The sequence below is a fragment of the Drosophila pseudoobscura genome, chromosome X (genome assembly GCF_009870125.1).
Source record: "Drosophila pseudoobscura strain MV-25-SWS-2005 chromosome X, UCI_Dpse_MV25, whole genome shotgun sequence".
Classification (NCBI taxonomy): Eukaryota; Metazoa; Arthropoda; class Insecta; order Diptera; family Drosophilidae; genus Drosophila; species Drosophila pseudoobscura.
The window spans coordinates 29,415,418-29,487,506 of NC_046683.1; the positions used below are offsets into that span (position 1 = coordinate 29,415,418).

Below are 72,089 nucleotides of genomic sequence, written 5' to 3' on the forward strand. Positions count from 1 at the left end.
TCTCATAATTTTCTGCAGAGATCTGAAACGCCTTCACTGTTCCCAATGCATCGTCAACGAGACACGACAGTAAGTGGTTGAATTTTTCCACATTTGATAATATTGGGTCGTTATGCACCAAACTCTCGAAAAGGCTTATAAAGTTTTTAAATTCAGCATATTTTCCACTAAACTTGGGGAGATTCATTTTAGGCAGGCCTCCTCTGTATTCGCTGAGTTTCGGGTTCTTTAAGTGCAGACATGTACAGAGCCTTTGTGGTAACACACATATCCTCGACCGATGCTCGTAGATCGTTGTTGGGATTTAAACAATCCACGTCTGCCTGTATATCCATCAACTTTTCACAATAATTTTCGATCAGCTCGAGTCTGCATTTAATTTGAAGAGAGTCGAACGAAATAGTTTTTTCCTTAACGGCCGTTCGCACACGCCTTAGATCGCCCATCACCCTATCGTGTCTTTGCATTGCTGTTGCTAACTTTTGCAGGACTTTTGGACCCCCTCCTTCTTTCGAACCTCCTTCCCTGGTAACAATTTCCCTTTCCTTTTCACTCATTCTGCCGCTTTCTCTTAATTCAAGAGGGTCGGAAATGAATGCACTGGGTTTAGACAATGGCTAACCGAAATACTGTAGGGTATGCAAAAAACTATAAAAGAACGCGAAATTTCCACAAAAATCTGTATCGGCTTCAATAGATAAATGGTCAACGGCAGCAACGGAAAAGTTGACAATTATCATGCCAATGTACACATTAAATGTTTTCCAAAAAACTATGTATCGGCATCAAAGGGTTAACGCAGCGAAACAAACACAAATTTTGTTGCCAATGCACACAACCAAACGCAGCCAAATTATGGACAATTTGGCGCAACGATAGCGTTACCGAAGTAAAGGCAGCACCAATAAGCGGTACTTCGCAAAAGAGAATTGAAAACAGCGGCAATGACCGGAGGAGCGTTTGATTAGATAGTACAGCAAACCCTCATCAATTTGCACTTTTCTTCAATTCACCAATATTCCTCATATAATAAATATTTTATGTTGCTGGCTGTTCACTTTGGTTTATTTTATTGCTTTGTGTTTTATTTAATTGGTATTCCAATTCAACGAGGTGCCAAAAATTGAGACCAGTGGCCAAATAGAGAAACACAGCGCACAAAATGGTGGCTTGGTTCTAGCACTCAGTTTTTTCGCACTAAATACCTGAGAATTAGGCATAGATTGGCCGAACACTTTCCTTTTTTGTTGAGTAAAGATGAATCCAATTTGTCGCACAAAACCAGCCAGCTAGAGCTCTATTCGCAACAGAACAAAAAAACCAATGACTTGTGCCGAGACAACAAAGATGCACTGTAGGTCACTGGTTTGTCGTGCGAATTTCCACGAAAAACTGGATGCCGATGTCCCTGCTCGGGCGCCAATGAAAATTCGGAAGAGTTTTTCCAAAACAAACGTTATGATGACTCCGGTCTAGCGGGCTCTAGTTTCGGTTTTTTACGTTAAATTGTCAGGTAATTTATGACTAAAAAAACAAGTGCTCGACTTCAAAGCATTTATTCGACTGGTCGCAGCCAGAGATAGCAATAACTCCCCGACTCCACCGTCGAGCCGATCTTGAATGCGCAGAGAGCAGTAAAAGAGCGCGGCGTGTGAGAACAAAAGCTCTGCTCACAACATCGCACACGCTAAGATAGGGTAATTGAGATCGTCTGCTGCAACAAAGAGCATTGTACAAAATGTTTGCGCCTTTTATAACTGCAGTGCACAAGTACAAAGCGGACCAATCAGAATCCCTAATGAGTTTATTAAGCTTCGTAAGCTTCGGCTTTACCAAAGCAACGGACACATTCAGGTAGCTTACTCGACCGATCCAATACAGTTGGCCCTATATCTTCAGGTATAGTGAGCGGAAGGGCTCGGGTTAACAACACTATGGTCGGATCCGATACAAAGCATAGATCAAGCAATCGACCCAAGGAATTTTTCACATGGTTGACTGGAGACAGGGACAGGTCAAGCAAGCCGTCAACAAAGTCATGTCGTGACATGGGCACTAGGTTACTAGACTCGATTACCGAAGACCAAACAGTTCCTGGCAAGTTGAAGTCACTAAGAACTATCATATGATCTTTATCTGCAATCAGAGACCCTCCTGCACGTCGAGACGAACGATCCTTTCTAAAAGTTGTGTACCGACCTGCCAAAACCTCGACACTAGGAATGTCCGGCTTTAACCAGGTTTCAGTAAACACAATAACGTGGGAAGCAAATGCAACACTATCCCGGTAAAGAATGCTGAGCTAACTACGTAAGCCTTTAACATTCTGATACGTTACTAAAAGAGAAGTTAGTTTTTTGGAGAGGTGGAAGCAGGACGAGAAGATGAGGAAGAGGAAGTGGAGGTTGAGGGTGGCACAATGGAATGATTTGTAAGAGTTATGGGGGTCTATGCTCTGGCCAAAATTTGGCGGAGCAAATGGTGTCAAATTCAGTTGGGGAGATGCTTATCTTAAACGAGGCTATCTCCCTGGCATAAGAGAAGTTAAATTTCTCCACCTTTAAGCCCACGGCTTTTATTTTGCTTTGACTGACTTTGACGGAGACTGATTCAGTTGTTGCAGACTGCCAAATTGAGACTCCATGGCTAGGAGCCGATCGTGCGCCCTTCCGAGTCTGGCTCATAAATATGACCATGTCAGTCTCAACCGCACGGCATGCAACGATAGTGGAAGCCATTACGTTTTGATATGGCATCGCCCACGGGGCCCGAAAACCCAACGCATTTTTCGTGCACTACGCTATCGCAGAGCCAGCAGGGGATACTCAGCAGATCATGATTTTTTGGCACACACAACAGAAAACTCCATAATAAAAAATTTGAACAAAATTAAAATCAAATAATATTTCAAAACAAATGGCTATCAAACTATTGTGCCAGACAAACGCTAATAGGAGGAGAGGAGAACAGTTGCAGCAGCAGCTAATGAGAAAGAGAGAGGTACTGAACAGAAAGTTGACAGCGAGAAAGAACGAACAGTTATTGAAGTTGAGGTGATAACAAGAGAGTGATAAAACAACAAAAGCTACAAGACGAGAGACGAGAGCTGTAATGCAATGTGATGCGTACTCACGGCAACAACAAAAACACGACAAGCCGATGCCGAAAAAATTGAAGTTAAATAAATACGGTTTAAACACAAATCAAAAGTCATGCACTCGCGGAATAGAATAGATTTCCAGATTGTAGGCTGGTTAGGAAATTAATTAAAGTCTATTTATGAAAACACCGGTTGTTTATGCAAAACAAAGGGAAAATATGCGGAGCGCACAACAAAAATGCGTCTGATCTACGAAAGAGAACGGAGTTTTGAAATGATCTTAATTGTCAACAAAGCTTCCTCAGGGTCACAAATCTTGCGGACAATAAGCTATTGCTTTCGCTTTGTACATCGACGCGCGTCATCGTTTTTATCGTCAGAGAAGCTTCAATATGCCCGCTTTAGGGTAATCAAACATGTCCAGATGGAGTTCTTCCAAGTTGAGTACAAACAGCTGACCACTGGACAAGCACTTTCTCAAAAATCCAAGTTTATTACTACACTCCATTTGTTGACGCATTGGCAATTCGATGGCAACCTATTATGTAAAACATCCCACCCTTCTTCGAAAGGAATCACCAGTCGCTGTTTTACTAGCTAGACACCAGCACGTCACATCGCTTAACGCTGGAGTCGAATTTATGTTCCAACGTTGAGACAGAATTATTGGATTCTTGGAGTCCGTAACGTAGTCCGCAAAATTGTATTCAACTGCAAGCCAAGGTTGAAGGATTCTGGAAAACTTTGCTTCCTTGCAACCTCGCACGAACTGGCAGCAGCAGTCCAACAACATAACCGTGGACACTCTTGTGGTACTGAAGGAGACGAATCAACCGCCTAGCAAGTGGCGTCCTGGGCGAATCACCGAAGTTTATCCTGGCCAAGACGAGAGGGTTCGAGTGGTCACCGTAAAAATAGCCCGAGGAGTTTATAAGAAACCTATTACCAAACTTGCTGTGCTTCCCATGTTCTGAACAGTCGTTCAGGGGGCCGGTATGTTGGGAATTTAGCCGCGTAGTTTTAGTTCAATGTCCATGTACATTACATCTGCCCTATTCAAATTCTCTTGATTGTATTACACCGCTTAAGTAACTATTTTTACGCGCATAGCTGTGTTGTTATTGCTTGTGTACAAAACATAGCTGTAATGTTCTCACAAGTATTGCTAAAGCCCGCAGCTGCACACGCATACATCGATGTGCACCGTTTTGCATTGGACCGTCGCATCGCATGATGCGGATCCCTTTTGGCTCGACTTCTTTTGTTGAGTGGAAGTTAGTAGAAATTTCTAGATAAAACCAACCGCACGCATAGTTTGTTCCGCCGCATCATCGACTCCCCCACCTTTCATATACATTGTACATGTATTTTACATATTACCTTTTAATATAACCGCCAATATTAAATAACCAATATAAATAAATAAGCTCAATATTCAAAAGATTATACAGTCCACTAAGTCATGCGGCCACTAATGCAGCCTAAACCGGAAAATGTTTAAAGTCCAGAATGGGCAGCAGAAACTACAGGACGAGCACCAGGAAACAAAGCGAGAGATACTCCAGCAAACTGCGAGCAGCCAATGCCAGTCTAACCTCCAAACAGAGCAATTTTTACGGGAGTCCAAAGTGTAATGTTTATATCACATATATGTATAGCTTTATTCTAGCCAATAAAAAAAAGCCAATTTACAAATTTTAAGCTGTTGAAATTTCACAATTTAGACCATAATATTGTTATTTTATATTCATCAGCTGCTTTTGATGGATGGTAGATGTTCGAAGGTTCTATTGATAAAACTTTTGTTCACTTTCGTAGTGATCAGACGTGTTTTTGTTTTGCGCTCCGCATTTTTTCCTTTTGTTTTGAATAAACAGCCGGTGTTTTCCTAACTAAATTCTAATTATACTTCCTAACCAGACAACAATCTGGAATCCTATTCTATTACGCGAGAGCATTCCTTTTGATTTGTGTTAAAACATTATTTAACTTTTTATTTTTCGGCGTCGGCTTGTGTTGTGTTGTTGCAGTGAGTGAGTATTGCATTGCAGTCCGCTCTCGTCTGGTAGCTTTTGTTGTTTTATCACTCTCTCGCTATCACCTTAACTTCAATAACTGTTCTTTCTCTCTCGCTCTCTAAACTTTCTGAGCAATAGCGCTCTCTGTTTAGTAGCTCTCGCTATAACCGCTCTCCACTCTGCTCTCTTTTTTTTTTCTTTTTTACTTACCAATTCCGCTTTGAGCGTTGTCTGGCACATTGGTCTGATACCAATTTGTTTCGGAAATTTTAATTTTTCTTCGTAAATTTTCTTAAGAAAATATTTAAATAATAAAAATGGAATTTGCTGTGCTCTGCGCCAAAAAAACCTGCAAGAAGCAGATCACTCACGATCAGCCGAATGTCCCCTGCTGGCTCTGCGACAGCGTAGTCCACGCAAAATGCGCGGGATTTTCTGGCGTCGTGAGTGATGCTATAGCCAAACGTAATGGCTTGCATTACAGTTGCGAGGCATGCCGTACGGTGGAGAAGGAAATGGTATCCTTCATGAGGCAGACGCGGAGTGGCTTTAAGGAGCTGACCGTTGGATTCAAAAACCAATACGATCGGCTCCTAGCCATGGAGGCTCAGTTTAGCGGTTTAAAACTGCTGAATGAGTCTCCGAGGCGCAAAAAGGTCACTCCGCGGGACCTGCAAGTGCCAACCGTCACTCAGCCGTGCGCCGCCGAAAAACTGACTCCGACCACTCCAAGTGTGCAGCAGCTGATCTCGTTTGCCACTCCAAAGGCAACGACAGCTGCTGGCGATGCAGATTCGGTAGCCGAATTCATCGCCTCGGAGAATGTGCAGCCAAGTACGTCTGCAGCGTCCGTGTCCGTGGTGTCCGCAAGTTCACTAGTTGTCCCGTCTATCCCGATCCCACCAGTAAATAGACGTTCCGGACCTCCGGATATTGCCACCACAGGTACTAGACCTGTGGTGACTAAACCACTGGTGGGAGTCCCACCAAAACGACAAGTTTTTGTTTCACGGCTGGCCCCTGACCTCACATCTAATGATGTAATTGCTTTTATTCAAAGTAAAATAAAACCATGGGTTTAAAGGTGGAGAAATTTAACTTCTCTTATGCCAGGGAGATAGCCTCGTTTAAGATAAGCATCTCCCCAACTCAATTTGACACCATTTGCTCCGCCAAATTTTGGCCGGAGCATTTGGTGGTGAAGGAGTTTAAGGCTAAGAAGAAGAATAGGCCCCCCATATCCCTTCCAAATCCTTCCAGTGTGCCACGCTCAACCTCAACTTCCTCTTCCTCAACTTCCCGTCTTGCTTCCACCTTTCCAAAAAACTAACCTCTCTTTTAGTAACCTATCACAATGTAAGAGGCTTGCGTAGTAAGCTCAGCATTCTTTTCCGGGATAGTGTTGCATTTGCCTCCCACGTTATTGTGTTTACTGAAACCTGGTTAAAGCCGGACATTCTTAGTTCCGAGGTTTTAGCAGGTCGGTACACAACTTTTAGAAAGGACCGTTCGTGTCGACGTGCAGGAGGGGTTCTGATTGCAGTGGACTCTAGCTTCACGTCGGAACTCTTCACAGTCCAGGTTCAACCGGAACTGGAATTCCTGTGTGTAAAACTGATTCTTCCCGCTTTCGCTATATTCATTACTTGCTCGTATATCCCACCTTCTTCGGATATTTCAATTTATGAGCAGCACTTGTCCGCTTTAACCGCTGTTGCTTCCTCGCTATCTGATAAAGATCGTATGATAGTTCTTGGTGACTTCAACTTGCCAGGAACTGTTTAGTCTTCGGTAAACGAGTCTAGTATCCTAGTGCCCATGTCACGACATGACTTTGTTGACGGCTTGCTTGACCTGTCCCTGTCTCAAGTCAATCATGTGAAAAATTCCTTGGGTCGATTGCTTGATCTATGCTTTGTATCGGATCCGACCATAGTGTTGTTAACCCGAGCCCTTCCGCTCACTATACCTGAAGACGCCTACCACCCCACTTTCGAGGTGTCGCTAGACATAGGACCAACTGTATTGGATCGGTCGAGTAGACTACCTGAACGTGTCCATTGCTTTCGTAAAGCCGAGTTTGCTAAAGCTTAATAAACTCATTAGGGATTTTGATTGGTCCGCTTTGTACTTGTGCACTGATGTCACAAAAGGCACAAACATGCTCTTGGCACATTTTTTGATTCTTGTATCCCGCTTTCTTGTCCGATTAGATCTGGAAAACACCCTTGGTTTACCAAAGAGTTATCCAGTCTAAAAAACTTAAAATCAAGACTTTATAAAAAATTTCAAGAAGTGGGTTCTCCTACTTCTCACTCTCGTTATGTAATAGCTCGGTCAAACTTTTCAGTTCTTAATGCTCAATGCTATAAGAACTACCTATCTTGTTGCAGGATACGTTTTTCTCAGGACCCTAAACAGTTTTACTGCTTCGTAAACACTAAGCGTAGAACGTCCGCACACCCATCCTCGCTATCATTTTGTAATACGTCGGCAAATAATGATCAGGCAATTGCCGATCTTTTTGCCCAGTTTTTCCAAACCACCAATTCTGAGGAACGCTACACTGGTCAACCGTACCCATACGGACTACCGAGGTCGAACGGCATTTTCAGTCCCTTGTTAAATGAATATTCCCTACTTCATGATCTTCGACTAGTTAAGCCGGTGTTTTCACCGGGTCCAGACGGGGTTCCAGGTTGTGTACTCAGGTACTGCGGCGAGGCTCTGTGTGGACCATTGCTTAAACTATTCACCCTGTCCATTGATTCCTCTTGCTTCTCCCCAATCTGGAAGGTATCGTTTATAATTCCTCTCCATAAAAGAGGTAGCAAGTCTGATGCAAAAAATTATAGAGGTATAGCAAAGTTATCCGCTATTCCCAAATTGTTTGAGAAGGTTTTAACTCCGCACTTGCAACATCTCTGCAAGTCACTTATATCTCCAACTCAGCATGGATTTATAAGGCGGCTATAAACCACCACGAACTTGTTAGAGTTAACCTCTTTCATTATTAAAGCCTTTCAAGGTAACTTACAGACGGATGTTATTTACACCGACTTTAGTAAAGCATTCGACTCTGTGAACCATTCCCTTTTAGCACATAAACTTGACCTTTTAGGGTTTCCGCCCAACCTCCTGAGATGGATTTCTAGCTATCTTTGTTCTAGGTCTCAAGTCCTCTTCACTCCCTCTCTTTACCAGTAAAGGTTTCTTCGGGAGTACCACAGGGCAGCCATCTAGGCCCCTTACTCTTCAAACTCTTTATTAATGACTTGCCTTCAGTATTAACATACTCTGGAGTACTTATGTTTGCGGATGATGCTAAACTCTGTGTCCGTATAAGGACATTTCATTTCATTCTCGCTTGCAATCCGATCTCAATAACTTTCAGTCATGGAGTTGTGCAAACTTGTTACACCTTGATGCCTCGAAATGCTCCCTACACCCTATTTGGTGGTTCTCTTGAGAGAATTACCCTGGTGGATGATCTGGGTGTTATGTTAGACCCCAAGTTAAAGTTTTCCGAACACATTTCTACCATGGTAAATAAGGCCATGGGTGTGCTTGGGTTTATAAAGAGGTGGTCAAAGGAATTTGACGACCCCTATATAACAAAGACTCTCTATACCTCGCTTGTTCGTCCGATCTTAGAATACGGCTCCTGTGTATGGTGCCCTCAGTACAAAGTACACCAGGACCGTATAGAATCAGTACACAAAAACTTTTTACTCTTTGCTCTGCGGGGCCTTAACTGGGATGCGGGTGTAAGACTCCCATCTACTCTAGTAGACTACTATTAGTAAACCTCCCATCCTTAGTTAACCGTAGAATAATGCTTGGTGTGATATTTATGCACAACTTGATCAGGGGTGACATAGACAGCCCTGATCTGTTGAGCCGCATAAACTTCACGATTCCTGTTAGACTGACTAGAAATTTTATACCGTTGTTCCTTCCACTTTGTAGATCGAATTATTCCTTGCTCGGATTCCTTATGCTCGGATAATAATGCGGCAGCGCCCCTCGGTCGGTTGGGCGGGAGGAGGGCTGCGTTTTGCCTGGGATCCGCGCGTTACAGCCTTCTGCTGGTGTCACACGGGCCACTTGACGGTGCAGTAACTGCATCGCCCCTTGAAAGATGCAGTCATTGCATGTCAACCTCCAAGATAATCGGGGTTTCACATCTGTCAAAAAATCCCACCGTTCCCCGGGATGTGCTCAATGTGCAGAGCCTAATACAAATGTTTAATGTTACATGTTTAGAGTTCAACTATGGATAGTTAAACTGTGTAAAAATAGGAATGTACAAATCATAAAATTATCTGCTACTGGATGGTACGGTAACACAATACAAGGCCGAAAAAAGTTAACTTAAATTATTCATTAAAGAAGATTTTACTTTGGAAGCGCAAGTATCAAAGGAAAAAAAATGGAAAAATGTATTGTAATCGCGGCAAAGGCTACGGAAAGATTCATGGTCAGAGTAGTTTGAAGGACAGAGAGAAGACGGAGAGGAATGTAATGCCTAGTCGGGCGGGATGGGACAGCAATTCTGATAAGGCTAATGAGGGCCGAAGATTCAACCTCGGCTAAGAGAAGTTTGTGGAGAAAGAGAATTCCATGACAAGTTCTACGGCTTTCAAGAGAGTGCAAGTTAATGAGGCGCAGCCGACTGTCATAAGAAGGAATGTGACGAGAGGGGTCCCAATTAAGTACGCGCAGGGCAAAGTTAAGGAATTGTTTTTGTACGGACTCAAGCATATCCTGATACTTTTGGTAAGACCAGATTTTGGGGAGACCAGATACAGGAACCATATTCCAAGATAGGCCTTATAAGAGAACCGTAGACTAGTTTAGTGGTATAGGGGTCAGAAAATTCCTTGGACCATCTTTTTATAAAGCCAAGGACTCCTTTGGCTTTATTCGAAATAGCGGATATATGAGAATTAAAACATAAGTTCGGAACGAAGATAATGCCTAAGTCATTAACTTTGTACAGGCGTTCCAAGGAAATGTTTTTAATTGTGAAGTCAAAAAGGTAAGGCTTGTTGCGATGGAAGGTCATGACGTTACATTTGGAAATTTTAAGAGGAAGAGCGTTAATAGTACACCAATTGTTGAGAGCGTCGAGATCCGATTGAAGAAATAACGGGGACACCGGATCGCTGTAGGAAAAACATAGCTAGACATCGTCAGCATACATTAGGACTCGTGAATTCGTTAAAATTTGGGGAAGATCGTTGATAAGCAGGTTAAATAATAAGGGCCCGAGATGGCTACCTTGCGGCACACCCGAAGAGACAAAAACTGGTTTAAAAAGAAAAGATTGGAAGCAGACACGCTGAGAATGATTGCTAAGGTATGCATTAGTCCAGTGAAGAATTTTAGTCGGAAATCTTAGTAGAGATAGTTTGTGGATGAGGAGATTGTGATTAACTGAATCGAAAGCTTTACTAAAATCAGTATAAACTACATCAGTTTGACATTGCTTTCCAAATCCGGCAGTTACATAGGAGGAAAATTCAACGAGGTTAGACGAAACTGAGCGACGTTTTGCAAATCCGTGCTGTGATTCTGATAACAGGGAACTACAAAAGTGTTAGAGCTGAGAAGTAATAATTTTTTCGAAGAGCTTAGGAATGGCAGATAAATTATAGATACACCGGTAGAATGAGACGTCTGATTTAGACCCCTTTTTATGAATAGGAATTATGTATGATTCCTTCCAGACGGTGGGAAAATCACCAAACTCGAGAGAGAGGTTGAACAGTTTTAAGAGAGGCACGCAAAGTGAATCCGCACAAAGTTTAAGCACGGCACTGGGAACCAAATCTGGACCAGTGGAGAAAGAAAATTTACACGATTTTAAATTAGTTAGAAGGCCATCATAATCAATAAAGGGGGGATGGATACAACCTGCACTATTTAAAGGGATAGGATATGAGTGCGCGGCAGGATAGTCGTAAGGTGAAGCGAGAATGGGCATGTTATTAGAAGGAGCAGAGTAGCAACGTTGAAAAAATGAAGCAAATTGGTTAGCGATATCGGAATTTTTATCTGCGTAATGTATGTATTTGTATACTATCGATAATATTTAATTGAGCGATATGTCCCGGGGGTTTTTTTTGTCCATCGATTTATCGTTCGAAAGCAAACGGTGGGATTTCGAAGACTATCAGGCAGGCTCCGTTTTTCATTTACTTTTGCGGATTACGTTTTCAGCCAAAACGTTTCGTTTTCGTTTTAAGGTGTTCCATTTTACACATATTTTTTTTATCGAAATGTTACATTTTGAAGTCCGAATTAAATTGGGCGGGAAACAGCTGTGCTCACCCAGATTTTCTGTTGAGCGCATGTTACAAGCACAGTCTGAGCTGTTACATGCACATTTGTGCTGTTATACGCAAAAATTTATTAATTGCCAACGTTCCGATAACCAAATCGGAATGCGTCAGCTGCTTACACCAAAACGAAATTTGTTGTTGCTGTAGCCAATTTTTTCCGAGTCAAATTTTAGGTTGGGTTAAAATAAAATTATTTATAAAGAAAGCACAAGTTAACTTATCCTGATATAGGTATCAAGTTTATGTTAATGCATCAATAAGTCATCTATTTTTTTCCTTTTGCAATTAAGGTTCGTTTTGTTGTATAAAAAGCCGTTTACTTTTCATTTCGTCAACGAAAATGTTTTCGTTTTGAAAACGAAGAAATCTTGCGGAATGGGAAAAAGAGAGCCCCAATTTATGTGATTTCAAAAGTAAATCGGAAAACTTTTTTGAATGTGAAAAACGGAGCCTGGCTGTATATTATGTATATTATTAACGTTTAAAATGTTACTTTTTAGACGTGCTTTTACATCTCTAATTTGAACTGTATGCAGAGATGTTAGCCTTTTTTGATTATTTAGATGAAGAGTTACTATTTCGTTGTACTTTGTCATGAGGATTTCAGTATGTTTTACTATTGTACGCGTTGTGATAGGCACACTTTTATTTAAGCATTTGTATGATTTGTCAAATTCGGTTCTATTGTTTGAAATTTAGCTTACTATCTCTTTCAATTCCATAGATATTCGGATCTACTTTATTACTATTAATAAGCATTTATTTTCTTTTAAAAAAAATTTTCATTTATATATTTTGGGTGTATCTTTTCTTAAGAAGCTTGTTATGCATTGTATAAAGTTTAGGAACAAGCATCACCGAAATTAAAATGATTATTATTAATAACTGAGTCTATAGACGTCCTATGTCCTCGGTATGATCAACAACTTAAACTTTATTAACGACATTGGCCGTTGGATTTTCAACTTTAGACTCTGTTTTACCCATGATTAATTATTGGGTTTTTCTTCTATTGTCAAAATAATAATTGCCGGTCACTTCTTTTTAAATTTTGGTAGTTCTTTTTTGGGTGGAGGAGAAGTTTTAGTTTTGTCGAATATTGATTTGATACTTGAGTGAGAGGGGGTTGCCATATATCTCTATTTTGTCATATATCTCGCTGGCCGTCTCCCAACGTGGTGGTTCGTTGGTGGCTAGTAATTTTAAAAGTTGGGCTTTTTCTCTTCTTTGTCTTACTTTTATTCCACTGCATTTTTTATTTTTGAGCCCACTCATCCTCTACACACTCAGTATTTAAATCCTCCTTTTTTGTCCAGTGCCTTAGTTTTATTGTTTTGTTTTTCACTTTTCACATTTTTTTTTTTTAACACTTATGTGCCTTGTGCCTCTCAGTCACGGTCGCCATGTAAAGAGTTTTATTTGATAGAAGAAGGTCCGTTGTGTTTGAGTTCTGATAAGTGAATGTTTATTGGAATATTTTTGAGTCTTAGCCTAGGGTACAATTTTTCTTATGTTTATCGGAGAGCGAGAGTTCTCCCATGCATCTTATGAAGAGAGTACCACTGCATTAGTATTAGTGCGAGCGGTCTCTGCCTGAGTCTATATTAATGCATGATCAGCATTAAGTGGATTATTGAAAGAGACCCTTAGCCTCAGTAAGAGTGCGTTGGGGTTCTGCCTGTGTTTTAGGGAAAAGATTGATCAGCAGTTTGGGCAGCTAGCTGATCCGCGCTCAAGAGGCAGATCATGTTGCTGTTCAGATGGAATGTGTAACATAAACAATAGTTGTTTATGTCACTGCGTTTATATACGCGCTTATATATGAGTTTATATATATAACAGAGTATTACATATGCACATGCATGGGTTCGCTACAACTTAGGCATTATCTTCGTACCTAACTTATGTTTTAAAAGGAGTCGAAGGAGTCCTTGGCCTTATCAAAAGATGGTCGAAGGAATTTTCTGACACCTATACCACTAATCTACTCTACGTTTCTCTTATAAGGCCTATCTTGGAATATGGTTCCTGTATCTGGTCTCCCCAAAATCTGGTCTTACCAAAAATATCAGGATATGCTTGAGTCCGTACAAAAACAATTCCTTAACTTTGCCCTGCGCGTACTTAATTGGGACCCCTCTCGTCATATTCCTTCTTATGACAGTCGACTGCGCCTCATTAACTTGCACTCTCTTGAAAGCCGTAGAACTTGTCATGGAATTCTCTTTCTCCAAAAACTTCTCCTAGCCGAGGTTGAATCCTCGGCCCTCATTAGCCTTATCAGAATTGCTGTCCCATCCCGCCCGACTAGGCATTACATTCCTCTCCGTCTTCTCTCTGTCCTTCAAACTACTCTGACCATGAATCTTTCCGTAGCCTTTGCCGCGATTACAATACATTTTTCCATCTTTTTTCCTTTGATACTTGCGCTTCCAAAGTAAAATCTTCTTTAATGAATAATTTAAGTTAACTTTTTTCGGCCTTGTATTGTGTTACCGTACTTTCCAGTAGCAGATAATTTTATGATTTGTACATTCCTATTTTTACACAGTTTAACTATCCATAGTTGAACTCTAAACATGTAACATTAAACATTTGTATTAGGCTCTGCACATTGAGCACATCCCGGGGAACGGTGGGATTTTTTTACAGATGTGAAACCCCGATTACAATAGAACCTTCCAACATCTACCATCCATCAAAAGCAGCTGATGAATATAAAATAACAATATTATGGTCTAAATTGTGAAATTTCAACAGCTTAAAATTTGTAAATTGGCTTTTTTTATTGGCTAGAATAAAGCTATACATATATGTGATATAAACATTACACTTTGGACTCCCGTAAAAATTGCTCTGTTTGGAGGTTAGACTGGCATTGGCTGCTCGCAGTTTGCTGGAGTATCTCTCGCTTTGTTTCCTGGTGCTCGTTCTGTAATTTCTGCAGGAAGAAGGAAGAACATGAAATGAGGAAAGAAATGATGGTCGATGACCTCATTAACACGCAAAAACAAAACTTCAGATGATTTATTGCAAGTGCTGAGAAATAAAAATAAAGAAGTTTATAATGAGAAATAAAAATAAAGAAGTTTATAATTTGCATTACGGTCTAAACAATATTTTGCGATGGCAAATCGTATCTGTTCTGCTGACTGATTAAAATCACCAGAACTGTTGCTGCTATCAGGCTGTTCGCATATTTTGCTGTTGAACCACGGCCGGAATAATTGCAACATCTTCATCATCCATTACAAGAACAAAAATTAATAAATCCTCCGCTCAAATTTAATGTACCTGTTATTGTCATTAGCTGTTTTTGACGGATGGTGAATGGTGCCAGTGTGAATCGGAGTTTCACACCTGTCAAAAAATCCCACCATTCCCCCGGGATGGGCTCAGTGTGCAGAGCCTATTATAGTCTTCGAAATCCCAACGTTTGCTTTAGAACGACATATCGATGGAAAAAAAAACCGGGACATATCGTTCAATTAAATATTATCGATAGTGCCAACGATGGTTGTGTAGCCCTAAGTCTTGAATTGTAATTCACATTTATCATATTCAAAGATACTTTTTGGTGTTATCAATATGCCTAAGGAACAGTTTCGTGCATCGGCTCTGAACAAAAAAATGTAAGTGTCTCCATCTCAAATTTGTACTAGTTAAAATCACCGTTTCCCCAGTTCACATGTACAGTTTGGAATCAGTGGGGCCGATGAGATTCAGCAGGAAGCGCTGGTAAGGATCACCTCAAAAAATCTCTATCAGGGACAACGACAACCGGTGCCTTCTGGCGTACTGGATCGTCGAATGGGCATCAGCACGAAAGATGCTGTATGTGAAACGTGCGGTCATGGTTTGAATGAGTGCATCGGGCACTTTGGCTATTTAGACTTAGCGCTCCCAGTCTTCCACATAGGCCACTTCCGTGCCACAATTAATATTCTACAGATGATATGTAAGTCGTGTGCTCAGGTGATGCTAAATTTTGAGGACCGTCTTTCATTTGAAAAAAAGCTACATAATCCAAATTTCTCATATCTGGGAAAAAAAGCCTTGCATGCACAGATGTTGGCCAAGGCCAAGAAAGTCACAAAATGCCCACACTGCGGAACCGCCAACGGAGGCGTGAAAAAGGGTCCTGGGCTTCTGAAGATTCTGCATGATCCATACAAAGGGCGCAAGGTAGATGCTGTGTTTACAAGCAACATGGATGAAATGCTTCGCTCGACAGAGTTCAATCGCGACCTTAATCTTACACTCAGTAATTACAGCACGGCTGAGGAGCTCACTCCACTAATGGTGCTGGACCTTTTTGAACAGATCCCACAGAGTGATGTAGCCTTATTGGGAATGTGCTCTCGTGGTGCCCATCCTAAGCATCTAATTGTGACGCGCGTATTTGTGCCTCCTGCCTGCATTCGTCCATCGGTATTATCAGAAGTAAAGGCCGGCACAACAGAAGATGACTTGACTATGAAACAGAGCGAGATCTTACTAATTAATGATGTGATCCAGCGTCACATGGCTACCGGCGGAAAAATAGAACTTATATATGAAGACTGGGACTTTTTACAACTGCATGTGGCCCTTTACTTTCATAGCGAGATCAGTGGAATTCCGATCAACATGGCACCGAAGAAAACTACACGAGGCATTGTTCAGCGTTTGAAGGGAAAACAGGGACGATTCCGATGCAACCTATCTGGAAAACGTGTAGACTTCAGCGGCCGTACCGTCATTTCGCCGGACCCCAACTTGATGATTAATCAGGTTGGGGTGCCAGTGCGTGTTGCTAAGATTCTTACCTACCCGGAACGCGTAAATCTCGCAAACATTCGTCATATGAAGCATCTTGTACGCAATGGACCTGGCAAGCACCCAGGGGCCAACTACGTTCAACAGCGGGGTTCTAGTTTCAAAAAGTACCTCGCATATGGAAATCGTGAGAAGGTTGCACAGGAGCTTAAATGTGGGGATATTGTGGAGAGGCATCTGTGCGATAACGATATCGTTCTATTTAATCGCCAACCTTCGCTCCACAAGATGTCCATTATGTGTCATCGCGCCAAAGTACAACCCCAACGGACGTTTCGTTTTAATGAGTGCGCCTGTACACCATACAATGCCGACTTCGACGGTGATGAGATGAATCTTCACTTGCCACAGACTGAGGAGGCCAGAGCCGAGGCATTAATCCTAATGGGTAATCAGTCAAACTTGGTTACGCCAAAAAATGGCGAGATTTTGATTGCTGCCACGCAGGACTTTATAACTGGTGGATACCTGCTTACACAAAAAGAGGTTTTTCTTACCAAGGAAGAGGCAATGCAGTTAGCTGCCTGCTTTTTAGACAACGAAGACTCGACCATGAACATTCAGATACCAGCACCTGCTCTTCTTAAGCCGCGCCGACTCTGGACTGGAAAACAAATATTCAGCTTGCTAATGCGCCCAAACAGCGACTCCCATATTCGTCTCAATATGGTGAACAAGGGCCGAAACTATACAAAAAACATGGATCTATGTATCAACGACTCTTGTATGTGGCTTTTTAATATACTTAACAAATGAATTTACAACTAAACTCGACTTTCTGTGCACTAATTGTAGGGATTCACATCCGGAATTCTGAGCTAATGTGTGGTGTAATGGATAAGGCCACAATGGGCTCGGGTACAAAGCAATGTATCTTTTATTTACTGCTGAGGGACTTTGGTGAGGCGCACGCTACCAAGGCAATGTGGCGATTGGCCAGGGTTTGTATTTTAACACAAAAGCCCACTAACTTTTTTTTAACTGTTACGCAGTATTGGTTTATATTCCTAAATATTTATGTTGTGTATTTATGGACATTTAAGATTAAGATTTTATACCCGATACTTAAAGAAAGTATAGGAGGATATTAGATTTGTGGGGAAAATGGATGTGTGTAATGCTCAGAAGGAAACGTTTCTGACTTCATAAAGTATATATATTCTTGATCAGCATCAATAGCCGAGTCAATAGACCCATGTCTGTCTGTGCATCCGTCCGTCAGTTTGACGCCTAGTTCTCAGAGACTATTAGAGCTAGATTACAGACATTTTGTATCCAGACTCCTATGGTATCACACTGAATGTATTTGTTTCAAAATTTTGGCACGACCTTTTCCGCCTCCACAAACGACGAAAATCTGTGGCATCCACAATTTTGAAGATACAAGAAAACTAAATATGCAGAATAGTAGAGAATGAAATTATATCTAGCAGAATGCCGATTCTGGATCAGATCTGATTATTATTATAGCCAGAAGGAACAAATCAATTTGCAGAGGGTAGGCAACTCCATCCACGCGTTAGCTTATTCCCTGTCTCGTTCGCACACACTCTTGGTCGTGAATGTGTGCGTCTTCTGGCGCATGGTACCGGGTATTTCGGGTGACTAAGTATCGAGTATAAATGTAGAGTCGCGGCCGTAGCCACGACTCACAACGTTCCCACTGCTTTGATTTCTGTAAAGGATATACTTGCAGCTATCAATAAGCTTTGAAAGCATTTAACTTTTTTTACACCATTTTTATATATTTTTTAACGCACAGAACTAATCTCAATATAAGTATATACATATGTATATTCTTGATCTCATTGTACTATATAGGTCGATATAGCCATGTCTGACTGTCTGCAACCTAGTCCCTCAGTTTTAAAGTGTCGCAATAAATAAAACTGGGCAATAACTATTATCAGCAGGGATCCTTTGTCAACGTCGGGTCTTAATCTGACCTTTTTAAAAAATCTGTTAAATAACGAAAAATTTGTTTTTATTCTATTTCAACGAAATTTTGTATATAAGTTTTCTTTGATGAATATGCAAATCATTTGTCAGAATCGGCCGGATTAGTCCACTAAATCATAAGTACTATAGCTATCAAAAAACATATATGAAAACATTTTTTTATTAAGTAATTTAACCAAATTTGATCAAAATAAGAGCATTTTATCATTAAACTAAATCGAAACGTTCGGTCAAAAAAGCAGTCTGAAGAAGTTAAGCTGACCGAGACCGTGGCACAATGTGTGAAATAACCAAACTAGCAGGTTTATATATGAGGTATTTTATATAACATACATCGGTTTTTACTGAAACGCGGAAAGCGTTGCCTACTTTATACCTGGAAATCAGTCAGTATATGCAATTGAATGAGTGTATTTTGTGTCCAGACATCTGTTATCTGTCACTGTTACAAGTGCATTTCAAGACTTCGCCCCGCCCCTTTCCGCTCCCACTAAAATCGAATATCTGTGGCATCCATGATTTTAATGATACGAGAAAACCAGAAACGCAATATCGTAGAGAATGACTATCTTCTAGACTGCAGAATATTATAGCCCGAATGAAGAAAACAAACTTATTGTCTCTCGTTCTGTATCTCTCTAACACACACGTTTCATGGTCGGCTTTGCCTATCGCTTAAAATGAGCGCCTAAATCTCAGAGCCTATAAGAGCTAGAGCAACCAATTTTGGTATCCACACTTCTGTTAGATTTCAATGTTACAAATGCATTTCAAATTTTCGCCCCACTGACTTTCGCCCCCACAAAGGTCGAAAATCTGTGGCATCCACAATTTTGAACAAACACACAGTCATAGAGAATGACCATATCTACCAGATTGCCGAATTAGATTAGATCGGATCATTATTATAACCAAAAGGAAAAATCAATTTGCAGTGACTACGCATCGCCAGACGACACATTCTGACTGATTTTCTGTGTCTCTTCCACGCACTCTTTGTCGTGTCGTTCAATGTTTGCAAAGTCAGGCGGAGGAGAGCCGTTCTGACTAAGTATCGTGAGGCTTTGAAGTTTTTAAAGAGAGGTTGGCGGCAGACAGTGCTGTATGAGGCATCGGAGAATCTTGCTTATCGCAATTTGATGTTAAATTTTTTTTGGTAGCCGTAGAGGGCGGACTGTGCAGTTCAAATCAAAGTTGCGCTCTCTACATCTTTTCAGTAAAAGTGAATGAATATTAAAAAAAATTGCATGTTTAGTTAAAACTACAACGTGGTACAAAATTGTCTGAGGAAGAACAGGGAAGGATCAAAAGAATGAAATTAGCCGGCATGAAAACTGGTCGAATAGCTTCGCTAATGAATCGACATCGAAATTTTATTTCAAAATTTTGAATAAATCCAAACGGCTACCGCATAAATCGTAGGCTTGGCCCAGTATCAGACATTAGAAAATAGACAGAACGGCAGTTTGGAACTGAAGAATTAATAAGCTTCAACAAAATCAAGGCAAAACATGGATTACCAATCCCCAGGCAACTTGTGACCCGCTCGTCACTGACGAAACAGAAAAAGACCTTGCAGACACGGTCTCTCACTGAGCAGAACACTTTTTGTCTCTTCGCTTCTGTTATGTGTTTTGTGTTTTCGGTTGAGCCCGACACACGATAGTGTCTCAGAATAACAACTTAGCCAGACACTTTTGATCCAGGGTTCCAGGGTTTCGGTTGCCCCAGGTTCGTCACATTTCCTACAACTGTCTCTGTTTGTGATGCCTAGCTTTGTTGCATGCGCCGCAGCCAGGCAATGGCCCGTTAATATTCCCACTAATAATCAGCAGTCCTTCCGTGGTAGGTGCAGCAGGTAGTAACTGAGTTTGTCATTGCGGTCCTTGCACATGATTTTCGAGGTTCTGCACGCGGTGGTACTCCTCCACCTACTTTCGGTTTGTGATCCGGACTGCTTTTTTAGATCGCTTTGCAGCGTTCTAAGGGAGACAGGCACGTTCTCGGCTCTCGTATTCGCCAGCCCGACGCCTTCCTTAGCTAGTACGTCCGCCGTCTCGTTTCCTTCGATGCCCTGGTGGCTGGGAATCCAGTAGATCCGCACTGACTTTGTCGTGCTTAGGGTATTTAGTACCTCTCTGCTCGCCAAGACATTTCTGGAACTGACTGCGGACGACTGCATGGATCTTATCGCCGCTTGGCTGTCTACGAATAGGTTGACCGCATCGTGTGCTCTTTCAGTGAGCAGAGCGACCTTATCTCAGGGTCTGTACAGTATAGGCCCGCTCCTACTCCTCCGTCCATCTTGGAGCCGTCCGTATATATATTGAGGTGCTCCGTTTGGTCTCTTCCGATTTTTCAGTCTTCAGGTTCCAAAGATGCAGTTGTTTTTACGTTGAGGCATGTTTTGGCAGTTGATCTGTTCATTTCCCTTCCAATTGAACTCCAACTATGCCCGTATTCTTGTGGCGACAGATTTCCTGAAGCGATGAGGCGTTGTGCTGCGTTTCCTGCAGTCAGACGGGCGTGAATGTCTAGGGTTTCGATTCCAAGTAGGGTTTTTGGGGTTGACCTCAGCGCCCCTGTAATACAGAGCAAAGCCTGTCGCTGAGTCCTTTCCATAAGCTTATGATACGTTTTCTTTCCAGTAGCTTGCCACCACACTAAGACTCCACACAGCAGAGTTGGTTGCACCACCGAGATGTAAGTCCAATGCATCAGAGCCGGAGACAGGCCCCATGTGCTGCTGAGCATTTTCTTGGATGCGTAAAGCGCAATGGTGGCCTTCTTCACCCTTTCCAATAAATTGGGTTTCCATGCCAGTTTACTATCCAGTACTGTGCCCAGGTATTTGACTTGTGTTTTTGGGGCTAGCCTAGTTTGATTGATCTTAGGGGGGGTCCATATCGGTAACTTGTACCTCTTGGTAAAGAGGATGAGGTCCGTGTTGTCCGCGTTGATACTGAGTCCTACTTCTTCCGCCCACTCGCGTATCTCCCTGAGTGTACGTTCCATTAGTGAGCTGAGGGTCGATGGGCAAACACCCGTTAATAAGTATGCTTATGTCATCCGCATAAGCTGTTATTATTGGGGTCTTCCTTTCGTATCTCATTATGAGGTCGTCGACCACCAGATTCCACAGGAATCTACAAGCTGTGAGTATTGCGGAGAGCCATGGGGTAATCGCCTCTTTGGTCACCTGCATCATGGCTGGGAATACCCCGTCAATTCTTGGCGCTTTTGTGCCCGCAAAGGAGTCTATTGCCCAGTGGATTCGCTTAGTGGCTAACAGATCTGTTGGGGGGTGTTGTTCCTCGGTTGCTAGGTCCTGGTGCTCTTTGGCATCAGCGACCTCGGTGCAACCAGGGAAATGTTCCTCCATTAGTGCTGTTAGGGCTTCGTCACTGGCCTCTGTCCACTGTCCGTAATCTAGCTTTAATTGGCTTTGTATGGTAGGCTGCTTAGAGAGCAGCTTCCGAAGCCGTGCGGTTTCTGGTACTTTCTCGATGTTGGAGCAGAAGGTCCTCCACGAGTTCCGTCGTGCTTTGTGTATTTCCTTTTTTTTAGCACTCAGGAGTCTGATTCCTCATAGACGATCCCTTCGTTCGCTTGTTTGGCGATCTTAACGAATTCCTTGAGGTTGTCCCTTTGAAGAGAGAGATCCCGGCTCCACCAGAGTGGCTTGGACCTCTTCTTCGTCCTCGAGGGTTTGCACGATGTGTGGTAGGCGTCCAGTAACGCGTTGGATAGGGTCTCTAGAGACTTCTCTATGTCCTTCGCGGAATTCACTGTGCCCGGACTCGCGAGCTTCGAAGTAACTGTCTTTTTAAACTTTTCCCAGTTTGTATTCCGGGGGTTTCTATAGACTGTAACCTTCGAAGAATGTTTGAAGTCGCACTTAAACTGAATGTACTTGTGATCTGAGAAGGAGGGTCTTTCGAGGACCCTCCAGCTTGATACCGTAGTACTGTTTCCCGTTGCAAGTGTTAGGTCTAGAACGTTGGATGAGGTCGGACCTACGAGTGACTCACCTCTATCATTGATGTCGGTGCTTCCCCACACATTGTGGTGGGCATTGGCATCCGTCCCGATGACGAGTTGATAGTTTTTGGGGCCGGCTTCTGTCACCAGGCTCCAAAGTTCGTCGGGTGGTGCGGGTCTGTCGTGAGCCATGTAGCAGGAAGCCACCAGAAGGCGCTTTTCCTCACTTTCCAGCATCACAACCGTCAGGTCATCCGTGCTGTAATGAGGCATAAGGTAAGCATGGATTCCCTTTCGTACGCGTAGGACGGTTCTGTTCCTGCTTACCAATGTTGTGTAGAACAGGTTGTGATTTGAGGACTTTAGTCCGGCCACTGAATTGCCTGTCGCAATCCAGGGCTCCTGGACTAGAGCTATGTCGGCGAGCCCTTGCTCCATGGCGATGAGGAGCTCCGCCGACGCTACCTTGCTTTTATGCAAGTTGAGCTGCAGCACACTCAGCATGGGTGGCTGGCTCACTTGCATCCGACGGGTTGACTACTAACGTCAGGTCACCGTCTTCCTCGTCTTCGTCCTCAAGCGCAAGACCCTGGGCGGCCTCCACGATGGACTCGAGACCTAAGTCCTTTTCTACCTCGCCTACCTGCAGGGTATGCGCGTCCTTGTCCTCAGGGTGGCGCTTTTTGAGGCGCAGGTAGACGCTTCCCATGCCCTACGCCATCTTCCCGAACTTGGGATACAGCAGGTCCTTTGCCTCCTTGTTTATTTGGAGGATCACACATTGGCCCCCCTCGTTGGGTAGTGGGCTACCAATGTGTAGGATCCTCCAATCGGTCGTTGGCACGTCCGCGTTTTGCCGCTGAAGAAGCTTCAGCGCTCGGTCCCCCTGGATTGTGATGGGGAAGAGTACCTTCGCCTTAGGCTTGGACGGGATAAGCTCCCGGTCTTCCAGCTTGGCCCCCTCCCACATCGCCTCCAGTTGGCAGACCGTACGCGTCAGCCACCTTAGGGTTAGATTGTCGTTGCACTTTAGGATCTTAACCCCATTTAGCCACCCAGCACCATCGAACATGGGCATAGGGGCCGCGGGGTCTTCTTCCATGTGTGCGAACAGTGCGTCGACGAGACGCGCGTGCACAAGCTTCCACTGTGCCGCTGACATCTTGCCGTTTTCCTCGCTCCGGTCGATGAGTGCCACGGTCAAATGTCGTTTGGTCACATCGCTGACCTTCGCTTTCGGTTTCGATGGCTTCTTGGCCACTTTCGGTGAAGGGGCTGCACTCTTGGGCCCGCGTTGCCGCTTGCTCGCCGGAATGTCTTTAATGGCACTCTCAGTCGAGCGTTGCCTCTTGGTGGCCATCATCTCCTCCACCTTATTGGCATATTCGCCATTCGACGCCCTCATCTGTGGCATCTGGGCGTAATGTAGTCGGCTCTCCTCTACTCGCTGCTCGGCCCAGGCTAGCTTGACCTTCTCCGGGGAGATGTCTGCTTTACCTTGCAGCCGGCTTTTGATATTGAGGGCCGCTTTGTATTGTGCTTTGGCCTTCATCCCCTCCTTGGAACGCTTCGGCCCTTCCCTACACAGGGAGCTCCGTCCTGCTCAGAGAGAGCACGCTCTCCAGATCCGTGTCTGTGTCGACTACGGCAACTGTGCGGCTCAACTTGCAGGCTGCGGAGTGAGTTGTTTTTGTTGTTGTTGTTGTGGCAGTAGCTTTACAACTGACTTGGCTGCTCCCGCCAAGTCTGAGGTGGGACCGCTGGCGACACGCAGAGAGGATCGTGAAGACGCCGGACCATAGCCTTAGCTAGACACTGCATTACCCCGGACAGAGCAAGCGACAGTGCATTACCCTTGTGCGGGGTAATGCAGTGTCCATTGCCCAGCCGGCACCCTCGTGTAGGGTTCAGCTAGAGGATTTTCGCCAGCCGTTCACAGAAAAAGTGTCTTTAGATGAGCAGAGCCTAAAAAGTGTCTGTGTACAGTATTGCTAGTTTTTTTTTCGTGTATATGTTTTTATACCCGATACTCAAAATGAGTATTGGGGTATATTAGATTTGTGGTAAAAGTGGATGTGTGTAACGTCCAGAAGGAATCGTTTCCGACCGCAGAATCGTAGAGAATGACCATATCTTTTAGAATGCAGAATCTGAATTGGATCGTATTATTATTATAGCCAGCATCAAGAAAACAATTTCATTTTTTCTCGCCCTGTCTCTCTCTAACACACACGTAGCATAGGCGGCTTTGCTTAGAGTAAAACATTAGCGCCTAGATCTCAGAGACTATAAAAGCTAGAGCAACCAAATTTGGTATCCACACTCCTAATATATCGGACCGAGACGAGTTTGTTTCAAAATTTCGCCACACCCCCTTCCGCCCCCGCAAAGGATGCAAATCTGGGGATATTCACAAATCTCAGAGACTATAAAAGCTAGAGTAACCAAATTTAGTATCCGCACTCCTGTTAGATCTCACTATAAAACTTATATCTCAAAATTTCGCCCCACCCCCTTCCGCCCCCACAAAGGACGAAAATCTGTTGCATCCACAATATTGCAGATTTGAGAAAACTAAAAACGCAGAATCATAGATAACGACCATATCTATCAGATTGCTGAATCTGAATCAGATCAGATCATTTTTATAGCCAAAGGAAACAAATCAATTTGCAGTGGCTACGCAGCGCGTGACGTCACGCTCAGACTGATTTTCTGTCTCTCTCGCACGCACTCTTTGTCGTGTCGTTTAATATTAGACGCCGCCTGCTGGAGGAGAGCCATACTGACTTAGTATCGGGTATAACCGTAGAGTTGCGGTCTCCGAAGCAACTCACAACGTTCCCCCTCGTTTTATTCATGTTTTCCGTATCATTTGGGTTATTGTATTGTAATATGTATACTTATTTGCAATTTTTCTTCATACTGAAGAGACATGGATATGGATGTATGTACATATAGTGGGGAGCAAAAGTGAGTACATACCCATAATCACTGACTTTCGCCTCCCATTACAGGCAAACGAATAAAGCCAAACAACCCAAATTTGTTCACCATATAAATACTTGTATTCTTAACAAATAAGCAATAATTACAAGAACGAGTAAAAATTTTTAAAGAATGAAAAGTAAAAAACCAAAACAACTCGCATGTACTCGGTTTTGCACTTTTTCATAAAAATTAAAGTAAATCATAATATTACCATTTTGTGCATAGACCCATATTAGATATTACTTTTTTAATAAGGTTTGGAATGTTCTCCATCAAATTCCCAAAAATATCTTTTGGAACACGATTGCATTCCGCATCTATACATCCCCAGAGATCGCCTTGGTTAGATGGCGCTGATTCGTAGTGCTCAAGCCGTCGTTTCACGATTGACCGTAGGTTTTCAATCGGATTAAGTTCGGTTCTTTGAGATAACCACTCCAGCAATTTAAAATTTTGATTAACCAGTCATTCTCGAAAAATTTTCCCAATTTGCTTAGTTAGTTAAGTTAAACTTAGTTAAACTCGGGATAAATACATTTCTCCGGAAAATGAAGAAGTAGGGTTGTAGAAGTTGTAAATAGTTCTCTCTGAACTGAATAACATACATTTTTTGTAGAGGACCAACGTGCTACCATGTAAAGCAACTTCAGACCATAATATTTCATAATATTCCTTATTATGGGGAACAAATTTGGTTTGTTTGGCCTTATTCGTTTGCCTGTTATGGGAGGCGAAAGTCAGTGAGTATATACTCACCTTTGCAGCCCACTGTACATACATACAGTGGGCTGCAAAAGTGAGTACATACTCACAATCACTGACTTTCGCCGCCCATAACAGCCAAACGAATAAAGCAAAGCAAAAGAACTTTTTTCCCATATCAATACACTTTATTCTTAGCAAATAGGTAATAATAACAAAACGAAATGAGAAGTTGTCAAAGAGTGAAAAAGAAAAAAGCAAAAAAACTCGCATGTACTCAGTTTTGCACTTTTCGTTATTTGCACCTATTTTCGTTCTCTCAAGTTCTTATCAGCAAAAAAGCTTGCAGATTTACAGTTAAATCTCTTCTTTTTGTATTTTTGTTATACATAAATCACATTAAGACGTTGCTCTTACAAATCGAAGCAGATTTCTTCAATTCAACAGACAGTGTCTATCGTGTGCTTAAAAATGAAAAAACTTTCGCTAGATGTTGAAAATAATATTGTGTGCCTTACTAATAGTGGCTGTTCAACACGTTCTATTGCTGAAAAGCTTGGCATTAGTCAATCAGTGGTGATCAGAGTACAAAAAAGGCGAAATGCTGTCCCCAAACCTCAAGTACAAGGCCGCCCTAAGAAGTTAACGGACTCAGACGCTAGACTTATGATGTCCGAAATGAGAAAAAATAAGTTGCTAACACCAAAGAATGCTTCTATGGCCATAAACAAAAATGTTAGTTGCTGGACAGCTAGAAGAGCCCTTCGCAACATTGGGTACATGGTAGCCGTTAAGCAAAATAAACCTGCGATGTCGGAAAAAAATGTTAAAGCAAGGTTGAAATTTGCAAGGGATCATAAAAATTGGACGACGGATGATTGGAAACGTGTTATCTGGTCTGATGAATCCAAATTTAACCGTTTTCAATCGGATGGGAAGCAGTACTGTTGGCGTAGGCCCGGAGAGAAACTTCAAAGACATCATGTCAAGCAAACTGTAAAACATGGCGGTGGAAATATTATGGTTTGGGGATGTTTTACATGGTGGCACGTTGGTCCTCTACAAAAAATAGATGGTATCATGCGAAAAGAGAACTACTTAAACATTTTGCAAACCCATCTACCCAATTTTTTGGAAAAATGTGCTTATCCCGAACCACAAATAACATTTCAACAAGATGGAGATCCGAAGCACACTGCGAAAATTGTTAGAGAATGGCTGGGAAATCAAAATTTTAAACTGATGGAGTGGCCAGCTCAAAGTCCCGACCTCAATCCGATTGAAAACTTATGGTCAATCGTGAAACGACTCGGTCAGTACAAATCAGCCCCATCCAACCTAGGCGATCTCTGGAGCCGCGTAGAATTGGAATGGAATCGTATTCCAAAAGCTATTATTGAGAATTTGGTAGAGAGTATGCCAAACCGTGTTAATAAAGTAATAGCTAATAAGGGTCTATGGACAAAATATTAATACTATGTTATTTTCTTTGATTTTTGTAAAAGTGCAAAACTGAGTACATGCGAGTTTTTTTGCTTTTTTCTTTTTCACTCTTTGACAACTTCTCATTTCGTTTTGTTATTATTACCTATTTGCTAAGAATAAAGTGTATTGATATGGGAAAAAAGTTCTTTTGCTTTGCTTTATTCGTTTGGCTGTTATGGGCCGCGAAAGTCAGTGATTGTGAGTATGTACTCACTTTTGCAGCCCACTGTATAACATAACATATTAAAAATTAATATTTCAGACTAGTGCAATAGCAGAGCCTTGCTCAAGCAGGTCAAGCGCGACAACTAATTAAACGTATTTCCGACAACAAAACCAAAAATAACAAAAAATTTTAATGTATTTTCAAAAAGAAAATTTTAGCGCAGGGTGTAGCTTTGTGGTCCTTTGACAAGGATATGCAATAATATTGGCGAACATTCTAACACAGAAGCCGTAAATTCCTGTTGAGTTTTATTTTAAGCGAAAAAAATAAAAATCATGGATAATCAATATTTTTGAGTTCTATTTTTTTTTATATCAAGAATAATGATTATGTCTATGTTTTATCAAATTTCTCAAAAATAATGATTATCTGTGAAGAAAATCGAAAAAATTTAAATATGCTCATTACCAAGTAATTTTTATTATATAACTTATAATGATTACGGTCCCTGCGAAAAGGCTTATAAAGTTTTTAAATTCATGTTTTCCACTAAACTTGGGGAGATTCATTTTAGGCAGATGTGATGAATGATGCTGGCTACTCCTATCCCTCCTCTGTATTCGCTGAGTTTCGGGTTCTTTAAGTGCAGACATGTACAGAGCCTTTGTGGTAACGTTGTTGGGATTTAAACAATCCACCTCTGCCTGTATATCCATCAACTTTTCACAATAATTTTCGATCAGCCCGAGTCTGCATTTAATTTGAAGAGAGTCGAACGAAATAGTTTTTTCCTTAACGGCCGTTCGCACACGCCTTAGATCGCCCATCACCCTATCGTGTCTTGGCATTGCTGTTGCTAACTTTTGCAGGACTTTTGGACCCCCTCCTTCTTTCGAACCTCCTTCCCTGGTAACAATTTCCCTTTCCTTTTCACTCTGCCGCTTTCTCTTAATTCAAGAGGGTCGGAAATGAATGCACTGGGTTTAGACAATGGCTAACCGAAATACTGTAGGGTATGCAAAAAACTATAAAAGAACGCGAAATTTCCACAAAAATCTGTATCGGCTTCAATAGATAAATGGTCAACGGCAGCAACGGAAAAGTTGACAATTATCATGCCAATGTACACATCAAATGTTTTCCAAAAAAACTATGTATCGGCATCAAAGGGTTAACGCAGCGAAACAAACACAAATTATGTTGCCAATGCACACAACCAAACGCAGCCAAATTATGGACAATTTGGCGCAACGATAGTGAAATTTTAGAATAGTTTTTCTAAATAAGAATACCGAAAGTTCTTGGGTGACTGCAATTTTTTATTTAATACGACGAAAGAAAAGGGGTGCGTGCATTCGATTTCAGCGATTTTTCTCGACTTCTTTTCAATATATTCAAACAATTTCTTCTAAGCCTACCTTACCTACGGTGGCAAAGCGGGGCGAATTCGCCAAGAGCGAGAGAACGAGCTTTTATTGCGCTCCCGCTTTGCCCTAGCCTAACTTACACTAGACTTCATGAAATACTATCCTAATAACAATTATTAATATTCAAATGACGCTACACCGGCCCCGTTGAAGGCCTGGAAGGCTTCAAACCATTGGCAGAAGCGCCAATTTGTGTATCGGCCTCCTGAACGTGGCTCCGCTGCTCGTCCTTAGCTCGACCACTCTGACTCTTCCGTCCTGCCCGGCGGTTGTTCCGACCACCCTTCCCAGGAGCCACTGTTGAGGGGGCAGGTTGTCCTCGGCGACGATTACTAGGTCGCCTTCCTTTATGTTTGGCTCCTCCTGGTGCCACTTGCATCTGATTTGTAATCCCAGCACATACTCCCGGGACCATCGCTGCCAGAACATTTGCCTGGCTGACGAGACAAGCCGCCATCGCTTTAAGCAGCTCAGACCCTCCTGGTCCGGGGTCCTGGGTGCTGGGGGTGCGATGAGCGGCCCGCCTGTCAGCAGGTGCCCGGGAGTCAGCGCGTCTCCGTCGCTTGGGTCTGGGCTTAGAGGTCCTAGCGGGCGCGAGTTGAGCACCGCCTCGATCCCGACCAGCACGGTCTCCAGCTCCTCTGCGGTGAGGAGAGCGCTTCCGATGGCGCGTAGGAGTAGGCCCTTGGCAGACTTCACACCGGCCTCCCAAAGTCCGCCCATGTGCGGTGCTCGAGGCGGTATGAAGGCAAACTCGCACCCGCTTCTTGACGCAAATTCGCGTATCGCGTCCGCTACCGCCTCCATCTTCCTCCGCAGTTCGCTGAAGTGGCGACTTGCTCCGACGAAATTTGTCGCGTTGTCGCAGTTCACGCGTTGCGGACATCCTCGACGACCGACGAACCTTTGGAATGCCAACAAGAAGGAATTAGTCGTCAAATCGGAGACAATTTCTAAATGAACCGCCTTGGACGCAAAACAGACAAATAACGCTATGTAGGACTTATAAGGGGGCCTTCCACGAATTTTCAGAGTCGTATAGACTGGGCCACAAAAATCAACGCCACATACTGAAAATCGGCGGCACGGAGCCGGTCTGCGGGTAAGTTCCCCATCCCGCCTGAGCGTTCACTATCCAAATACGCTGTCTAACGATACTCACGAATGCTCGTGGGCTGGCATGAAAATTCGTTTGATGCAGATGGCGAACGTATATCTGCACAAACTACGAGCGTTTTATCAATAACAAAGGAAACTTGGCATTATATGACATAGGAGCGTTAACTAGTCGCCCCCCAACTCGCAACAACGAAAAAGAGCACCAAGTCCCAGCCTCTTCATGGATGAAGGGATTCAAACGCTGAAGACTGGGGCCTAACTTGGTGCCTTTATGAACCCTTTCAATATCTTCTTGAGACTTATTTTTCTGCGTTATTTTGACTATTTTTAGAAACGCCTCGTCGTATTCTACGGATGACGGAATTTTCTCAAAGTTGAGACTTTTGTGTTTGCATTTTCGGATGAAGCGGAACACGAAAACGAACACTCTTAGCAGTTTGAGGTGTGACGAGTATCCCTCGATTAAATCCACTAAATAATTTGGCTTGGCCGCGACAGTCAGTTCGACCGATTTCTTCCGACTTTCCATTTGTAGCTCTTCTTCGGAAAGCTCGAAGTGTGGATTTCTGGGCCAGCTCTGTTCTTCAAACTTTAGGAACGCTGGTCCACCAAACCAGATTGACAGCACGATTTCCTCTACGTCACAAACTCCCAAAACTATGTCTGCTTGGTTCTGTTTTGTTGGCACATGCCGCCACGTAGCTTCACTTGACCACTCTTGAATCTGCGCTACTCGGTTCGCAACGAATGTTGACAACGATGAAGGGTGGGATCGGATCCAATGAAAGTAGCTTCTGAATCTGGCCAGTATATTATTTTTTCAATTGGAACCTTGAATAGCGATTTTATTCGGTGACAAAGGTCTGCAAGAAGGTGAGCGGCACATAACTCAAGCCTTGGGAGCGTTTTCGTCTTGAGCGGCGCTACTTTCGACTTTGCAGCCAACAAGGAGACCTCAAAACCTTGTGCAGTCTTTCTACGGATATAGACGCAGGCTCCATAAGCTCTCATGGATGCGTCGGCAAAGGCATGAACTTGAATCGGTGACATGGGATCAGTATGCACAAATCGAGGTATGGTAACTGTGCTCTCGGATGCGGTGACCTCAGGTGAGTTCGAAAACCATTTAGTCAATTCAAACCGAGCAGTTTTAAGAACCTGAGCCACATCAGACTTAATTGTCTTTAGCTCCTCCACGCAACCAGCACCAGTCAACATGTCATCGATATAGAAGTCGGAGTCAATAACATCAGCAGCTTTAGGGAATGAGGGTTTTGCAGACTCACTCAACCTCTTCAAACACCGAATAGCCAAAAATGGGGCTGGTCCAGTCCTATATGTTACGGTGTTGAGCTGGTATATTCTCAAGGACTCAGACGGGTCTCTTCTCCACACTATGAGCTGGAATTGTCTATCCACATCAGCGACCCAGACTTGGCGATACGTCTTCTTGACATCAGCTGTCAAGGCGTACCTGTTTAGTCTGAATCGGAGCAATGTCGGATACAGCTCATCCTGTATCGTAGGACCGACCATCAAGATGTCGTTTAAGGCCACCTGAGAGGACGTTTTACAAGACGCATCGAAAACGACACGGAGCTTGGTCGACGTGCTTTGGGGCCTCAACACACACTGATGTGGAATGAAATAATGTGGAGTTTTAGGGATTGTGTTGTCTGTGGTAGACATGTGACCCAAGGAGAGGTACTCTTCCATGAACTCCAAGTACATTTTCTTTAACTCGGGGTCACGAGACAATCTTTTTCAAGCTATAAAAGCGATAGAAGACGGCAATTCTTCCAGTGACCAAAACTTTTGTAATGTGTTGTCGATGTGTATCACTGACTCTTCTCGACAACTCAAACAATTCCTCTCTTCTTGGGTGGCAGTCCCCTTTGGAGTGTAGCTGCCCGACACAATCCAGCCGAGAAGCGTTTTCTGCAGGGTTGGATAGTAAGAACCTTGTCTAATTTGACCAACAGATAAAGGTTCGAAAAATGTTTCTGCACCTATCAACATATCTATCTTCTGTGGCTTGAAGAAATATGGGTCTGCAAGTGGTAAGTTCTTTGGGATTTTCCAGTCACTCACGTTAAGTGTCTGATCAGGGTGATACCCCGAAATGGACCTTAGAATCCAGAAATCAACCGAAAACTCACTACCAGTAATTCGCGACTTCACCACCGTGTGTATCTTTTTCTTGACTTGTGAATTGGATTCACCAATACCAAGCAAGTTGATACACGACTCCTCCCTACGGATCTGTAAGCGCTGTGCTAAGTCCTCAGTTATAAAATTGGTTTGAGACCTCGAGTCAAGCAGAGCTCGGGCCAAAACATGTTCACCATTATTTGTTCGGACGCTTACGATCGACGTAGCCAGAATAACTCTATCCATAGCTGTCGCATGGAGAGCATGCGAAGTGGAAGGTTGATTCTGATTGGGAGGAGGAGAAGAATTCTCTGGGGGTGATGGTAACGCTAGACTTTTATTCGCCACTGTGTACCTATGCAATAAGGTATTGTGTGAGCAGCCACACACTCGACACTTCTTAGCTTTGCATCGTACTACAGAGTGGCCTGGCTGCAGACAATTGATGCACAAGGATGCAGTTTTTGCGAATTCGAACCTTTGCATTACTGCTAGCCGACCAAATGGACTGCACTCTGTCAACAAATGGCCTTTCGCATTGCAGTAGCTGCATTGATGATTTTTAGTATTCGCGGTGGAACACGCGAATGAGCTCCGATTATGCTGCTTGCTTGGCACAGCTTTCTGCTCCTGCTTTGGTTTGTCCGAATTTTCGGCCGAAAGATGCTGATGTCTGCGATTAAGCAACCTTTCACAGTCCGTCCAAAGTGGCAGTTTGTCATAATCGAGCTGTTCTTCCCATTTCTCTTTGGTCACCGGATCGACTCTGCTCAAGACGAGATGAATAATCATCGCATTCGAGATCTTTTTATCATCGCCTATCGACAACAACGAACCATATATGGATGAGGCGGTATCGATAAGGTTCCTTAAGGACGATGCTGATTGCTGGGTCATTTTGGGAAGATTAAATAGAGCATCAATGTGATTTTTAAAGATCAGACAATCATTATCGTAGGCCCGTTTTAAGCTAGCCATTGCTTTCTCGTAGTTGGTCTCGGTTACTTGGAAAGCCCTAACTGTTCCCAACGCTTCACCGGAGAGACACGAAAGCAAATGGTTGAACTTTTCGATAATTGGAATGCTTTGGTCATTATGAACTAGAGTCTCAAATAAACCTATGAAGTTTTTAAAGTCCGAATAGTTGCCGCTGAACTGCGGCAGAGCTAACTTCGGAAGGCGAGCACGAGTTGGGCCACCATAAGCTGGTACTGCCTGTATTGTCTCATCAGCTGTCTTTAATGCGCAAATGAGAGACATTAATTTTGCCTTTGTGACAATTGAGAGTTCTTCCAACTCGACTTCAAATTCATCGTCAATGTCTATATCTTCAATCTTCTCTTGAAGTTCGCGTGCCGTGTCAATGCTACGCATCAGCGTTTCGAGTCTGCACTCGAGCTCCGTCAATACCAGCGAAGTATCCCCCGCTTCTAAACGGTCCGCTAATAAACGAATGCCTTTGACACGGCAACTGCGCTTTTTCTTCAGCTCTTCAAGGACGATATTGTTGGCTTTTGAGGTCATATTGATTCTCAATACAAGCAACTGAAGGCGAAAGATCGTTTCTAATAATCGTATTTAATGCCGAGGCACTCAATGAAATAATGGGTAATTGTACCCAAACGAGGTGAAAAACCAATATACCCGAAAAATTTAGGGTAGAGCGTCGCTTGGCTGGCGCGTACACGAAAACCACACAAGAATACCAACGAACTGTACTGGTGACAAGCGAAAACGAAAAATTTCACCGCTGCACTTCTGAAGAATTAATGTTGTGTATGCGTATGAACCGACAACGATCGACGCTAAATTGATTTGCGAGGCACGACTTTGTCTTAATTGATAATTGGATCCTACTGACACCAAACGAATATACCCGACGAAAACAGGGTAGCGCGTCACTTGGTGTTTGGTTTGGATCAAGCGCGCCAAACAAAAGAACAACGATAAGCAACGGTGAAGAGCGAAAGCGAGACGAAAAAATTCACCGCTGCAGCTGCGTATTGGTATGCGTGCTTGGCCAACGACCCAACTATACATATATTTGACACAACGAAAACGAGAAAGGGGAAAGGGGCGACAGCGATTGCAGTAAAAATGAGTTATGTATATGTGTAGTTATTGCGTCCAAGAGGGTTAGATGTACATATGTATGTATATATGTATTAATATATATGCTCAACTCTAACTACAGCATGCAATCTAGCTCTACTATGTCATACGTATGTGCCAAGAATTGAAAGCGAGGTGCAATTGTTTCAGCACAAGACAATAATTGCGAGTTTTGTAATCTTTCGTCTTTACTCGAGCTTTCAATTTTTTGCACAAATACCTCTTGGGAAGATAGGAAATTCCAGGTGCTGTACTCTCCTCTTGTATATGTAGCTGCAGTCAGGGTATTGCACGACCGACGCGGTGATTTTTAGTTTGGTTTGTTTAGTAATTTGCACACACGTCGCGGTCACTTTGGCAATTTAGCTGCAGCACATATGCATGTACATGTATGTATGTATGTACAATAGATTTTGGCTATTTATGTATGTATCTTCACTGTGTCACTGTCACTTTTTGCCTTTCCACTTGAATTAATATATACGTTTAAATTGCGAGTCCACCCGGGGGCGCCATGAAATTTTAGAATAGTTTTTCTAAATAAGAATACCGAAAGTTCTTGGGTGACTGCAATTTTTTATTTAATACGACGAAAGAAAGGGGTGCGTGCGTTCGATTTCAGGGATTTTTCTCGACTTCTTTTCAATATATTCAAACAATTTCTTCTAAGCCTACCTTACCTACGGTGGCAAAGCGGGGCGAATTCGCCAAGAGCGAGAGAACGAGCTTTTATTGCGCTCCCGCTTTGCCCTAGCCTAACTTACACTAGACTTCATAAAATACTATCCTAATAACAATTATTAATATTCAAATGACGCTACAGATAGCGTTACCGAAGTAAAGGCAGCACCAATAAGCGGTACTTCGCAAAAGAGAATTGAAAACAGCGGCAATGACCGGAGGAGCGTCTGATTAGCAAGTACCGCAAACCCTCATCAATTTGCACTTTTCTTCAATTCACCAATATTCCTCATATAATAAATATTTTATGTTGCTGGCTGTTCACTTTGGTTTATTTTATTGCTTTGTGTTTTATTTAATTGGTATTCCAATTCAACGAGGTGCCAAAAATTGAGACCAGTGGCCAAATAGAGAAACACAGCACGCAAAATGGTGGCTTGGTTCTAGCACTCAGTTTTTTTTCGCACTGTAGGTCACTGGTTTGTCGTGCGAATTTCCACGAAATGCTGGATGCCGATGTCCTTGCTCGGGCGCCAATGAAAATTCGGAAGATTTTTTCCAAGTTAAACGTTATGATGACTCCGGTCCAGCGGGCTCTAGTTGCGATTTTTTACTTTAAATTATCAGGTAATTTATGAACAAATAAAACAAGTGCTCGACTTTAAAGCATTTATTGGACTGGTCGCAGCCAGAGATAATAACTCCCCGACTCCACCGCCGAGCCGATCTTGCATGCGCAAAGAGCAGTACAAGAGCGCGGCGTGTGAGAGCAAAAGCTCTGCTCACAACATCGCACACGCTAAGATAGGGTAATTAAGATCGTCTGCTGCAACAGCTACTTTCTCCATCTTTGATAAAAGAGGAATCGTAGTGCCCTGCCTGGCTAGCTGATGTTTAGCTCGTTACAGTAGACGACACCGCCCCCGCGGCCGTTAAAATGCAGAGTTAAAAAAAATAAGATATTCTACAGACGGCAAAAGCTACTTAAAGAATAAACTCAACGAAATTCTTGTTTCATCCTTATTCATTCCCTCCTCCTGAAATTTGATTTAGAGATATCTTAGAACCTTCCATGTCGCATGTTTTAAATAAAACCTTAAATATTTTGCAGATCACCTCTTATTTTATACAGAACCTTGGGTTCTCCTTCGGCATAAGTGACGTGACGCCTAGCCAAAAACTTCTACACCACAAGGAGATATTGTTGGAGCGCGGCTACGCAAAGTGCAATGACTATATTGAACATCTCAAGTCGGGAACACTACAGTGCCAACCTGGATGTACACCCAAGGAGACCTTGGAATCGGTGATGTTGCGTGAGCTCTCAGGCATTCGCGAGCAAGCAGCTAAAACTTGTTTCGCCGAGCTGCACCCCACCAATAGCGCTCTTATAATGGCTCTGAGTGGCTCTAAAGGCTCAAACATCAACATATCTCAAATGATCGCCTGCGTAGGACAGCAAGCTATTAGTGGTAAACGAGTTCCCAACGGCTTCGAGAATCGTGCTTTGCCCCACTTTGACAGGCACTGTAAGTAGACACATGTAAAAACAAGCAATAAAATTAATTGAATAGACTTTTTCCGATTTCAGCTGCTATACCCGCGGCTAGGGGCTTTGTTCAGAACAGCTTCTATTCTGGCCTAACACCGACGGAATTTTTTTTTCACACCATGGCCGGACGCGAAGGTTTGGTTGACACAGCGGTGAAGACTGCAGAGACAGGATATCTGCAGAGACGTTTGGTCAAGTGCCTTGAGGATCTGGTTGTGCACTACGATGGCACTGTACGCAACGCTGTAAGCGAGATGGTAGATACCATCTACGGTGGTGATGGACTTGACCCTGTTTCAATGGAAACTCGAAACAAGCCAGTCGATCTGATTCATCAATACAACAATCTGCGGGCCCAAATACCACATCGCGTGCAAAACGCTCTTCCGGCCGCCGAGATTCCCGTCGTCTTAGAATCGCTTTTGCAAAATTCCGAGTTTACTGACGCTCGCGCCGATTTTAAGATGGATATCATGTAAGTAGCAAAGAAGGAAATGGTTTTTCCCCAAAAACGTGTTCTTTTCCCTAGAACGAAAGACAAGGTTGAAGGTACCGAGGTCATTTGTATGTGGATATAGAGGTCTCTGACAGTCTTAATGAACATCTAAAAAGGGACCACAGAAACCAAATTCCCAGCTCTTATATAAGTAAGGTAGCCCGCCTGTTATGCATAGCTCTGCCATGCGTTGAACTCTACTGTGTCTGTTGAGATAATTTCTTTTGTCTAGGGCTGGCCACCATTCTACCACTCCATAGAGCATAATAGGTCGTATGATGGCGATTGAAAAATTAGAAGAGTTTTTCTAATCAATTACCGAAAACTTTGAGTGGCTGTAATTTAAATTATTTATTTGGCGGGGCGAAAAACTTGATACGCTCGATCTAATTCAAGGTTGGCGAACAACTATATTTTCTTCACAATTCAAATCTCTTACTCTAGCTATCCTACGGTGGCAAAGCGGGGCGAATTCGCCAAGTGCGAGAGAGCGAGCTTTTATTGCCCTCCCGCTAACTTACACTAGACTTCATAATTAAGATCAATAACTAATAATCGCCGCCATGGATGGAAGGTCACGCAACACCGGCCCCGTTGAACGCCTGCATCGGCTTCAACACATTGGGAGCGGCGCCAATTTGTGTATGGCCCGCCGAAAAACCGCTCCAGTCCTTATTTCGACGACCCTGACCATGCCGTCCTCTCCTTCGTGCGTGGCGATGACCCTCCCTACGAGCCACTCCTGAGGCGGCAGATTGTCCTCGACCACGATGACGAGGTCTCCTTCCTCGAGGTTCGGTTGCCGCTGGTGCCATTTGCCCCGAATTTGCAGCCCCAGGACATATTCGCGGGACCATCGCTGCCAAAACGCTTGCCTGACTGACGAGACAAGTCGTCATCGCCGCAAGCAACTGAGACTCTCCTGGTCCGGAGTCCGGAGTCCGCAATGCTGGGGGGGGCGATGAGCGACCCACCTGTCAGCAGGTGGCCGGGTGTTAGGGCCTCGCCGTCGCTTGGATCTTGGCTGATGGCTCCCAGCGGCCACGAGTTCATTATGGCCTTGATGCCGACGAGGACTGTGGCGAGTTCTTCGGCGGTTAGGAGCGCGCTGCCTACCGCCCGTAGGAGTAGGCTCTTGGCAGTTTTTACACCTGAATGGGTTCAACCGCTGAAGACTAGGACCAATTGTAGATCCTTTCCTCACCTTTTCGATTTCTCCTTGATACTCGTGATGCTGAACGATTTCGACACTTTTATAAAAGGCTTCATTGTATTCGGTCGGTGAGATAGTTTTTTCGAAATTTAGGCTTGGGTCTTTACATTTTCTTATAAAGCGGAACACATACACGAACACTCTAAGCAGTTTGAGGTGTGACGAAAATCCCTCAATGACATCTAACAGCTCCAAACTTCGCACAGCCGCGGTCAGCCCGACCGCAGTCTTCATCTTTTCCAGCTGAAGAGCATCGGAGTATTCGAAATGAGCGTTCTTGGGCCAGTTTTCTTCTTCCTCTTTCAGAAATGATGGTCCTTCGAACCAAATTGACTGAACGATTTCGTCGACGTCACAACCTCTTGAGACAATATCTGCTGGGTTCTGTTTCGTGGGTACATGCCGCCACGTAGCATCATCTGACCACTCTTGAATCTCAGCCACTCTATTTGAAACGAAAGTCGACAACGACGATGGATGAGACCGGATCCAATGGAGAGTTACCTCTGAATCCGACCAATAAACGACTCGTTCAATGGGCACGTTTAATAGGGGCTTGATTCTGTGACAGAGATCTGCGAGAAGGTGAGCGGCACATAACTCAAGCCTTGGGAGCGTTTTGGTCTTGAGCGGCGCTACTTTGGATTTCAAAGTCAACAATGATATTTTTAAACCTTCTGCAGTTCTGCTACGTATATAGACGCACGCTCCATACGCTCTCATGGAGGCGCCAGCAAAGGCATGTATTTAAACCGGTGACATCGGATCGGAATACACAAACCGAGATATGGATATGTCTTCCAATTGAGATAGTGTATTTTTCAACTTATTCCACGCTGTTTCCAAATGCAGCGGGATCGACTCATCCCAATCTAGTTTGTTAAGCCAAAGCTCCTGCAATAGGATATTGCCTTTTATAACGATAGGATTTAATAAACCAAGGGGGTCAAACAACTTTGATGTCACCGATAGTATGTTCCGTTTTGTCGCTCGGAGACCCATAACTGAATTGTCAATTTTGAACTTAAAGGCATCGTCAGTAGGTAACCATGAGATTCCTAACGCCTTTGTCGACTCTGAATCCGAGATTTTTATGGGTTTGGCTGTGCTCTCAGATGCGGTGATCTCGGTTGAATTTGAAAACCACTTTGTCAACTCAAACCCTGCGGTCTGAAGAACCTGAGACACTTCGGATTTAATTGCCCTTAGCTCCTCTACGCATGCAGCACCAGTCAACACGTCATCGACGTAAAAGTCGGACCCAATAACGTTAGCAGCTCTAGGGAATGAGAGCTTCGCAGACTCACTCAACCTTTTCAAACACCGGATAGCTAAGAAAAGGGCTGGACCAGTCCCATAGGTTACAGTGTTGAGCTTGTATAATCTCAAGGATTCAGAAGGAGAGTCTCTTCTCCATACTATGAGCTGAAACTGCCGATCCGCTTCGTTCACCATCACTTGGCGTTACATCTTTTTAACATCAGCAGTCAGGGCAAACCTGTGCAGACGGAAACGGAGCAGTGTCGAGTATAATTCCTCTTGAATGGTAGGTCCCACCATCAGAATGTCACCTGTGAGGACGTCTTGGACGAAGCATCGAACACGACTCGGAGCTTGATAGACGTACTTTGGGGCCTCAGAACACACTGATGAGGGATTACGTAGTGTGGAGTAGAAAGAATCGTATTGTCAGTAGGAGACATATGACCTAAGGAGAGGTACTCTTCCATGAATTCCAAGTACATTTTCTTCAACTCAGGGTCACGATGCAATCGTCTTTCAAGCGACAAAAACCGCCGTTTCGCAACCTCAAAGGAGTTGCCTAAACAAATTGGATCTGATTTAAACGGGAGCCTTACTTCGAACCGACCTGATGATAGTACCTGAGTCGTCTTACGATAGTGTTCTTACTGACGCTCGCGCCGATTTTAAGATGGATATCATGTAAGTAGTAAAGAAGGAAATGGTTTTTCCCCAAAAACGTGTTCTTTTCCCTAGAACGAAAGACAAGGTTGAAGGTACCGAGGTCATTTGTATGTGGATATAGAGGTCTCTGACAGTCTTAATGAACATCTAAAAAGGGACCACAGAAACCAAATTCCCAGCTCTTATATAAGTAAGGTAGCCCGCCTGTTATGCATAGCTCTGCCATGCGTTGAACTCTACTGTGTCTGTTGAGATAATTTCTTTTGTCTAGGGCTGGCCACCATTCTACCACTCCATAGAGCATAATAGGTCGTATGATGGCGATTGAAAAATTAGAAGAGTTTTTCTAATCAATTACCGAAAACTTTGAGTGGCTGTAATTTAAATTATTTATTTGGCGGGGCGAAAAACTTGATACGCTCGATCTAATTCAAGGTTGGCGAACAACTATATTTTCTTCACAATTCAAATCTCTTACTCTAGCTATCCTACGGTGGCAAAGCGGGGCGAATTCGCCAAGTGCGAGAGAGCGAGCTTTTATTGCCCTCCCGCTAACTTACACTAGACTTCATAATTAAGATCAATAACTAATAATCGCCGCCATGGATGGAAGGTCACGCAACTCATCCCAATCTAGTTTGTTAAGCCAAAGCTCCTGCAATAGGATATTGCCTTTTATAACGATAGGATTTAATAAACCAAGGGGGTCAAACAACTTTGATGTCACCGATAGTATGTTCCGTTTTGTCGCTCGGAGACCCATAACTGAATTGTCAATTTTGAACTTAAAGGCATCGTCAGTAGGTAACCATGAGATTCCTAACGCCTTTGTCGACTCTGAATCCGAGATTTTTATGGGTTTGGCTGTGCTCTCAGATGCGGTGATCTCGGTTGAATTTGAAAACCACTTTGTCAACTCAAACCCTGCGGTCTGAAGAACCTGAGACACTTCGGATTTAATTGCCCTTAGCTCCTCTACGCATGCAGCACCAGTCAACACGTCATCGACGTAAAAGTCGGACCCAATAACGTTAGCAGCTCTAGGGAATGAGAGCTTCGCAGACTCACTCAACCTTTTCAAACACCGGATAGCTAAGAAAAGGGCTGGACCAGTCCCATAGGTTACAGTGTTGAGCTTGTATAATCTCAAGGATTCAGAAGGAGAGTCTCTTCTCCATACTATGAGCTGAAACTGCCGATCCGCTTCGTTCACCATCACTTGGCGTTACATCTTTTTAACATCAGCAGTCAGGGCAAACCTGTGCAGACGGAAACGGAGCAGTGTCGAGTATAATTCCTCTTGAATGGTAGGTCCCACCATCAGAATGTCACCTGTGAGGACGTCTTGGACGAAGCATCGAACACGACTCGGAGCTTGATAGACGTACTTTGGGGCCTCAGAACACACTGATGAGGGATTACGTAGTGTGGAGTAGAAAGAATCGTATTGTCAGTAGGAGACATATGACCTAAGGAGAGGTACTCTTCCATGAATTCCAAGTACATTTTCTTCAACTCAGGGTCACGATGCAATCGTCTTTCAAGCGACAAAAACCGCCGTTTCGCAACCTCAAAGGAGTTGCCTAAACAAATTGGATCTGATTTAAACGGGAGCCTTACTTCGAACCGACCTGATGATAGTACCTGAGTCGTCTTACGATAGTGTTCTTCACACAGCTTGTGCTCAGGTGTGGTAATTTTCTTGGTAGATGGTATTTCTTCCAGTGACCAATACTTTTTCAAGGTCCTATCGATGGATACTAGCAACTCTTCACTGCAACTCAAACTGTTTGTAATTTGAGGAGCAGAACTCCTGGAAACATATTTTCCCGACACAACCCAACCAAGAAGGGTTTTCTGAAGAGTTGGAAAGTCAGGACCTTGTTTAATTTGACCAACAGCTAATAATTCAAAGAACGATTCTGCTCCAATTAACATATCTATTCTTTGTGGCTTGTAGAAATAAGGGTCTGCCGGTGGTAGGTTCTCTGGGATTCGCCAGTCAGTCACATTCACTGACTGGTCAGGGTGATCCAAAAATCAAAGGAGAACTCACTACCATTTATTCGCGACTTCACCACTGTGTGTATTTTATCCCTTACTTGAGAATTAGATTCACCAATTCCAAGCAAGTTAATACAGGACTCCTCTCTACGGATCTGTAAGCGATTAGCGAGGTGGTCGGTAATGAAATTTGTTTGTGATCCAGAGTCGAGCAGAGCTCTGGCCAGAATGTGTTCACCGCTCTTAGTTCGGACGCTTACGATCGACGTAGCCAGAATTACCCTGTCCAACGCTGTCGCATGCAAAACATATGACGTGGAAGGTTGATTCTGATTTGATGGAGGAGAAGGACTCTCTTGGGGTGGTGGTAACGCGAGACTATTAGCCGACACTGTGTATCGATGCAATAATGTATGATGTGAGCGGCTGCACACTCGACATTTATTGGCTTTGCATTTTACAACAGCGTGGCCTTTTCGCAGACAATTAATGCATAGGGATGCCGACTTAGCAAACTCAAACCTTTGCATCACCGATAGACGCGAAAATGAAGGGCAATTTGACACTACATGGTCTCCTGAATTGCAGTAGCTACAAGTTTACTGAGTTCTACTGTTGGTGGAAGTGGAAGAACAAGCAAATGAACTGCGATTATGTTGCTTGCTTGGCATGAATTTGTCTTGCCTTGGCTTGGTCGATTCTTCAGCAGACAGATGCTGGTATCGACGATTCAATACTTTCTCAAAGTCGGACCAAAGCGGCAACTTCTCATAAGTAAGCTGTTCATCCCACTTTTGTTTCGTCACTGGGTCGACTCTGTTTAAAACGAGATGAATGAGCATTGCATTCGAAATTTTTGTATCATCTCCGATCGACAGTAACGATCCGTAAATCGACGAAACAGTATCGATTAGAGTTCTTAGAGATGATGCAGATTGATGTGATATACTCGGCAGATTGAACAATGTGGAAATATTATTCGTGAAAATCAAATAATCGTTGTCATATACTCGTTTTAGGCCAGCCATGGCCTTTTCATAATTTGCCTCGGTGACTTGGAATGCCTTTATTTTTCCTAATGCTTCATCAGAGAGGCACGAAATAATATGATTACATTTTTCGATCACCGGTATGCTGTTGTCGCTATGGACTGGTCTCTCAAAAAGGCTAATGAATTTTTTAACTCCGAGTGTTTACCACTAAATTTGGGTAACGCCAATTTCGGAAGTCTATTATGAGTTGGGGCTGAAGAAGAAACTGGCTTCGTCTCGCTTGCTGCATCAAAGGCGGCGATAAGCGACATTATCTTTCCCTTGGTGACAACCGTCAGCTCTTCCAACTCGGCTGCATATGCATCATCATCTGTTATGTCCTCGATTTTCTCCTGCAAATGGTTAGCCTTTTCAATTGAAGCATTTAAACCATCTAATCTACATCGTAATTCCGGTAATTGCAAAGGAATCAATCCTTGATCTAATCGATCCTCTAAGCGACGAATGCTTTTTACTCGACTTTTGAGCTTCATCTTTAAGTCTTCAAGAGTAGATTTACTGTTTTCTGCCATAATATTGGTGTATGTAGATTTTACGCAACAAACCACTATCATTTCTATTTATTTATTTATTATTATTATATTTTATTTTTATAATTTTTGAACGAGAACGATAATGTGAGTCATACTGACTGAGTATTGTATTGTATTCTTGATTTCTGGATTCTTGCTTATTCCTACGCAATAACGCAACCCTAGTGGAAATAGACTATTACTTAATTCTATCTCTTCTTCAAATCGATCACAACTAGTTTGTAATATAATAATGGAAGACATTTTGGACCTCAGTTGTTTGTTTTTTGTGTAAAAAGTCGTCCCCAGGTCATATACTCGTAGACCATTTCGATGTATGCAGATGATGCCAAACATTTTATTTCTTACTTAAAATGAAAAAATGTACGATATTATTTCAGGACATATATCCATATTATCCTATAACAACTGTCTCTTCTTAAATTTATTGTACAATACAGGAAGCATCTAAGTACTGTGTCTAAGCGTATTGGAAAAGTTCAAGAACAGTATAGAGAATATGGCAATCTATGTCATCAGATCGAATGTATCACTGCCGAACAGCTGCTAGAATTTGTACGTCGTATCAATGATCGATATAATCGCGCCGTAAGCGAACCAGGTACAGCAGTAGGAGCTATTGCTGCTCAGAGCATTGGAGAGCCGGGCACCCAAATGACGTTAAAAACTTTTCATTTTGCGGGTGTAGCTTCGATGAACATTACTCAGGGTGTGCCTCGTATTGTGGAGATAATCAATGCAACGAAAACCATTTCAACGCCAATAATAACTGCTGAGCTTCAAGAAAACAGTAGCATGGAATATGCGAGGCATGTGAAGTCTCGCATTGAGAAAACCACGTTGGGCGAGCTGTCTTCCTTTATCGAGGTCGTATGTGGACCTTATAGTTGTCACTTAGCCATGGGAATCGACATGTCGCGCATAAAAGTGCTAGGACTTCACATCAACCTAGAGACAATTGTGGCTTGTATACTTAAGTCTCGAATGCGACTTAAACCTGCACAAGTGGAGATTGCCGCCCGGACATCGCGAATTATTGTTCGTGTTGAATCCTCGCGAACCTCAACAATAAACGCTGAGTTAGCGCGACTGGCGCTCAGTCTACAGAACGTTGTTGTTGCGGGTTTGCCGAACATTGCTCGTGCCGTCATTGCAGTAGATGATACTCGACAACCGGCCATATATAAACTTTGTATTGAAGGGTATGGGCTTCGCGAGGTCATTTCTACTTACGGCGTAGTCGGTGAACGCACTCGCAGTAACAATATCTGTGAAATATTCCAGACACTGGGTATTGAAGCAGCTCGGACCATTATCATGAGCGAGATCACTGAAGTTATGGAGGGACATGGTATGAGTGTCGACTGGCGGCACATTATGCTTTTAGCCAGCCAAATGACAGCTCGCGGTGAGGTATTGGGCATCACGCGACACGGTCTTGCTAAAATGCGAGAGAGCGTTTTTAATTTGGCATCGGTAAGTGCAAATTATATTAATTTTATTTAAATATGCTCCAAATTTTGTTTTTTAATCTAACTATAGTTTGAGAAGACTGCAGATCACTTGTTTGATGCAGCGTACTACGGCCAAACGGACACTATTAATGGCGTATCGGAGCGCATTATACTTGGTATGCCGGCAGGCATAGGTACAGGTATCTTTAAGCTGCTACATCATCACGAAGACAAGCAAATTCCGAGTATTGACCAAACAATTTGCATTGGTTTGAATCTTCTACCGTTCACGTAGGAGACACATTTGTTTAAACATATATAACATAATGGTGTTTCAAATTCCTAAATCAATTTGAATGCTGTCAATTATTGTGAATGCCCTAGAACTAACTAGAACGCATCCGTCTTTGCTGATAAGCTCACTCAGCCAATAAAACTCTGGTGTCAAACCCACTTTTTCTGATAGATAGATAGTGCTTCACAAATGCATAAAAACTTTATTTTTTATTTAAAATTGTGTATTAATTGGATACTTCCAAAAATCAAAAATTAGTTTTACCCATTTTTAATTTTCATTTTTTTATTAATGACATTTTGTTGAATGTTTTTATCAGAGGTCTTGGTTTTAAAGAACTTTTCAATTCTAAAAAACTAAGCAGTGCAGTTATAACTTGGCTTGTAAAACTTTGCAGTTGAATTATATTTTGTTGGTTATTTTTTTATGTACTTATTTTTTTTTTAATATGGATTTTTATTTTTTTGGAAAATTTTAAAAGGTGTACACGTATGGATATGGAAGTAATATATTTATTATTGTTTATATATATATAGTTAAATATGCGACACTGCAGTTTGCGTTTTAAAAAAGATTTTATTCTTTCACTTAAACTTAGTGCACATTGATTAGTTATTTCCCCGACGATGACTTATGTCCGGTGTCTTGAATGGAATTAACTTTTGTTGAATTCTCCGACGGTGTCGCGATTGACGTTTGTCTTGAACAGAACTGATTTGCCTTCCCAAATGTAGACTATTTATATCATGATGCTCGGCTTGGGATTCGGATTTGGATTCGGAGGCGTTGGCTTCGACTTCGGCTTCGGAGATGGAGTACGTGACTCGATCGATATGTGGGAAAGGCGGCTTTTGATGAAAGACTTCCGCTGCGTATGATCGGTGTTGCATTACTTTGGGGTGGCTGAGAATAGGGCCTCTGATTGGTCAGCTACGATGGCGTGGTTCTTGAGAATCGATTAGTAATTGATCTCTGAAGAGTGGCGTGATTCTAGTGCGGCTGGATTTTAGTGCGGCTGGATTCTAATGCGGCATCTATTGTTTTATGTTCCACTTCTAGCTTAGGGTGTTTGTTTACATTGCCTGGAATCGGCTACGCGTGGTCCATTTCGAGCGTGAGATTGTTTATGGGGTTTCGAAGCTGAGAGTGTCGGATTGTTTATAGTAGTGTCGGATTGTTTAAAGTATTGTGGGTGCAGGGTAATAGACATAGACAAGGGTATGCGGAGCATGGACTATAGATATGTCACTCCCCCATTGTTAGATTTAAGCCTGTCCTCAGGCGGTTATCCTTGGATATAGTTCAGGTGCGTCTAAAACTCTAAGGATGTTTCTATGTGCGGGTTGGTTTTAGGCTTATTGTTTTTACTTAGACTAAACAATTTGTAGCTTAATCCTATTATGATTATGACAAATAGTAGTGTTAAGCTTACATGTAATACATTATTTAATTGCGTATTTTCTATTACAATTTCTTTGGTTTGCAAATAAGACAGTGGTTTAATTTTTGTTACGTTATTGTTGATGTATATGCTCTGTGCAAATTCTGGTATTGAGTTGGATATTAAGAATTCGTTTAATTGTACGCTGCAATTATGTATTTTTATTAATGCGTTACCTTCTACTTTTATTTCTTGGTTTAGGCAATCTTGGTTTAATAAGGTTTTTGGTAATTTCCAAGTTAACAATATATTGGGTTCTATGAAATTTATTTGAAAGTTTTGGTGTGCCTTGGTGTATGGACATTTTGTTTCTACTTGTTTGACTATTCCTGAAATACATTCGTCATTTATTTTTTTGTTTTGATTCTTTTTCATATACCTTCATATCTTCATCTGGATATGGAACAATTTTAAGTATAGGAATATTTCTGATCTCTCGTGGGATGTTGGAAATTATTAGTATTTCGTTAGTGTCTGATTTCAACCAAGTAGATTTATATATAGGGTTTATAAAGAGGTGGTCAAAGGAATTTGACGACCCCTATATAACAAAGACTCTCTATACCTCGCTTGTTCGTCCGATCTTAGAATACGGCTCCTGTGTATGGTGCCCTCAGTACAAAGTACACCAGGACCGTATAGAATCAGTACAGAAAAATTTTTTACTCTTTGCTCTGCGGGGCCTTAACTGGGGTGCGGGTGTAAGACTCCCATCTTACTCTAGTAGACTATTATTAGTAAACCTCCCATCCTTAGTTAACCGTAGAAAAATGCTTGGTGTGATATTTATGCACAACTTGATCAGGGGTGACATAGACAGCCCTGATCTGTTGAGCCGCATAAACTTCACGATTCCTATTAGACTGACTAGAAACTTTATACCGTTGTTCCTTCCACTTTGTAGATCGAATTATTCCTTGCATGAACCGTTTAGGGTCTTATGCTCGGATTATAATTCCCTCTACCATATTATATCCTCCACTAATTCTCTTCCTCTTATTAAATTACTAATACTTACACACCTTTCTAGTAATTAGTAGTGTGGTATTTGCATTTTGTATTTTATTGCATGCTTAATTTCTTAATAGTTTAGTGCTAATTTTCCTCGAAGGTTAGTCTAATATCTATCTTTCTTGCATGCTCGCGTTTGGTTCGGCTACGCACCGCGCGTCATGCGGCAGCGCCCCTCGGTCGGTTGGGCGGGAGGAGGGCTGCGTTTTGCCTGGGATCCGCGCGTAACAGCCTTCTGCTGGTGTCACACGGGCCACTTGACGGTGCAGTAATTGCATCGCCTCTTGATAGATGCAGTCATTGCATGTCAACGTCCAATTATAAGTAGATGTTTTGATATTTAATAATTTCTCTGAATCGATGTGTTTCAGGTAATCCTGCCTCAATAATTTCGGATTAAAGACACCTAATCTTGTTAGCTGCATGCCTAATTCAATATCCTCTATGTACTCAGTAAAATGTTGAAGGTTAAATATTAATATTTCTAGTTGTTTATTTCTGTCATTATCTTTGTTTAATTTATTGACAACTTCTATGCCGGAATTTACTGCTTGAATTACTAAGTTTAATTCGTTAACTTGAACACTGTGGCTAGCCAGATTGTCTAATTTCCCTTCTAATTCGACCTTATCATCTTGATCTAACGTTCCAAATAGATATTTATAAATTGTGCCTACTGCATTTATAAGGCCTCTTCAGTTTCTTTTGGCTATTTTTATGCCGTTGAATTCGCGTTGCAATTTCTCGACTAAATATTGAACTTGGATTTCGTTATCAAATTGGGTTGCCTGTTCTAGTAAACTCTAGTAATGGTATCTGTTTTGAATATGAGATATCCATTCCTTGAGTTGATGGGATCTATCTCTATATTCTGTCCGGTAGCTTGTAGGACGGTGAACATTAGTAAGATTATAATCCTAATTATGTTGTAGCTCCGGATTCCCAGTACTCTATTCGTGTACTCTGCAATTATCATATTTACTTTTATTAGATTTTTTCTTTCTTTTCAATTTCGTTTTATAGTGGGTGATTTTCCTCCCTCTATTTTTCTCTTCGAAGTGCTTTTCGTCTACCCGCCTTTTCCCTTGTTCTTTTGAACGGGTTGGTTGTTTTTGTTTTAACTAGGGGTGCATTCTTGTAGCGTGTGTCTACTTTAAAGTCGATTCTATCGTTATTCAAATGATTGATCTTCCTAACTTTATTCAGTTGGGTGTTATAATCTGGTAGTCCGGCGTACAGGAAGATATCAGCTGGGGATCTTTTTGTAGTATTATGAACCGTTTTATGGTTATAATTGTATAGAATTAACTCGAATTAACTCGCTTGAAATGATCCTTAATTTTTCATTGATCGTTTTATGTAGCCGTTCTACATCAGAAACTCCGTTTTTACTGGTAGTGATTTCGATTTTCACATTTTTCGCATTCAACCATGCTTGCAAAGCTGCGCACATAAAGGCTGAATCTTTGTCGGCTTTAATTCCCTGTGGCTTGCCTATTTCGTTAAAGACTTTTATGATGGCTCTCTTTGTTTGTAACCAGTCACGACTCTTAACTTCTACAAGGGTAGCGAATTTAGAATATACATCAATGCATGATAGGAATTGTTGATTGCCTACCAATTAGAAATCCATGACATACTTCTCTCTAATATTTTGTATTTCAGGGGTGATTTCGAAGGTTAGATTGGTGTTACGATGCTCTGTTTTAGCAACGTTGCACGTAGGACATTCATTGATAATATTTTGGATTAACTTTTGATAATCGGGGTAGTAGAATTTTCCTTTAAACCAATTAGTGGTCTTTTCGATACCTGGGTGAAGTAGCTCTTTATGATTCTTCAATATTTGTTCTTTGAATTCGGAGTAGTTCGGAATATCTATGAGTTTGGTACTGGATTTAATCAGTTTAGTGAAGTGATTTGGACTGATTATCTCCAGGAATGCCCTTTGGAACAGTGGGAAGTCTACTTCATTATGGAAAGATAGTGCACTCTTTTTGGTACACACATATGCATATGCACTTATGCATATTTCTGCAACTCAAAACATATAACTGCCTTCAGATCTTATGCCTACCAAAATCAAGTCTGCAGTGATTTGCATTAATGATGTCATTAATATAGTAGCATCGATGAAGAAGAACAAGGAGCACGTTATTCTGGCGGCTGTTGACCTCAACAATGACTACAATTGTGTAAACCTGAAATTTTTGAAAAGACTAATTGAAAATGAATATTTTCCAACTACAAACATTGACTGGATTATCAGTTTCATGTCTATGACACTACTTAAAATAGGGTAAGCTGTTCAGGTAGTGCAGGTTGTTCTCGCCGCTTCTATTTAATGTATATACTAAAAGATTACATCAGATCAGTGAAAGCCATAAACACATCATGCAATTTGAGGATAACTGCGTAATAATCTTTCATAACAGTGACTTTTCTGCAGCGGTTGTAAACCTTAATAACAAACTAAATGACTTTAATGTGGTGATCTCGGTTTCAGCTTTTCTTCAACCCAAGTAAATCTGCGGTAATGCATGTATTATTTGGTCACTGATATATGGATATTTGGTCACCGATATGTTCGTCATTTACCTTTTTTCCGTTTATGTTAACCTTTTTATGGAATTGACAGAATTTAATTTTGCCAATTTGATCAGATAATTTTTTTTTACCAATTCAGTACAATTTACCTGACACACATAAATAGGTGGAGCCTTGCTTAGCCTTATGTGTTTGAGCGTTATCATCATTTTCTTTATTGTTACTAAGAAGCGCGAATCTATTGTTTGTAAGCGCCATATTTAGCACAGTGTTTTCAGACGTTTAGGTTATTTTGGCTGCGCTATTTTGTTTACCTTACCTCCTTTATACTAAAAACACTAGAAAATCTGTTGGATTAACACATCAGGAATGAGGTAGAGGGACTGATGTCAACAAACCAACACGCCTACACCAAAGGGAAATCAGTGGAGACGGCACTACACTCGCTAGTATCCACCATCGAGAGCGCCCTTCACAATAAAAAGTATGCACTGGGAGCATTTGTTGACATCTCCGGAGAATTCAACAACGTGACCACAACCGCAATAACAAGTTGCCTAGAAGCGAATAACATACACCCAGCAATAAACGTTTGGATCAAAAACCTCCTATGTTGTAGACGGGAGCAATCGGAGTGGGGCACCGCTTCCAGGGTTAAGACGACACACAGAGGCACACCTCAGGGTAGAGTCCTGTCGCCAATACTGTGGAAAATGGTGGTCGACGAGATTTGAGAGGAAGGCCACAAAGATAACAGCCTCTGCAGATGGACGGAGGAATAGGAGCGGGCTTATTCTGCACAGACCCTGAGATAAGGCTGTCGTATAAGCTACCGGACCGATGCAGCATATTTCAGGCGGAAGTTTTCGCAGAGCCATATACAAAACAAACAAATTTTGACCCAACGCCTCTTAAAACTACCTTATTGTTGATTCTCTTCCCCGCGAATTTTTCAGACAGCTTTTCTTTTTGTTCGGAGCAGAACCCAGCCGATTAGCTGCTTGCCAAATAGCACCTAATTCTTGGCCCTCAGCCGCTTATTTTGTTTGTTACTTATGTCTATGTCACTCATTTGTTTGTTAAAGCTTTGCGCTTGCTTGCCCTGCTAAACGCTCTCTGCCAGCTCGCTCTTCGCTATCTCCGCTTTGCGTCTGCCTACCGACGTCGGCCGAGCGAAGCTGCGCTTAGCGATCGGAGCGGCAATGTAAAGGGCAGGCAAGCCACACTTGCAATTTGGATGTCACGCATTAAAGAACATATCGTAATTTTATTTCTGCGCCGAGTTTTATTTAATTGAAATAATTAGTCGGCCGATTGGGGATAAAAAACATTATCTCCACATAAAATTTGGTGACCCCGACGTGATCTCTGAGTTGCAGTGTCAATTAATTATCATTCGCGATCGACATTCGTTAGCCTTAACAAATTTTCGGCGGTTAAGCACAATTCGGTGCTAAAACATACTTACATACACCTACATACACGCATTGCTGGCTATTAATTTTTCTGTCGCGACAATTCGGTCAGTGCAGTGCAGCGAACTCACTAATACACACAAGCTGAGTACAAAGCGGAATCGGACAGCTCGCACAGCCGCACAGCTAAAGGCATTAGCTGTAATCCCTTTGCTTTCGGTTCCCACGTTTATACGTATACAGGGTGTTTTTTTCGGTCGTGCTGAGTGACTCTTTTAAAACCTCAACATGGCAGCATCTGAGCCTACCAATGTCGCGAACGCAGCAATGCCGAGTGATGTAGATTTCTACAGGCACAAGGCCGAGTCCATCGCGCGCCAACTAAAGGCCATGGATCGCTTTCTCACCAAGGAAGAGCTTGCCGAGTTAGATGAGGCAGAACTTCAAGCTCGCTTAGAGCAAATCGAGCGAATGAATGCGGATTTCGATGCCGCTCAAACGAGCCTTGAAAGGTTGGATTTCCTGCAGTTAGCCCATGATGCCCGGCTGGACTTTGCGAATGTTTATGTCAAGGTTAGGTCCAGGCTGTCGCGGGAGTTGATGGCTGCTCGCACGGTAAATGTTGCCAATTCAACAGCTCGGCATACTCTCGAGGGGAATTCGTCGTTGTTCGCCTATAATAGTATAGGCCGTTCTCGAATGCCCGAGTTGCAGCTTCCGCGATTCGGTGGGAACTACATGGATTGGCCAGAATTCCACTCGATGTTCTCGACAATGGTGCACAAAGACCATCGTATCCCAATCATCGAAAAATTTCAATATCTTCGTGGATGTCTAGATGGTGCTGCGCTGGATACGATTCGTTCCTTGGAACTTTCTGAGGAGAATTACGACAAGGCGTTGAATTTGCTAATGTTGCGATTCGATAATAAACTGTTACATTTTCAGGCACACGTCAAGGCTATTTTCGGGCTGCAAGGGGTGGAGAAGGGCTCAGCTATCGGCTTGCGCGCGCTCAGCGACAAAATCAATTTGCACTTGCGTGCACTTCAGACCTTGGCGACCCCGCAGGAGATTTCGGATGGGTTGCTGATCTTCATCATAGGCACGAAACTGGACCACAAAACAAAGGAGAAATGGGAAGAGAACTTGCCGACGTCAGGATTGCCTCGGTGGTCAAGCATGGCCTCATTTTTGGAAGCGAGATGTCGGATGCTGGAGAATTTGGGATCAGCCATGGCAACAAGTCCTAGTCAACAGGTGGGAGAAGACAAACCTGTCACCCTTATCACCTCCAGTAACGACCATCCTAACCCCATATGTAACCATTGCAATTCCTCCGAGCATTACATATCTAGATGTCAGGCATTCCTGAATCTCTCTGCGTTTGAAAGATACAAAGAAGCAAAGAAGAGCCGCTTGTGTTTGAACTGCCTCAACAAAGGCCATGAATTGCAGAGGTGCAGGTCAGGACTTTGCAGGCATTGCCAGGCCAAACATCACACGCTACTCCACATTCCATCGGGAACTGGTGCTTCATCTTCCTCTTCACCGGCCGAGGAATCGATCCAGCAAGAGGCCGCGACTGTGCTTCTAGCAAGCGGGTGTTCTAGCCCTCCCCCCTCGATCCAGAAATCTCAGCCTAGCCAGAACGTGTTGCTACCTACTGCCCTCGTCCATGTAACAGATCGTTATGGAGCACTTATCCCATGTCGTGCCATTTTGGATTCTGCGTCACAGGCAAACTTTGTAACATCTAGACTTGCTTATCAGTTGCAGTTGGATCATCGCTCGTCTTATGTTCACATCTCTGGAATCGGAGATTCCATTCTACCTTCGAGCAAGTCTGTACATATAGTTGTACAATCCCAGGACGCAAGCTATCGAGCTTCCTTCGCTGCAATTGTCACCAACTCAATTACGGAAATGCAGCCTAACTTCGGCCTAGACGCAAAGGATTGGCCCATGCCGAATAATCTAAAACTAGCTGATCCTAATTTCTCCAAGCCCCAACGTATCGATCTGTTGATAGGTGGTTGTTTGTTCTTCGATTTAATGTGCGTCGGACAACTTCGACTATCAGACCAATTGCCAACATTGCAGGAGACAAAACTTGGTTGGATAGTGTCAGGAAGCATTGATAGCTCGGAGAATAAGCGTGCAGTTTTAGCCGGTTTTGAAAATTCCTCCTCCATCTCTAATGACGATTTTCGGCCCACAACGCTGGAGTACCAAAACTTAGAGCGGCAATGCAGGAAGCAGCTGCTCGAGTGCCAGGTGCAAGTGGAAAAACTGCGATCGGAGAATCAGGAACTGCAGCGCGAACTTTTCGATACATTAAAAAACTGCATATCCACGCCAAATGCAATTCAACTTTCAACAATTTCTACATTGCCAAATTTCCTGCCATTCTATGCAATTACAGAGGTTCCCGATGATCAAGACGTAATCACGACAAGCCGCCTTCGTAAAGAAGCGCCGATTGCTGCGTTCGACGATCATCCCAGCGTAGCCGCCAGTTGGAAAAATAGCGGTTCTGCCCCTTCAGGATGGATCTGTTGAAAGCCTTTGCCTTCCAACGGGAAGTGAATGTTCGGAGCAGAACCCAGCCGATTAGCTGCTTGCCAAATAGCACCTAATTCTTGGCCCTCAGCCGCTTATTTTGTTTGTTACTTATGTCTATGTCACTCATTTGTTTGTTAAAGCTTTGCGCTTGCTTGCCCTGCTAAACGCTCTCTGCCAGCTCGCTCTTCGCTATCTCCGCTTTGCGTCTGCCTACCGACGTCGGCCGAGCGAAGCTGCGCTTAGCGATCGGAGCGGCAATGTAAAGGGCAGGCAAGCCACACTTGCAATTTGGATGTCACGCATTAAAGAACATATCGTAATTTTATTTCTGCGCCGAGTTTTATTTAATTGAAATAATTAGTCGGCCGATTGGGGATAAAAAACATTATCTCCACACTTTCCATAATGAATAATCGGCACCTGAGTCAAAGAAAAATGGGCGGGCTCACCAAACTGATAAAAGGTTGCTATTGTCTCCATTATTTGAGTCATTTTATGCGTCGGCTAATTGTATTTGTATTGTTGCTGGTAAGTACGCATTACAATGCTTTACTCTCTCATCTTGTAGCTTTTATTTTATATTTGTTTTTATTTTTCTCACTATGGCTTTCTCTGTGATCTCTGCCAAAAAAATTTGTAGGAAAGTGATCACCCATGATTAGCCGAGTATCCCCTGAGTATTAGGCAGTCGCGGAACGGCTTTAAGGAGCCGACCGTTGGCTTTTCCGGCTCCTAGCCATGGAGTCTCAGTTTGGCAGTCTGCAACTGCTGTAAAAGGGTAACTCCGCGGGATCTGCAAGTGCTAGCCGTCACTCGGCCGTTCGCGACCGATAAATTGACTGTTCCGTCCATTCCGATCCCACCAGTGAATAGACGTTCCGGACCTCCGGATATTGGCACCACAGGTACTAGGCCTGTAGTGCCTAAGCCACTGGTGGAAATCCCACCAAAACGATAAGTTTTTGTCTCACGGCTGGCGCCTGACCTCTGATCTAATGATGTAACTGCTTTTACACACAAAGCAAAATAAAATCCGTCGTTTTAATGGTTAAGAAGTTTATTTTCTATTATGCCAGGGAGATAGCTTCATTTAAGACAAGCGTCTTCCCAACTCAATTCGACAATAGTTTTTCTGCCAAGTTTTAGTCAAAGCATTTGTACTGAAGGAGTTCAAGGCTAAGAAGAAGAATAGGCCCCCCATTACTTACTCAGAATCAGCCAAATGTGCCATCTTAATCTTCGCGTTCTATACCAACCTTTCAAAAACTTACATATTCTCTTGTAGTAACCTATCAAAATGTAAGAGGCATAAGTAGTAAGCTAAGCACTCTTTTTTCGGATAGTGTCGTCCAGTGTTTTTCATCCCACGTTATTATTTCATTCATTCTTAGTTCAGAGGTTTTGGCAGGTTTTTGCAGTCAAAGTTCGTATTATGTCAGCATTTTTCTATTTAACATGCATTCCTACATTCCTCCCAGGTCTGATGCTGAGGTTTACTTAAGCCACCTCTCTGCTATTAATACATTCTTATCAGCATCAGGTTGCAATGAAAAAATTATAGCTTTAACCTCCCAATTCTGTCTTGGCTGCCTTGGACGCTAACCTGTTGTTTCCCAATTGCCACAATGTCTTTATCAATGGCCTAACAGATATTTCCCTTGTCCAAATTAATGCAGTTAAAAACATTAGGGACAGACTTCTTGACCTCAAGTTTGTTAATGATGGTTCTCTAGCAACGGTATCCAGAGCAAGCCCAACATCATATCCTGAAAATCCTTACCCTCCAACTCTGTCGATATCCCTTGAGTGTACTTGATCTGGTGGTACTGACAGCTCCATGGCTGCTTGCCGCATAAAGTGTTTTCGAAAAACTAACCTTATTGATTTAAATCTACATCTCTCGCTTGTTGATTGGTCATTTTGTTATTCATTACCGAACATTGACGCAACTATCAACTCGTTTTATAGCTCTATTTATTCCGCCCTAAATACATTTGTTCCAGAAATCACTGTACCTGTATCGTCCAAGAGTCCCTGGCTCTCCAAGTATTTATCTTGCTTAAAAAACAATAAATCCAGGCTCTATAAAAAGTTCCACAAGACGGACTCCTGCACTCGTTCCTTGCCAGTGTCAGTGTTATAATCAATACCTTTTACAATGTAATAGTTACTTTCGTAGTGATCATACAAAACTATTTTCGTCCATTAACTATAATCGTAATTCAAACGCTTTTCCTCCTTCCCTTCATTACCAGAACGAAACAGAAGCTTCTGCTGTTGGTATTACAAATTTTTTCGCTACTTTTTCCAAACAACGTACTCGTCTTTTGTTAAGACCTTAAAAGAAAAGTCTAGACATTTTCGAGTTGAGTTATAATTTCAAACTAAATTTTATTCTTAAAATCAGAGCCTTATATGTGATTTGACAAAGAGGTAGGTGGTACACTTTTGTATTCTATAATTATCGTTAGACCTATGCAAAGGATATATTTTACTGCGGGTGTCTATTTGAGTGCATGCTTACATTTTAGATAGAGTTAAACTATGTACAGTTAAACAGTGTAAAAATAGGAATGTACAAATTATAAAATTATCACTGTTCGGGCCAGCCGCTGAATAATAACCGTAACTTTAACATTATTATTGTATGAGCAGAGAGAGCCGCCTATGTTGTAAAGCGTTAACTTTCTACAGAGCTGCTGCGCTCTCCCGCTAAAGGGGCTCTCTGCCGCCGCCACTTCGGCAATTACTTTGTTCTGCTGCCGCCACTTCGGCAATCACTTTGATCTAACGCCGTCGTCTATAGTTTAGTTCTATGCTAACCCCTCTGCGCATTGGTTGCATATCGATCTCGCATAAATTTTATCTGGGTATAGCAAGCAATCGGCTTCTGCTAAGCCACCAAGATTAAATACGCATTATAAAGTTTAACCCAAAATCTCTTTTCATTTTTGAAACACATAGGTGCCAAAAAAGCTTGGCATCTCAAACAATCACAATACAAGGCAGAAGAAAGTTAACTTAAATTATTCATGAAAGAAGATTTTACTTTAGAAGCGCAAGTATCAAAGAAAAAAAGATGGGAAAATTTATTGTAGTCGCGGCAAAGGATACGGAAAGGTTCATGGTCAGAGTAGTTTGAAGGATAGAGAGGAAGACGGAGAGGAAAGTAATGCCTAGCCGGGCGGGATGGGACAGCAATTCTGATAAGGCTAATGAGGGCCGAAGATTCAACCTCGCCTAGGAGAAGTTTGTGAAGAAAGAGAATTCCATGACAAGTTCTACGGCTTTCAAGAGAGTGCAAGCTAATGAGACGCAGCCGACTCTCATAAGGAGGAACACGACGAGAGGGGTCCCAATTAAGTACGTGCAGGGCAAAGATAAGGAATTGCTTTTGAACGGACTCAAGCATATCTTGATATTTTTGGTAATGGGGAGACCAGATACAGGAAACATATTCAAAGATAGGTACAAGAGACACGTAGAGTAGTTTAGTGGTATAGTGGTCAGAAAATTCCATCGACCATTTTTTGATAAAGCCAAGGACTCCTTTGGCTTTAGCCGAAATAGCGGATAGAGGAGAATTAAAACATACGTTAGGTACGAAGATAAAGCCTAAGTCATTAACTTTGTGAAGTCAAAAAGGTTGAGGAAAGATTGTTGCGATGGAAGGTCATGACGTTAAATTTGGAAATGTTTAGAGGAAGAGTGTTAATAATACACCAATTGTTAAGAGCGCACAGTGGGCGAAATGGCCAATCTAGCTCAATTTAATTCAAAATTTCATGGCAGAGTCTTTTGAAACTTTTGTGTGGCATCGATTCCCAATACCTCACTGAGTATGAAAGTAATTACCATTTTGGTTTTCTCTCATATTTCGTGAAGCTGGGAAGCGTCAAACCGAACATATGCTGCAAGAGCTGTTATAAACAAGTCTTGGCGTCGTTTTTGTTAAGCTGGCAAAAATTTGTGCAAAAAGTAAAAAATCTAAGCGTAGCTAAAATTTATTCTGAACTATCAATTTATAGACTTGTAGCTTTTTGGTCATAGGTGTATATGACGTTTAATTCTATATACTAGTTTAAAATAGCAGTGGAAGTTGACCTTTGGAAAAGTTTTGTATTTGTGGACGTTGAAATGCAATAACTGCATCTTTCAAGAGGCGATGCAATTACTGCACCGTCAAGTGGCCCGTGTGACACCAGCAGAAGGCTGTTACGCGAGCATGCAGGAAAGATAGCTGTTAGACTAATATTCGAGGAAGATTAGCACGAAAGTTTCCAAGAGAACTAGAAGAGAACTTCAAAATGAACATACAAATAAAAATACCACTACAATTACTAATTACTAGAAAGGATTAGTAATTTAATAAGATGAAGAGAATTAGTGGTGGATATGATATGGTAGAGGGAATTATAATCCGACCATAAGACCCTAAACGGTTCATGCAAGGAATAATTCGATCTAAAAAGTGGAAGGAACAACGGTATACAATTTCTAGTAGGTCTAATAGGAATCGTGAAATTTATGCGGCTCAACAAATCAGGGCTGTCTATGTCACCCCTGATCAAGTTGTGCATAAATATCACACCAAGCATTTTTCTACGGTTAACTAAGAATGGGAGGTTTACTAATAACAGTCTACTAGAGTAAGATGGAAGTCTCACACCTTCATCTCAGTTAAGGCCCCGCAGAGCAAAGAGTAAAAAGTTTTTCTGTACTGATTCTATACGGTCCTGGTGTACTTTGTACTGAGGGCACCATACACAGGAGCCGTATTCTAAGATCGGACGAACAAGCGAGGTATAGAGAGTGTTTGTTAAAGGGGTCGTCAAATTCCTTTGACCACGTGTTAAGACCTTAAAAGAAAAGTCTAGACATTTGCGACTTGAGTTGTAAATTCAAACTAAATTTTATTCTTAAAATCAGAGCCTTATATGTGATTTGACAATGAGGTAGGAGGTACAATTTGGTAGTCAATAGGTATCGTTAGACCTACGCAGAGGATACACTTTACTGAGGGTGTCTATTTTAGTACATGCTTACATTAGTTTTATTTTAGGACCGCATTTGTTAAGTGTTTTCTCCACTTGTGTTTTGTTGTCGTATTAATAGATCTCTGTTTACACCCGTGTAGTCATGTGATTTTTTTAGAGATCGGTTTTGTTACATGGGTGAATGTGTACAATAATATATTTATGCTTAAACATTCTGCAAGGGGCCGAAAGTGGCATTGTATGGACGATCATATGTTCATGTTTGAACACCACCTCTTTATAAACCCAAGCACGCCCATTACCTTATTTACCATGGTAGAAATGATGAAATGTCATTACTTTGCATTTCGAGGCATTAAGGTGTAACAAGTTTGCACAACACCATGACTGAAAGTTATTGAGATCGGATTGCAAGCGAGAATGAAATGAAATGTCCTTGTACTGGACACAGAGTTTAACATCATCCGCATACATAAGTACTCGAGAGTATGTTAATACTGAAGGCAAGTCATTAATAAAGAGTGTGAAGAGTAAGGGGCCTAGATGGCTGCCCTGTGATACTCCCGAAGAAACCTTGACTGGTAAAGAGAGGGAGTTTTTGAAGAGGACTCTTTGAGACCTGGAACAAAGATAGCTAGAAATCCATCTCAGGAGGTTGTGCGGAAACCCTAAAAGTTCAAGTTTATGTGCTAAAAGGGAATGCTTTACAGATTCGAATGCTTTAGTAAAATCGGTGTAAATAACATCCGTCTGTAAGTTACCTTGAAAGGCTTTAATAATGAAAAAGGTAAACTCTTACAAATTCGTGGTTGTTGATCGCCGCCTTATAAATCCATGCTGAGTTGGAGATATAAGTGACTTGTAGAGGTGTTGCAAGTACGGAGCTCAATCATTTTAGGAATAGCGGATAACTTTGATACACCTCTATAGTTTTTTGTGTCAGAATTGCTACCTTTTTTATGGAGAGGAATTATAAACGATTCCTTCCAGATCGGGGGAAGCAAGTAGAATCAATGGACAGGTTGAATAGTTTAAGCAAGGGTCCACACAGAGCCTCGGCGCAGTACCTGAGTACACAACCTGGAACCCCGTCTGGACCCGGTGAAAACACCGGCTTAACTAGTCGACGATCATGAAGTAAAGAATATTAATTTAACAAGGGACTGAAAAGGCCGTACGAACTCAGTAAACCGTATGGGTACGGATGACCAGAGTAGCTTTCCTCAGAATAGGTGGTTGTAAAAATTTGGCAAATAGATCATTATTTGCCGACGTATTACAAAATGATAACGAGGATGGGTGTGCGGACATTCTACGCTTACTGTTTACGAAGCAGTTTAACTGTTTAGTGTCCTGAGAAAAACCTCTCCTGCATCGAGATAGGCAGTTCTTATAGCATTGTGCATTAAGAACTGAAAAGTTTCACCGAGCTATTACATAGCCAGAGTGAGAAAATTCCTGAAATTTTGTACAACGTCTTGATTTTAAGTTTTTTAGACTGGATAACTCTTTGGTAAACCAAGGAGGTTTTCCAGATCTAATCGGACAAGAAAGCGGGACACAAGAATCAAAAAATGTGCCAAGAGCATTGTAAACGAGGGGGAACGTTGTGAGTTGCTGCGGACACCGCAACTCTACAGTTATACCCGATACTAAGTCAGTATGGCTCTCCTCCGGCAGACGGCGCTAATATTAAACGACACGAAAAAGAGTGCGTGCGAGAGAGACAGAAATCAGTCTGAGCGTGACGTCGGGCGCTGCGTAGCCACTGCAAATTGATTTGTTCCTTTTGGCTATAAGATCTGATCTGATCCAGATTCAGCAATCTGATAGATATGGTCATTATCTATGATTCTGCGTTTTTCGTTTTCTCAAATCTGCAATATTGTGAATGCAACAGATTTTCGTCGTTTGTGTGAGCGGAAGGGGGTGGGGCGAAATTTTGAGATAAAGGTTTTATAGTGAGATCTAACAGGAGTGCGGATACTAAATTTGGTTACTCTAGCTTTAATAGTCTCTGAGATTTGTGAATATCCCCAGATTTGCATCCTTTGCGGGGGCGGAAGGGGGTGTGGCGAAATTTTGAAACAAACTCGTCTCGGTCCGATATATTAGGAGTGTGGATACCAAATTTGGTTGCTCTAGCTTTTATAGTCTCTGAGATCTAGGCGCTAATGTTTTACTCTAAGCAAAGCCGCCTATGCTACGTGTGTGTTAGAGAGAGACAGGGCGAGAAAAAATGAAATTGTTTTCTTGATGCTGGCTATAATAATAATACGATCCAATTCAGATTCTGCATTCTAAAAGATATGGTCATTCTCTACGATTCTGCGGTCGGAAACGATTCCTTCTGGACGTTACACACATCCACTTTTACCACAAATCTAATATACCCCAATACTCATTTTGAGTATCGGGTATAAAAATGTTTGTGCACATCAGTGCACAAGTACAAAGCGGACCAATCAAAATCCCTAATTAGATTATTAAGCTTCGTAAACTCGGCTTTACGAAAGCAACGGACACGTTCAGGTGGCCTTCTTGACCTATCCAATACAGTTGGTCCTATACCTAGCGACAGCACACGACCAAAGCACAGATCAAGCAATCGACCCAAGGAATTTTTCACATGGTTGACTTGAGACAGGGACAGGTCAAGCAAGCCATCAACAAAGTCATGTCATGGGCACTAGGTTACTAGACTCGTCTACCGAAGACCAAACAGTTCCTGGCAAGTTGAAGTCACTAAGTCATCATATGATCTTTATCTAATAGCGAGGAAGAAACAGCAGTTAAAGCGTACAAATGCTGCTCATAAATGGAGATATCCGAAGAAGGTGGAATATACGAGCAAGTAATGAATTAAGTGAAAGCGGGGAGAATCAGTTTTACACACAGGAATTCCAGTTCCGGTTGAACCTGGACTGTGAAGTGTTCCGACGTGAAGATCCACTGCAATCAGAACCCCACCAGCACGTTTAGACGAACGGTCCTTTCTAAAAGTTGTGTACCGACCTGCCAAAACCTCGGAACCAGGAATGTCCGGCTTTAACCAGGTTTCAGTAAACACAATAACGTGGGAAGCAAATGCAGCACTATCCCGGAAAAGAATGCTGAGCTTACTACGCCTCTAACATTCTGATACGTTACTAAAAGAGAAGTTAGTTTTTTGGAAAGGTGGAAGCAAGACGGGAAGTTGAAAAAGAGGAAGTTGAGGGTGGCACACTGGAAAGATTTGTAAGGGTTATGGGGGACTATTCTTCTTCTTAGTCTAAAACTCCTTCGCCACCAAATGCTCCGGCCAAAATTTGGCGGAGCAAATGGTGTCAAATTGAGTTGGGGAGATGCTTATCTTAAACGAGGCTATCTCCATGGCATAAGAGAAGTTGAATTTCTCCACCTTTAATCCCACGGCTTTTAATTTGCTTTGAATAAAAGCAATTACATGATTAGATGTGAGATCAGGGGCCAGCCGTGAAACAAAAACTTGTCGTTTAGGTGGGACTCCCACCTAAAACCACCTTAAAAAACATATTGCATTGTTTGGTGGAGTGCATTTTGTGGGATGTGTACGGTCTAGTTGCAATTTTTTTGTATCCACATTCTAAAATTTATGGTGAATTTGGATGACTAAAATTATCTGCATATGGCTGCCGAAAATAATTGTAATTTAATTTTTGGAACAGTCACAAAACTACTCTCATAGAGATCGAACGTGCCTACGCTAACTAAAAGCTCATCGCAAAACCTCGCACAAAGCAGAATCACCAACAACTACCAACAATTATAACTAGAACAGTAACAAACACAAATATTCAATTAAGTGACAACCTAACGGAATCAAAACCAGAGGCGCCGTAATGGGGGACCCCCCAGATCGAGGGCCTAGACTCTCTCCCCAAATTGAAACCCTTCTACAAACACCTGGACCGAAATTCGTCAACATCTCGAGAACAGATCCCAACAAAGACCTCAACTTGGTATCCCCCTTTCTCATAAAAAAACAAGTTGACTACACCTGTGAAGGTGAACTCGAAATGTGCAAAAAAATAAGAAACGGAACAATTTTGATAAAGACGAAAACAAACATACAAGCGAAACGAGGGGGAACGTTGTGAGTTGCTGCGGACACCGCAACTCTACGGTTATACCCGATACTAAGTCAGTATGGCTCTCCTCCGGCAGACGCCGCTAATATAAAACGACACGACAAAGAGTGCGTGCGAGAGAGACAGAAAATCAGTCTAAGCGTGACGTCGGGCGCTGCGTAGCCAATGCAAATTGATTTGTTCCTTTTGGCTATAAGATCTGATCTGATCCAGATTCAGCAATCTGATAGATATGGTCATTATCTATGATTCTGCGTTTTTCGTTTTCTCAAATCTGCAATATTGTGAATGCAACAGATTTTCGTCGTTTGTGTGAGCGGAAGGGGGTGGGGCGAAATTTTGAGATAAAGGTTTTATAGTGAGATCTAACAGGAGTGCGGATACTAAATTTGGTTACTCTAGCTTTAATAGTCTCTGAGATTTGTGAATATCCCCAGATTTGCATCCTTTGCGGGGGCGGAAGGGGGTGTGGCGAAATTTTGAAACAAACTCGTCTCGGTCCGATATATTAGGAGTGTGGATACCAAATTTGGTTGCTCTAGCTTTTATAGTCTCTGAGATCTAGGCGCTAATGTTTTACTCTAAGCAAAGCCGCCTATGCTACGTGTGTGTTAGAGAGAGACAGGGCGAGAAAAAATGAAATTGTTTTCTTGATGCTGGCTATAATAATAATACGATCCAATTCAGATTCTGCAGTCTAAAAGATATGGTCATTCTCTACGATTCTGCGTTTTTGGTTTTCTCGTATCTTAAAAATTGTGGATGCCACAGATTTTCGCCCTTTGTGGGGGCGGAAGTGGGCGGGGCAAAGTTTTGAAATATTTTTGTAGCAGTGACATATCACAGAAGTCTGGATCCAAAACATCGTTGCTCTAGCTCTTATAGTCTTTGAGCATTAGGCGCTGAAGGGGACGGACAGACGGACAGACGGACGGACGGACAGACAGACAGGGCTCAATCGACTCGGCTATTGATGCTGATCAAGAATATATATACTTTATAGGGTCGGAAACGATTCCTTCTGGACGTTACACACATCCACTTTTACCACAAATCTAATATACCCCAATACTCATTTTGAGTATCGGGTATAAAAACTAATACACCTAAAATCTCTTGCAAGCGACATCAACGTCAACGTCACAATACACAACTCTCTTAACTACTCAAAGGGCGTCGTTTACTCTAACGATTTAAGAGGCATTGATGAAGACGAAATCCAATTAGAACTTGCGCACCAACAGGTCTCCGAAGTAAAGAAAATTTTGAAAAGAGAAAACGGATCTCTTAAAGAGACTGGCGTCTGCATATTAACATTCAATCTACTAACCCTACCGGAGTACATAATGATTGGATACCAAAGAGCCCAAGTCAGACAATATATACCACTTCCAATGAAATGCAACAATTGCTTCCAGTTTGGACACCTCCAAAAATTCTGCAAAAACAAAAAACTTTGCTTCAATTGCGGAGAGGACTTTCACATTGACACGACCACACAAGAGAAATGTAACAAAACCCAGCACTGCATTAACTGCAATAACGACCAGCACTCTTCGAACCCACATAACTCCACCAGCAAAAAATGCCCTATCTTTATCACTCAATACGAACTCCAAGCAATTAAAACCACGAACAAATGCGACAACAAAACAGCCCTCTCAATACTACGGACACGGAACACAGATAATACACCCCACTTATTCTCTTCAGTCACCAAAACCACACAGGCCTCTACGCATTCCCAACAACAATACACAGCATCACAACAACAACACACAACACCACAACAACAACACACAGCATCACAAAAACAACAACACCCCCAGCAAGCATCCACATCCAAACGCCAAACTGTATCGTACTCTGATATCGACTCAGAAATATACAGTAAGATAAACACCCTATTAAATTGCCATAAAAACAGCACAACCTCTAACATTGTAAAAATTCTACCACTAACTACCTCTAAGCGCAGACTAGCAGCAATTAAGGCTGCGGACAAATTAAAAAGCTCAAGCAGCAAAAAAACAAGACAGAAGAACCCCAATACTGACGCCATGAGTAGCAACAACTGCTCAATGGAAATAGAATCCGACTAAAACTAACAGATCAAGTAAAAACAACCCAAACAACCAGCACTCAAGAGATAAAAACTCAAAAAAATGACTCTGACAATAATCCAATGGAACCTTCGAGGCTACATAAACAACTATAATGAACTTCAAATTATTATTAAACAATACCAACCGCATATAATTGCATTACAAGAAACCCATCTATTTAATATTCACAATATACCCATTCCTATCAACTTCTCACTTTACGCTAAAAACTACTCACCCAATTTTGGGGGAGCAGCAGTCCTCATACACAACTCAATCCAATCAAAAGAAATACATTTACAAACTGACTTCGATGCAACTGCTATTGAAGTTGAATCGAAGAAAAAATTTAAAATAATTTCTGCATACATATCGCCAAGCCAAAATGTTAACGAAAGTAACCTACACAATGTTCTCAGCAATAACTCAAGCTCACTTATTTTAGGTGATTTCAACAGTTGGAGCAAACTTTGGGGCTCACCAAAAAATAACGCAAGAGGCAATACAGTAGTCAAATTCCTAAATAACACCAACTTTATACTCTTAAACGACAAATCCCCCACACACTTTACCACACACAATACATACACACATATTGACCTATCATTTTGCTCTCCAGACTTATTCCAATACGCTAACTGGAAAATCATCGACGACCTTCACGGAAGTGACCATTTCCCTATCCTCATTACACTCTTTAACAATAACAAACAGAATAAAACACAAAACAACCCAATCTTCAAAATAAACTCAGCCAACTGGGATGCATTTAAGGACAAAACTGACTACTTAAATACAAAAAGTTCGCCCTCAAACAATATCAATAAAGAATCATCATGTCTAAATAAAATTCTACTACAAAGCGCCCATCTTACCATCCCACAAAAATCAATTAAAAACCATCCCAGAAACGTTCCCTGGTGGAACAATGGACTGCAAACTCTCAACAACGAAAGAAAACAAGCATGGAACAAACTAAAAAAACACATTACAACTACAAACATCATTAGATTTCGAAAAGCAGCGGCAAAATTTAAAAAAGAAATTAAATCTGCAAAAAGTAAGTCACTTTCCTCTTTTACTTCAGAAATCCAACCACAAACAAAGACAAGTCAAACCTGGTCAAATATAAGACGCTTTTGTGGACTGAATAATATGAAAAACATCCATACAATTATCCATCCGACCACTTTACAGCCAACTTCAGATAACCCCTCCATTGCCAGTTCATTTGCTGAATACTGGTCTGATCAGTCCAAAGATTCCAACTTCTCATCCATGTTCACTAACAACAAATATTCAATTTCAACATATCAAAGCTCTCCTCTATCGCAATCTGCACAGAAAATAGAATCAGATATCACTTCCATAGAACTTTCCTCCGCACTCTCAAGCTTAAAGGGCCATACACCAGGTATTGATCGAATCTCCTACCCAATGATTGCAAATACATCCCCAGCAGTTAAGGATCGAATTTTAAAACACTACAATAATATACTTAATAACTATATACCCCAAGCTTACAAAATAGGTCTTCTTATACCAATAGCTAAACCCGGCTACATGAAAACATCAATAACCTCATACCGCCCGATTTCTCTAAACTCTTGCTTCGCAAAAGTCCTAGACAAAATCATAGCCAAGAGGTTGTGGTGGTTTGTTACTACAAAGAAACATATACACACAAATCAAGTTGGTTTCAAACGTAGAAAATCAGTTACAGACAATCTAGCGTACTTAGATCATCTGATAACTGATGCATTATCCCACAAACAACATTTGTCAATAGTATCATTAGATTTCAATAAAGCCTTTGACAAAATTGGACTACATGCAATAACTAAGCAACTCCAAGAATGGAACATCGGCCCAAAAATACTTAACTATATTATTAATTTTATGAGCAAGAGAAAAATCAAATGTCGCGTAGCAAACAACCCATCGAGCACTTTTCCTCTGCATAACGGAATCCCCCAGGGATCACCGATATCAGTTATTATATTCTTAATAGCATATAATAAACTAGCAAACCTCATTACTATCCAACGAAATCTCACATTCACAGCCTATGCAGACGATTTTCATATTATTGTCAAATTTAAAAAAAAAACCAAACCCAAGAAAATTTCAATCTCGATGATCTATTCCAAAAAATCGACGAATGGTGTTCGTTTTCAGGCTCATCCTTATCATTTGATAAATGCAAACACTTACATATATGCCGTAAACATAACTGTAAATGCACAATAACAACGAGAAACCTAAACATTCCGAGCGTAGACCACTTAAAAATATTAGGACTCACATTCGATTCAAAATATAGATGGACTAGACACATAGAAGACTTAGCTAGCTCTCTCTCAAACAAAATTAATATAATAAAATGTCTCTCCAGTAACAAGTTCAATTGCAATACGCATACACTAATATCAATCACAAAAGCAATAATAGTTTCTAAAATTGACTACGGACTAGTATTTTACGGCAATTCCTCAATAACTTGGCTTAAAAAAATTCAAACCATTCTAAACTGTGCAGTAAGGATAGCTTTGGGAGCATTCAGGACAACCCCGATTACAAATCTTTTAATGGAAGCTAACATAAACACAGTTGCAGATCGACGTGACTTTCTACAAGCCAAACTAATAAAAAACCTTTATTTTCCAAACAACTCACCTCTTCACAAAATCTCAAAGTCCCTCCAAAGCAGAATCCACTTCAACAACAAAATACCTTCAGCAATAACTTACTCTCTACAACATTGCAAAAAACAAAACATAAGCCTTCTCATAAAACCCGAAATAAAAACGAAGCTACCTTTCTGGAAATTCCTACCAAATACCATAAATACCGAACTTGAAAAACTAGACAAAAATAATACACACGACTCTATATACCAACAACACTTTCTTACCATCAAAAACCAATTTAATGATCACACCTTTCTGTTTACGGATGGATCCAAAACCATAAGTACCACATCATTTGCAATCACAACGGAAAAAAACACCTTAAAAGTGGGCTTACTACAAAATTTTTCTTCAATTTACTCTGCCGAAATCATAGCCATATTCGAGGCAATACAAATTGTTAAATCTATGCGCGGGAAATATATGATATGTTCAGACTCTCTATCCTCTCTTCAAGCCATAGGCAACCCCGATAACTTCAACTATTATGAATCTAAAATTAGATCTCTCCTAATGCAACTACATCCAAAAATAAAACTACTCTGGATCCCAGGTCATAAAAACATAAAAGGAAATGAACTAGCAGACCAAAAAGCAAAATCAGCTTCAACAATGCCCCTTACATACACACACAATAACAATATATCAGACATTAATAAGCACCTCAAGACAAAAATGCTTAAAGACAAACTTATAAAACTAGAACAAACTGGTATCAATTTATCAATCCCAACCAAACAACAGCCGACAAATTCACCAAAAGACTAGACCAAAACACCACATCAAGGATAAAACAAACAAAAATAATTAGACTAAGACTAGGACATACAAGAATAACTCACCAACATTACCTAGACCCAACCAAAATAAATACTTGTACGCATTGCCTGAACAACGTTCCAGTAACTATAGAACACCTACTCAAAGACTGCCCATCCTCACAACTCACAGACATACGTTTCAAAACGTATGTCACTACCAAAGGGTCTATTGCGGTTGAAAATTACATATTTTCAAATGTGTTAAATAATAATGATTATTCACAAGAACATCACTAAGAAATGCAAGAAGGATAAGAACACTTGTAAGCACGTTGCTGCAAAAATGGAAAAAATGTAATGGAACATTTTCACATTTCAAAAAGTGGTGATGAGAGAAATGCTTCTAAAGTTATATCATTGAAGAAGAGGTCGTGGCAAAAACAATAAAATGTTCTAGCAGTGATCTCAAACTTCCTGTTAAGTTCAGTCACTAACCATACAGTTGGTCCTATACCTAGCGACACTTCGAAAGTAGTATGGTAGGCATCTTCAGGTATAGTGAGCGGAAGGGGTCGGGTTAACAACACTAAGGTCGGATCCGATCCAAAGCACAGATCAAGCAATCGACCCAAGGAATTTTTCACATGGTTGACTTGAGACAGGGACAGGTCAAGCAAGCCATCAACAAAGTCATGTCATGGGCACTAGGTTACTAGACTCGTCTACCGAAGACCAAACAGTTCCTGGCAAGTTGAATTCACCAAGTCATCATATGATCTTTATCTAATAGCGAGGAAGAAACAGCAGTTAAAGCGTACAAATGCTGCTCAGAAATGGAGATATCCGAAGAAGGTGGAATATACGAGCAAGTAATGAATTTAGTGAAAGCGGGAAGAATCAGTTTTACACACAGGAATTCCAGTTCCGGTTGAACCTGGACTGTGAAGTGTTCCGACGTGAAGATCCACTGCAATCAGAACCCCACCAGCACGTTTAGACGAACGGTCCTTTCTAAAAGTTGTGTACCGACCTGCCAAAACCTCGGAACCAGGAATGTCCGGCTTTAACCAGGTTTCAGTAAACACAATAACGTGGGAAGCAAATGCAGCACTATCCCGGAAAAGAATGCTGAGCTTACTACGCCTCTAACATTCTGATACGTTACTAAAAGAGAAGTTAGTTTTTTGGAAAGGTGGAAGCAAGACGGGAAGTTGAGAAAGAGGAAGTTGAGGGTGGCACACTGGAAAGATTTGTAAGGGATATGGGGGGCCTATTCTTCTTCTTAGCCTAAAACTCCTTCGCCAACAAATGCTCAGGCCAAAATTTTGCGGAGCAAATGGTGTCAAATTGAGTTGGGGAGATGCTTATCTTAAACGAGGCTATCTCCATGGCATAAGAGAAGTTGACTTTCTCCACCTTTAATCCCACGGATTTTATTTTGCTTTGAATAAAAGCAATTACATGATTAGATGTGAGTACAGGGGCCAGCCGTGAAACAAAAACTTGTCGTTTAGTTGGGACTCCCACCTAAAACCACCTTAAAAAACATATTGCATTGTTTGGTGGAGTGCATTTTGTGAGATGTGTACGATCTAGTTGCAATTGTTTTGTATCCACATTCTCAAATTTATGGTGAATTTGGATGCCCAAAATTATCTGCATATGGCTGCCGAAAATAATTGTAATTTAATTTTTGGAAAATTTTTTTCCCAAGACGAACTTTTTCACTTCCGTACAACGGTCGCTACCAAAGGGTCTATTGCGGTTGAAAATTACATATTTTCAAATGTGTTAAATAATAATGATTATTCACAAGAACATCACAAAGAAATGCAAGAAGGATAAGAACACTTGTAAGCACGTTGCTGCAAAAATGGAAAAAATGTAATGAAACATTTTCACATTTCAAAAAGTGGTGATGAGAGAAATGCTTCTAAAGTTATATCATTGAAGAAGAGGTCGTGGCAAAAACAATAAAATGTTCTAACAGTGATCTCAAACTTCCTGTTAAGTTCAGTCCTGAGGAAGTTTTGGCGATTAATGTAGACGGGCGATTAAATACATACAAGCTAGTGAAAACGAAAACTAAATCTTCCAACGCAAATATTTTTCCAAGTTACGATTTATTGCGAAACGCTAAAGTAAAATGATAAAACCCGAAAGTTTTCACGTAAAAATACGATGGAAGATTTAATGCATGCTCTTCTATTTTCAGGACCAGAACTATCGTATCTATTTGATATAGTTGACTGATTCTACTGAAATTTAGAACAGTTATCCGGCTATTAACAATCATGCCAAATTAAAAATTTAATTAAGATATCTCTTAAATTAAGCTTGTTATTAATTTAATGCCACTAGATTGGCCGTTTCGTCTACTGTGGAGCGTCGAGATCCGATTAAAGAAATAACGGGGACACCGGGTCGCTGTAGAACTCGAGAATTAGTTAAAATTAGTTATTAAAGAGGTTACATAATAAGGGTCCGAGATGGCTACCTTGCGGCACACCCGAAGAGACAAAAACTGGTTTAGAAAGAGAAGATTGGAAGCAGAAACGCGGAGAATGATTGCAAAGGTATGTGTTAATGTGTGTATGTGTGTAGGAAGCTGGGTTGCATACGGTACATAAACCGTCTACAGTTTGGTCGTCGCAACTAGAACTTGAACCAGTTGGACTGCGGAGAGGGTATCCTACGGTGCGCAAGTGAGGATCTGAAGACACAGCGACAGCCTCTGTTGATTGCGATGGAAGATGAGTGACAGGCAGTTGTGGTACTGTTTCTGATACTGATTTTATTTACAAAAATGATTCTTATTTATAGGTACAAAAGTGCTGAGTCTGTAAAATATATGTTTGTGTATTAT

The 72,089-nt window shown here is 41.9% G+C and overlaps 1 protein-coding gene and 1 long non-coding RNA gene across 4 annotated transcripts; both read left to right on the plus strand.

Moving 5' to 3' along the window:
- The first annotated feature begins 14,946 nt into the window (after window positions 1-14,946).
- Window positions 14,947-45,740, plus strand: Polr3A (RNA polymerase III subunit A). Of its 3 annotated transcripts, none has more exons than XM_033381726.1 (7): window positions 14,948-15,097; window positions 15,149-17,007; window positions 17,079-17,224; window positions 36,169-36,586; window positions 36,649-37,084; window positions 44,274-45,309; window positions 45,376-45,740. In XM_033381726.1, exons 1-7 carry the CDS (start codon window positions 15,054-15,056, stop codon window positions 45,580-45,582), a joined length of 4,146 nt encoding a protein of 1,381 aa, XP_033237617.1. In that variant the 5' UTR covers window positions 14,948-15,053; the 3' UTR covers window positions 45,583-45,740. The 3 variants fall into 3 exon arrangements, with proteins under 3 accessions (XP_033237619.1, XP_033237617.1, XP_033237618.1); XM_033381727.1 differs by having other exon boundaries at window positions 14,968-15,097; window positions 15,162-17,007; XM_033381728.1 differs by lacking the exons at window positions 44,274-45,309; window positions 45,376-45,740 and adding an exon at window positions 37,139-37,214 and having other exon boundaries at window positions 14,947-15,097.
- LOC117184424 (uncharacterized) lies at window positions 40,041-40,608 on the plus strand. The gene is made up of 2 exons (XR_004469754.1): window positions 40,041-40,262; window positions 40,317-40,608. It is a non-coding gene; the product is annotated as an uncharacterized lncRNA (long non-coding RNA).
- Window positions 45,741-72,089: the final 26,349 nt, after the last annotated feature.

Coding starts and splice junctions, on each gene's coding strand:
- Polr3A (XM_033381726.1), top strand. CDS start 15,054: ATGCCTAAGGAACAGTTTCGTGCATCGGCTCTGAACAAAAAAAT. Junction 15,098..15,148: donor TCGGCTCTGAACAAAAAAAT/GTAAGTGTCTCC, acceptor CCGTTTCCCCAG/TTCACATGTACAGTTTGGAA. Junction 17,008..17,078: donor TCTATGTATCAACGACTCTT/GTATGTGGCTTT, acceptor CACTAATTGTAG/GGATTCACATCCGGAATTCT.